This window comes from Zea mays, chromosome 10 (assembly GCF_902167145.1).
Source record: "Zea mays cultivar B73 chromosome 10, Zm-B73-REFERENCE-NAM-5.0, whole genome shotgun sequence".
Lineage (NCBI taxonomy): Eukaryota > Viridiplantae > Streptophyta > Magnoliopsida > Poales > Poaceae > Zea > Zea mays.
This window is the reverse complement of record NC_050105.1, coordinates 73789623-73859695: the sequence shown is the minus strand read 5'-3', so window position 1 is coordinate 73859695 and position 70073 is coordinate 73789623. Positions and strand designations below refer to the sequence as shown.

General features: G+C 48.2%; 4 protein-coding genes across 6 annotated transcripts; 1 reads left to right on the top strand and 3 right to left on the bottom strand.

Annotated features, from left to right (window-relative positions):
* Positions 1 to 12545: 12545 nt before the first annotated feature.
* Positions 12546 to 15825, bottom strand: LOC100194104 (uncharacterized). 2 transcript variants are annotated; one of them, NM_001359396.1, is made up of 8 exons: positions 15495 to 15825; positions 15294 to 15376; positions 15110 to 15193; positions 14697 to 14772; positions 13270 to 13342; positions 13103 to 13176; positions 12928 to 13021; positions 12546 to 12814 (listed from the first exon to the last, which is right to left on the bottom strand). In NM_001359396.1, the coding sequence occupies exons 1-8, from the start codon at positions 15721 to 15723 to the stop codon at positions 12742 to 12744; spliced, it is 786 nt and encodes a 261-aa protein (NP_001346325.1). In that variant the 5' UTR covers positions 15724 to 15825; the 3' UTR covers positions 12546 to 12741. The 2 variants fall into 2 exon arrangements, with proteins under 2 accessions (NP_001346325.1, NP_001132629.1); NM_001139157.1 differs by having other exon boundaries at positions 14697 to 14973; positions 15495 to 15796.
* On the top strand, positions 15817 to 25583 carry LOC103641217 (thyroid adenoma-associated protein homolog). The gene is made up of 6 exons (XM_008664579.3): positions 15817 to 16082; positions 16240 to 16303; positions 16394 to 19658; positions 20311 to 20570; positions 21957 to 22535; positions 22942 to 25583. The coding sequence occupies exons 3-6, from the start codon at positions 16425 to 16427 to the stop codon at positions 25352 to 25354; spliced, it is 6486 nt and encodes a 2161-aa protein (XP_008662801.1). The 5' UTR covers positions 15817 to 16082; positions 16240 to 16303; positions 16394 to 16424; the 3' UTR covers positions 25355 to 25583.
* A 1142-nt stretch (positions 25584 to 26725) lies between these two features.
* On the bottom strand, positions 26726 to 28497 carry LOC100276576 (uncharacterized). The gene is made up of 8 exons (NM_001150332.2): positions 28446 to 28497; positions 28047 to 28221; positions 27782 to 27922; positions 27579 to 27657; positions 27422 to 27490; positions 27277 to 27352; positions 27157 to 27201; positions 26726 to 27070 (listed from the first exon to the last, which is right to left on the bottom strand). Exons 2-8 carry the CDS (start codon positions 28212 to 28214, stop codon positions 26929 to 26931), a joined length of 720 nt encoding a protein of 239 aa, NP_001143804.2. The 5' UTR covers positions 28215 to 28221; positions 28446 to 28497; the 3' UTR covers positions 26726 to 26928.
* Positions 28498 to 51786: 23289 nt separating this feature from the next.
* On the bottom strand, positions 51787 to 67715 carry LOC100275057 (uncharacterized). Of its 2 annotated transcripts, none has more exons than XM_023301216.2 (3): positions 67465 to 67715; positions 67214 to 67360; positions 51787 to 52036 (listed from the first exon to the last, which is right to left on the bottom strand). In XM_023301216.2, the coding sequence occupies exons 1-3, from the start codon at positions 67688 to 67690 to the stop codon at positions 52002 to 52004; spliced, it is 408 nt and encodes a 135-aa protein (XP_023156984.1). In that variant the 5' UTR covers positions 67691 to 67715; the 3' UTR covers positions 51787 to 52001. The 2 variants fall into 2 exon arrangements, with proteins under 2 accessions (XP_023156984.1, NP_001354880.1); NM_001367951.1 differs by lacking the exon at positions 67214 to 67360 and adding an exon at positions 53019 to 53138 and having other exon boundaries at positions 51792 to 52036; positions 67465 to 67702.
* Positions 67716 to 70073: the final 2358 nt, after the last annotated feature.

Here is a 70073-nt window from a genome sequence, read left to right as displayed (position 1 = left end):
TGGGAAATAGGGGGAGTTTTTGAAATCTTTGATCAATCTCTTTTGGAATGACTCTCTTTATGCTTCAACATGTGTGTTTGACTTAGAGATAGAGATTTGAGTTTGATTTGCAAAAACAAACCAAGTGGTGGCAAAGGATGATCCATATATGTCAAAATTGAATAGAACTCAAATTTATTCTATTTGAAGTGATTTTGCACTTGTTCTAGTTGCTTTATGTTGTGTTGGCATAAATCACCAAAAAGGGGGAGATTGAAAGGGAAATGTGCCTTTGGGCCATTTCTAAGTATTTTGGTGATTAAGTGCCAACACAAGTGCTTAAATGTGAATCTATGCCCATGGATGAACAAAGTGCAAATCACAAGTAAAGGTATGTTTCTAAGCCTTAGTACATTGGTTTTGTGTACTAATATATTTGTCTAAGTGTTAGAAACAGAGAGAAGAAGAAAAGGAGAATGTTGGCTGTGCACAGCCAACAGGCTGTTCGGTCTGGGGCACCGGACTGTCCGGTGGTGCACCGGACAGTGTCCGGTGCGCCAGGCTGCCTTGACCTGAAGACGCCGCTCTCAGGAATTTGCCGACGGCGTACGGCTAAAATTCACCGGACTGTCCGGTGTGCACCGGACTGTCCGGTGAGCCAACGGTCGGCCGAGCCAACGGTCGGCCGCGAAATCTGCGCGCGACACGTGGTCTGGCCAACGGTCGGAAGGAGGCACCGGACTGTCCGGTGTGCACCGGACTGTCCGGTGCGCCAGATCTGCAACGGTCGGCAACGGTCGGCTGCGCCTGTTAAGGAAAGGAATCGGGCACCGAACAGTGTCCGGTGTGCACCGGACTGTCCGGTGCGCCCGACGACAGAAGGCAAGGATGGCCTTCCAGATTTGTTCTCAACGGCTCCTAGCTGCCTTGGGGCTATAAAAGGGACCCCTAGGCGCATGGAGAAGAATACCAAGCATTCCTTGAGCACTCTTGATCACTCACACATCAATCTTACGCACTTGTTTGACATTCTAGTGATTTGAGCTCCGTTCTAGTGTGCTAGTCTCTTGAGCTCAAGTCTGGGTCTTGTGTGTGCGTATTCGCTGTGATCTTTGTGTCGTGTGTGAGTTGCTAATCCCTCCCTTGCTCCGTGATTCTCTGTGAACATCTTTTGTAAGGGCGAGAGGCTCCAAGTTGTGGAGATTCCTCGCAAACGGGATTGAAGAAAGAAAAGCAAGAACACCGTGGTATTCAAGTTGATCATTGGATCACTTGAGAGGAGTTGAGTGCAACTCTCGTCCGTTGGGACGCCACAACGTGGAGTAGGCAAGTTTTGTACTTGGCCGAACCACGGGATAACCACCGTGTCATCTCTGTGATTGATTTCTTGTGGTTATTGTGTTTTGACTCCTCCCTAGCCACTTGGCCATACTTGTGCTAACACTTAACAAGTTTTTGTGGCTTAAGTTTTGAAGTTTTACAGGATCACCTATTCACCCCCCCCCTCTAGGTGCTCTCATGGAGCGCTGGGGACGTCGACTCGCTCGACAGCCGACGAGGCGCAGCCTCCCGCTTGGCCTTGGTTGCCCCGCCTCCTCCTCCGTTGGCGGGGGAGAGGACGGGGTGAGCTCGAATGTTGTTCTTCCGCCACGCGGGGAAGACGTCGTCGATTCCGCCGCCGGCGGGCGGGCTGTCGGCCGCCATTGTCGTTGTCACGCGGCGGTGGAAGGAGTATCATGTCGTAGCTGCCGTCGAAGGACATGAACTCAAGACTCCCGAAACGGAGCACCGTCCCGGGTCGGAGAAGTTGCTGGAGACTGCCCATCTGGAGCTTGACGGGAAGTTGTTCGTCAACACGCAGCAGGCCCCTACCTGGCGCGCCAACTGTCGGCGTTTCGAGACCGGGGGGTCCCTAAGCCGACGAGTGAATGTCGCTGCGTGCCCCAGCCCAGATGGGTCGACGCGAGGCCGAGCGCGAAGGGGGGAAGTGAGGTGGCCGGAGAAGGGCGTGAGAGAGGTGGAAATCCCGCGGCCTTTGTGTTCGTCCCGCGCCCAGGTCGGGTGCGCTTGCAGTAGGGGGTTACAAGCGTCCACGCGGGAGAGGGAAGCGAGCGGCCCCAAGAGAGCGCCTGCCCCGTCCTCGTCCCCGCGCGGCCAACCTTCTCTAAGAGGGCCCTGGTCCTTCCTTTTATAGGCGTAAGGAGAGGATCCAGGTGTACAATGGGGTGTAGCAGAGCGCTACGTGTCTAGCGGGGGAGAGCTAGCGCCCTAAGTACATGCCGATGTGGCAGCCGGAGAGATCTTGGCACCCAGCTGGTGTGATGTCGTGGCCGTCGAAGGAGCGACGGAGCCTGGCGGAGGGACAGCTGTCGGAGCGGTTGAGTCCTTGCTGACGTCCTCCTGCTTCCGTAAGAGAGCTGAGAGTCGACGTCGTCACAGAGCTTGCGGGGCGCCATCATTGCCTATCTGGCGGAGCTAGCCAGATGGGACACCGGTCTTGTTCTCTGCGGCCCGAGTCAGCTCGGGGTAGGGTAATGATGGCGCTTCCTGTTGACGTGGCTGGCTTGCGCCCTAGGTTGGGCGACGTGGAGGCTCCTCCGAAGCCGAGGTCGAGTCTGTCTTCCATGGCCGAGGCCGAGTCCGAGCCCCTGGGTCGGGCGAGGCGGAGGTCGTTCGGCAGAGGCCAGGGCGGAGTCCGAGCCCTGGGGTCGGGCGAAGCGGAGTTCGTCGTCTTCTGGGGCTGAGCCCGAGTCCGAGCCCTGGGGTCGGGCGGAGCAGAGTTTGCCGTCTTCCGGGACTTAGCCCGAGTCCGAGCCCTGGGTCGGGCAGAGCGGAGTTCGCCGTCTTCCGGGACTTAGCCCGAGTCCGAGCCCTGGGTCGGGCGGAGCGGAGTTTGCCGTCTTCTGGGACCTAGCCCGAGTCCGAGCCCTGGGTCGGGCGGAGCGGAGTTCGCCGTCTTCCGGGACCTAGCCCGAGTCCGAGCCCTGGGTCGGGCAGAGCGAAGTTCGCCGTCTTCCGGGACCTAGCCCGAGTCCGAGCCCTGGGTCGGGCGGAGCGGAGCTTACTTTGGTGCCTTTGGCAGGGCCTGGCTGCCTGTTAGTCTCACTCTGTCAAGTGGCACTGCAGTCGGAGTGGCGCAGGCGGCGCTGTCCTTTTGTCAGGCCGGTCAGTGGAGCAGCGAAGTGACGGCGGTCACTTCGGCTCTGCCGGGGGGCGTGTGTCAGGATAAAGGTGTCAGGCCACCGTTGCGTTAAATGCTCCTGCGATTCGGTCGGTCGGTGCGGCGATTTAGTCAGGGTTGCTTCTTAGCGAAGGCAGGGCCTCGGGCGAGCCGGAGATGTGTCCGCCGTTGGAGGGGGGCCTCGGGCGAGACGGAAATCCTCCGGGGTCGGCTGCCCTTGTCCGAGGCTAGGCTCGGGCGAGGCATGATCGAGTCGCTCGAATGGACTGATCCCTGACTTAATCGCTCCCATCAGGCCTTTGCAGCTTTATGCTGATGGGGGTTACCAGCTGAGAATTAGGAGTCTTGAGGGTACCCCTAATTATGGTCCCCAACACTTCATAAACTTCTAAAGGGAGAACATGTGTTAGGTCTAACCAATGTAACTTTCGAAAAAGATAGACCTTGTGCAGCCTGTCAAGCAGGTAAACAGGTGGGAAGTTCTCATCATAGCAAGAATGTGATGACCACATCAAGACCTTTGGAGCTACTTCACATGGACCTCTTCGGACCCGTCGCCTACCTCAGCATCGGGGGAAGTAAGTATGGTCTTGTTATTGTTGATGATTTTTCCCGCTTCACTTGGGTATTCTTTTTGCAGGATAAAACAGAAACCCAAGGGACCCCAAAGCGCTTCCTAAGGAGAGCTCAAAACAAATTTGAGCTCAAGGTGAAAAAGATCAGGAGTGACAACAGGTCCGAGTTCAAGAATCTTCAAGTGGAGGAGTACCTTGAGGAGGAAGGAATCAAGCACGAGTTCTCTGCTTCCTACACACCACAACAAAATGGTGTGGTAGAGAGAAAGAACAGGACACTTATAGATATGGCGAGGACGATGCTTGGTGAATTCAAGACGCCCGAACGATTTTGGTCGGAAGCCGTAAACACGGCTTGCCACGCCATAAACTGGGTCTACCTTCATCGCCTCGTCAAGAAGACGTCGTACGAACTTCTAACCGGTAACAAACCCAATGTTTCATATTTTCGTGTATTTGGGAGTAAATGTTACATTCTAGTGAAGAAAGGTAGGAATTCCAAATTTGCTCCCAAAGTTGTAGAAGGGTTTCTGTTAGGTTATGACTCAAATACAAAGGTGTATAGAGTCTTCAACAAATCATCGGGTTTGATTGAAGTCTCTAGCGACGTTGTATTTGATGAAACTAATGGCTCTCCAAGAGAGCAAGTTGATCTTGATGATGTAGATGAAGATGATGTTCCAACGGACGCAATTCGCACCATGGCTATTGGAGATGTGCGACCACAGGAATACCAAGAGCAAGATCAACCTTCTTCTTCAACAATGGTGCAACCCCCAACTCAAAATGATGAACAGGTTCAACAAGAAGAGGCGTGTGATCAAGGGGAGCACAAGATGATCATGTTATGGAGGAAGAAGCACCACAGGCCCCTTCAACTCAAGTCCGAGTGATGATTCAAAGGAATCATCCCGTCGACCAGATTTTGGGTGATATAAGCAAGGGAGTAACGACTCGCTCTAGATTAGCTAATTTTTATGAGCATTACTCGTTTGGCTCTTCTATTGAGCCTTTCAGGGTAAAAGAGGCCTTGCTAGATCCGGACTGGGTGTTGTCCATGCAGGAAGAGCTAAATAACTTCAAGCGGAATGAAGTTTGGACCCTGGTGCCACGTCCAAAGCAAAACGTTGTGGGAACCAAGTGGGTGTTCCACAACAAGCAAGACGAGCAGGGTGTGGTGACAAGGAACAAGGCTCGACTTGTGGCAAAAGGTTATGCCCAAGTCGCAGGTTTGGACTTTGAGGAAACTTTTGCTCCCGTAGCTAGGCTAGAGTCTATTCGCATTTTGTTAGCCTATGCTACTCACCATTCCTTCAGGTTGTTCCAAATGGATGGGAATAGCACTTTCCTCAACGGGCCAATCAAGGAGGAGGTGTACGTAGAGCAACCCCCTGGCTTTGAGGATGAACGGTACCCCAACCACGTGTGTAAGCTCTGTAAGGCACTCTATGGACTTAAGCAAGCCCCAAGAGCATGGTATGAATGCCTTAGAAATTTTCTAATTGCTAATGCTTTCAAGGTTGGGAAAGCCGATCCAACTCTATTCACTAAGACTTGTGATGGTGACTTATTTGTGTGCCAAATTTATGTTGATGACATAATATTTGGTTCTACTAACCAAAAGTCTTGTGAAGAGTTTAGCAGGGTGATGACTCAGAAATTTTAGATGTCAATGATGGGCGAGTTAAACTACTTCCTTGGGTTCCAAGTGAAGCAACTCAAGGACGGCACCTTCATCTCTCAAACAAAGTACACACAAGACTTGCTCAAGCGATTCGGGATGAAGGATGCCAAGCCCGCAAAGACTCCAATGGGAACCGACAGGCATGTCGACCTCAACAAAGGAGGTAAGTCCGTTGATCAAAAGGCATACCGGTCTATGATAGGTTCTTTGCTTTATTTATGTGCTAGTAGACCGGATATTATGCTTAGCGTATGCATGTGTGCTAGATTTCAATCTGGCCCAAAGGAGTGTCACCTTGTGGCCGTTAAGCGAATTCTTAGATATTTAGTTGCTACGCCTTGCTTCGGGATCTGGTATCCAAAGGGGTCTACCTTTGACTTAATTGGATATTCAGACTCCGATTATGCTGGGTGCAAGGTTGATAGGAAGAGTACATCAGGGACGTGCCAATTCCTAGGAAGGTCCCTGGTATCTTGGAGTTCTAAGAAACAAACTTCTGTTGCCCTATCCACCGCTGAGGCTGAGTATGTTGCCGCAGGACAGTGTTGCGCGCAACTACTCTGGATGAGGCAAACCCTCCGAGACTTTGGCTACAATCTGAGCAAAGTCCCACTCCTATGTGATAATGAGAGTGCAATCCGCATGGCGGACAATCCTGTTGAACACAGCCGCACAAAGCACATAGACATACAACATCTTTTTTTGAGAGATCACCAGCAAAAGGGAGATATCGAAGTGTTTTATGTTAGCACCGAGAACCAGCTAGCCGATATCTTTACCAAGCCTTTAGATGAAAAGACCTTTTGCAGGCTGCGTAGTGAACTAAATGTCTTAGATTCGCGTAACTTGGATTGATCTATAACATACATGTGTTTTATGCCTTTGATCATGTAATTTATGCATTTCAATCTATATTGTTCATCTGTGGTGCTCAAGTTGTACACATGATCCCCGGACCTCACAAGTCCATTTGCAAGTAATGCACTCATTTAGGGGGAGGCATGCTACAACTTGACACTTTGAGACTAACCTTGTGTTTGAGTTTACTTGTTTGAGTCTCAAAGGTAGATTAAAAGGGAAAGGTGGACTTGGACCATGAAAGAATTCCACTGCACTCCGATGAGAGGGTAATTTACTCCAAGTTCATCTCTATGCTCTTATTGCCTTTTTGCTCTTAATTGACAATTTTGGTGAGGCAAGGAGGTTAAAGGGCCAAAAATGATCCCGTTTTGGTGCTTGATACCAAAGGGGGAGAAATTAAGGCCAAAGCAAATGGATCAGCTACCACTTGTGAAATTTTTGAAAAAGAGTAAAGTAGAACTTTTGATTTGTCAAAATAACTCTTACTATCAAAATTTGGTCTCTTGTGGGGATAATGTTTGATTATGGGAAAAAAGGGGGAGTTTTTGGATCTTTGATCAATTTCTCTTGGAATACCTCTCTTTATGACTCAACAAGTGTGTTTAACTTAGAAATAGGAAAATGAGGTTGATTTCAAAAATAAACCAAGTGGTGGCAAAGAATGATCCAAATATGCCAAATTTGAATAAAAAACAATCTTTGTTCTCAAGTATATTGATGTTGCACTTCTATTGGGTGCTTTTTGATGTGTTGGCATAAATCACCAAAAAGGGGGAGATTGAAAGGGAAATGTGCCCTTGGGCCATTTCTAATATATTTTGGTGATTAAGTGCCCAACACATATTGAGTGAGTAATTATATGCCAAATGATGGATGAAGTGCAAATCGACAAGAAGGTATGGTTCTAGACTTAGTACATTGGTTTTTATGTACTAATATATTTGTCTAAGTGCTAGAATCAGGAAAAGAAAAGGATTGGAAAAGAGTTGGCTGTGAACAGCCAACTGCTGCTCAGTCTGGGTGCACCGAACTGTCCGATGGTGCACCAGACAGTGTCCGGTGCGCTAGGCTAGGCTCTAGCGAACTGGCCACTCTCGGGAATTCATCGGCGGCGTATGACTATAATTCACCGGACTGTCCGGTGGTGCACCGGACTGTCCGGTGAGCCAACGGCCGCCAGACCAACGGTCGGCCACCAAATCCGCGGGCGACGCGTGGCCCGCTCCAACGGTCGGCTGTGCCATTTTAGGAAGGAGATCCGCACCGGACAATGAACAGTGCATGTCCGGTGGTGCACCGGACTGTCCGGTGCGCCACCCGACAGAAGGCAAGAATTGCCTTCCAGGAATGCCTCCAACGGCTCCTAGCTGCCTTGGGGCTATAAAAGGGACCCCTAGGCACATGGAGGAAGTACACAAGCATTCTTTGATCATCTCTAAGCACCAAGACTCCATTCTCGCGCATTCGATTCTTTGAGATAGTGACTTGAGCACCATTTGAGTAGAGAACTCCTCAAGTTGTGTTGTGAGCTCAAGTTGTGGCTTTGTGTGCGTGATTGTGCTCGTGCTTTGAGTCTTGTGTGTGTTGCTCTTCCCACCCTTACTTCCGTGCTTCTTTGTGATCATCAATTGTAAGGGCGAGAGGCTCCAAGTTGTGGAGATTCCTCGCAAACGGGAAAGAGTATAAGAAAGAAAAACACCATGGTATTCAAGTCGATCATTGGATCACTTGAGAGGGGTTGAGTGCAACCCTCATCCATTGGGACGCCACAACGTGGAGTAGGCAAGTGTTATACTTGGCCGAACCACGAGATAAATCTCCGTGTCTCTTGTGCTTGTTTTCTCTGTGACCATTGTGTTTCACAAGAGCTTGGTCCTTAGCCACTTGATTTCATTGTGCTAACACTTAACCAAGTTTTGTGGCTACAAGTATTTGATTTTTACAGGATCACCTATTCACCCCCCCTCTAGGTGGTCTCAAAGTGCCATGATGCAGAAGCCTCCTGCGGTGTCGGCGATGAAGCACAACCCGTTCAGCTTGTTCTCGACCCGCCTCTCAGCCTCCTCATCGCTCGAGGAAGATATAACATCGTCGGAGTCGTGGTCGAGGTCGCTGAGGGAGGCGAGGAAGGCACGCTCCTTGATCTTTGCCTTCTGAAGGTACTTCTTCTTGAGCGCCTCCTTGTTGAATCCTCCCTTGGACTTGTACTTGCCGGAGGAGTACTTGCCCTTGCACCGACCAGAGTGATGGTCGCGCGGGCCAGACTCCGATTTGCCCTTCTTGGGGCAGCTGGCAACGAAGTGGTCAGGATCGCCACAGTTGTAGCATCCGTCCTTGGACCAGCCACGCCGCCAGCTCATACGGTTGTTGTGGAACCGTGTGAACCGGCTGGCCACAAGTGCCAGCTCCTCATCCCCAAGGCTCTCCACCTGCTCCTCTGTAATAGACAACAAAGAAGATAGAGCAAACATAGCAGGTGAGGAGTTAGAAGCAGAACCACCTCCAGAGACCAGGGCCATGGTGGGTGCACTAGGGTTCTCAATCTTGGCCCGAGTCTGGTGGTCAATCTCTGTGGACTTGAGCTTACTAAAGAGCTCGTCCACGGTGAGAGTCTCGTAGTTGGGCGACTCGATGATCGCTGAGACCTTTACCTCCCAAACCCTCCGATCTAGAGCATGTAGTAATTTCAGCGCTCTCTCATGATCACTATAGGGTAGCTGTGCCTTGTTGGCACGCATCTTGTTCACAATTGACTGGAACCTGGAGAACATGGAATCAATGGTCTCTCCAGCCAACTGTGTGAAGTTCTCGTACTCTCGCCTGTACGTCTCAAACAGTCTGGTCTTCACATGATCGTTGCCCTCATGGAATCTCTCGAGGGTAGACCAGATCTGATGAGCCGTAGTCAGATGACCAACTCGCTCAAACTCACCAAGCGAGAGACAAGAGAACAAAGCGTTTCAAGCTTTGTTGTTCGAATCATGGAACTCCATTTGAATTGGAGTTATCTGGTCACTTGTAGCATCAAAAATTGCATCGAGGCAAATTTCCCAAACCCAGTAACTGATGCTCTGAAGATACGCAGACATGCGAATCTTCTGGTATGGGTAATTGGTCCCATCGAAGAACAGAGGTTTGCCAACACCTCGTCCCATGTCGCCTACATGGATTTCGAACCGATTAGGGAAGGGAAATCATTAACCGGCTCTAATACCAATTGTAGGACCGGTAAGGCGACCAGAGGGGGGTGAATGGGAGCCAATCGGATTTTTGTCTCCAAACACTGAAAATTAACACTTTACTTCAATTGAGATGAAGTAAGTCCTCAAACCATAAACATATCAGCGAACAAGTGATCTCATGATTACAAAACGTTCCTAATACTCACATTAGACCAGCAAAACAAACGGATCACAAATCGGACACCAAAAAGTCCAAAACGGTCCAATACAGTATCGTCAACAAGTGTTGTTTTCAGCAGTACGAAATTATGTTCTTAAGTTCAAAACTGAACTAAACGAACTCCGATTGATATGAAATTTTACACACACCTGAGCAAATAACTTTGCAAGATCTCCCCAAATTTTGAGCTCAATCCGACTTGTGAATCACCCGCATATTTAAAAATACAGCAGAAATTGGGGTTTTCTAGAAACAAGTTCAAACCGAGTTTTTCTCAAATCGCGACCAAAATCTGCAACAAATAGGTGTATGCAGTGGTCCGAAGAGTGCAACTCACCACCAACCAATCCCCAAACCAAATCTTCTCAAAGGAATCAATGTTTTTCACCAACAACACAAGATCGGGAAAAGGAGAAACCAAGACTATAAAAACTTCAGAAATTTCAGCAAGGGTACAAACTGAGATTTGAAGCCAAAGAGCTCTGTGGGCCGGACCGGCGACCCTTCCTCTGATTAAACTTGAAAATCAAAAACACAGTCGAAGTACAAAATCACTGAGGAACCCTCGGCTCAACTGGTGTCTACCTAGAGAGAAAACTAGGAGCTCTAGAATGAGTGCTCAAAGCAAATGGCAGCCAAGAGATGCTGAACCAACCAGCCCTCCCCTCTATTTATAGAGAGTTATTCTCACTTCCTAAACTACCCCCTATTTACATAGAGCCTATCAACTCCACCAGGGGCAAAATGAACCAACTCCTAGGTTTTCGATCCGACGGTCACGTCCTTCACACGGAGTTGCTTTGCCTTGACGTACCCTCCGCGATCACGCCGCGTGCCGCCACCGGTTCCCTTCGGAACCGCCATCGCCGAGTTTTGAGGCCCAAACTCAACAAAACCAGGCATCTGTAGAACTGGGTGGTTTTGAGGCCCAAACCACCAAACCTGTCGTGAACACCGCACCTCGTGCACGTCCTCCATGATCAGACGCGTGTCCCGCCAGTCCTCGACCACGCCGGCAACACGGTCCACTCCACGTCCTCGCACAAGTGTGTGTCCTAGGTGTCAGTCACCACAGTTGGTCACCTGGCTACTCTGATCCGTCAGTCAAGACCCAACACTCGCCCTTCACCGCTCCCGGTCCATCAGCACGAGCCCGCATGACCTTCACCTCAGCCATCGACCACCGTTCCTGTGCTCCACACCTGCACACCACAAGTCGACGAACATGGTTGCACAAGCATAATCTCACACTCTGGTCAGTCCACTGACTACCCCAGAGTGCTACCCGTTGACAATCACTCATCATCAACCCGAACCACAAGGGACAAGTCAACCTTGTGTTCGCAATTTCCTCAAGATACTTGGCCCTAATGGAGTCATCACTATGAAAGGCAACATGAATCAATCTTATGCCTATGATAAAGAGGGTTGTAGCCTCATCGAGTCCTATATGGTGAAATTAGAGCGTGACAACTTGAAAGAAGTCCTCAAGTAGAGACAACAAAAAGGCGAAGCCAACGATCTCGAGCCTCCACAAAAGAAAGCTTAGATAGAAACTCTACAAGTCAAGTCTATAAAAAAAAATTCTACCCGTCGGGTTACATATATATGCTCGCGGGTATAAAATCATACCCATACCCGTACCCACGCGTGTAATTTTACCCGTCGGGTAACCCATACGTGTGAGGGTAATTTTACCAGTCAGGTAACCCGTACCCGCTAGGAAAGTCTTAAATTCCAATATACCAATCACTCAAAATATTAAAGAAACATACAAAAACAAGTTCAACTTCACATATAACAAATCATATGATTACATAACTTGGTATCTAAACAAATGATAGCTAGAGAAGGGTTTTATTTTAACTAAGATATGCTCTATTAGATGATTATAGTGGTATTGATGCAGATATATTTTACCCATGGGTAGACGGGTATGGGTCGTACCAACCTGTACCCATACCCGTCTACCCAAAGGATAGAGGTTCTTATCCATTAACATACCCGTGGGTAGAGAAATCATCCCGTACCCGCCTTCATATCGGGTAAAACCTGTTGAGTATTTGGGTACCCATTGCCATATCTAATCAGAGCGAGGTTCGAAACACCGATAACCTCCATCATTAACCTTCTTCTATTTTTGAAACCTCTTTACAATGAATGCATATGAGCTGTCCTAATTAGCTTTTTAGAAAATAGGAAACAAGGTAGGCAATATGCACAATCAATGTGAGGTGAATATTCTAGCCACAAAAAATCTTTAAGCCAACTGCTACTGAATCATCGACGATGCCTTAGTGATCCCTTGAATGAATAATCTTTCAAAATAGGTTGATATTGGTCCTCTAATACATATAACTAATCGAGTCCCTCTTAGGGCTATTTTCAAAGCAAAGAGAACCAAACTTAGGGAAGGAAACCCCCATAAATAACTAGATATCTTATTCAAATTATAATACCTGGGATTGCTCACCCTAGAAAAAGACAGGGATTCTAGGAGATTTAAGTTTCCAAACTAACCCTTAGGTGCCGTTTGGTTCACGAAATATAACGTAAATGATAATGGTAACGATTCACACTCGAATACCGGCGGTAACAAATTTGAATAAGACGGTATCCACTTATAGTATGATATCGATTACCGTTGGACTTAAACAAACATGATTTAACGTTATCGGTTATCCATTACGTTACCAATATGTGAACCAAACGACACCTTAGATGGTGTAGTTAAAACTCAGCTTGTTTAGTTTCTGAGGGTGCAGATGCTTTTTATTCTTAAACAGAAACTTGTATTTTCACTAGCTCAACAGCTTGATCAGTATTGATATTAGGATTTTGTAGAAACTGTCTTATACCAATTATCAAGAGTCCTTGTGCTTCTTATTAAATGTTCATATGTGAGAAGAATGTGAAGGAACATCAGTACCTAGCCATGGCATGAGCTTATTTCACGAAAGCACAATGAAAATGCCAACACACGAGTTGGAAGGAAACAAAAAAGAAGGAACTGAGGGAAAAAAAACAACTATCATTTTTTTGCAACATTCCAAATTCACTCATTGAGGACCATCTGTTGTCAGAATCCGCTCCTGTATTTCCGAAAACGTCGTCACATCCTTACCCCACAGCCTAAACCAGATACATCAGAGGAAAAGACAAAAGTAATCAGCGATCCAACCTCGCATTATAACGGACCGAAGGCTTAATATCATGGTCCAAACATGGAAAAACACGCCACATACCAGCACTCAAGTCCTGTAGCATTGGCACCTGCCATGTCTGCAGTTTCATCGTCTCCAACATGGATTGCCTTGCTGGCTTCCACGCCAATTTGATCTGACCAACAGAAAACACCAAACTATATTAGTTCTATAGAAAACTTTCATTACCTTTCACAAATGAGATTCAGTTTTATACCCAATGCTATATTGAAGATCTCTGGGGAAGGTTTCTCATATCCGACCTCGGATGACACCACAATGGCATCAAACCTGAAGAGCTCAAGGTCTGTTAACATATAACACATGTAAAAAACATATCATACTGAAGTAATTAAGCAGATAGGGCAATTTATAGGCACTTACATCTCGGAGACATTAAGGTCTTTAAGCAATTTCCGTAGCCTGGTATCGAAGTTAGATACAACAGCGAGCTTAACTGAAATCGAGACACATTAATATCAACCATTCGTGTACTGACGGAGTAAGATTAGAGATGGTAATGGGTACCTGAAACCCGAAACCCGATGGGTAAAAACTCTATTAGGGCACAGGTATGGCGGATTTTGATACCCATGAGTATTTTATTGGGTCATTTGTTATGCTCATCGGGTACGGTGGACGTAAGTATGTCCTCTGTTGCCTCATACCCGCTACCCGATGGGGAACCCGCTAATATATGACACGTGGGTGCGGATTTAGATGTCTCATATAAAATGAATTTGCTCTCAGCCTCTCACTATTTTTGCGTTTCAAATGATCATGTCTATCGTAATGTTAATGGGTATGAGTACCCGATGGGTATCCGTTACCTATGGTGGGTATATGTATGGTGTAATTTTGTATCCATAATGGGTAGTGGGTATGAGTATGGATCAATTTTTTCCTAGTGGGTATGGGTATGGCTTCGTGTGCCCACTATGTACCTTACCCACTGCCATCCCTAAGTAAGATAAGGACATGTACAGTCTAGATACTATGTTGCGGTTATCTAAACACTAGATGTATCTAAGAAACTTCTTCACACAACCCAATATATCTAAGTCTTGTATCTTATTCATTAGAACCCTTCAAAATACGACTCATTTACGTGAGTTGTATGGGTGGAACCGTATCTATACTTAGAAAATCGTGTTAGAGACGTTCCTTCATCAAGATATGTCTCGTGTTTTTTTACTCCTACTCTCTTAATATCCTTTAAAATACAAATCATTTATGTGGGTTGTATATACGCTAAGGCTTTCTCCAACGTCTCCCCCTCCCACTTCCCCTGACAGGATACGGTGTGGGGGTGGGGGGCACGTGCGCGTCCAACGGCGCCCCCGTGCCTCCTCTCGTGCTGGTATGTCAGCCATTTCCCCGTGGCACTAATTGATTGTATTTAATATAAAATTAATCTTTTTTGAGTTTTTGGTAGATAATAATGTGTATTATTACTTTTTTGAGTTTTTAGTAGATAATAATGTGTATTATTACGGTAATGCAAATATGGTGGTATTTTTTAAAACTCAAAAACCAAGGTATAAAAGTCAAATAGCCTAGTTAAAGGATAAAAAAGGAGCTGAATAGAGGAAATGGTAGGAGCGGAGGAGAAATAGGGGGAAGAATAGTTAAGAGGAGGTATTTAAATATGAATAGAAAGTACGAATAGTGGGACTTGAGAGGGGAAATGGTTGGAGATAGCCTAAGGACCAGAATGTGGAGAGGAAGATATTAATTGCAGTAAACAACTGAGAATTGAAAATCAAGATTCAAGAACCGAGAAGGCGAGAACAGAGGAAGTAGCATCTGACCTCCAGCATCCTTCAGCTCACGCAGTGCTGCGTCTGCTCCAGTAGGCAATCGCCAAGCATCTCCATGCGCATAATACTGGAAGAAACAATGATCCATCCATGAGCCACATGGTATGGTTACGAACATTCGACATACCGATAAACCGGAAGCGGAATGCATCCTTCAACTTAGAAAAACTAAATATATTTGAGAGCGGTGAACTTCATCGCCTGGGCTTCTGTTGACTAACAGTATAGTCAGAACATTTGTTCTTGTTCAATTTCGTCATTGTAGTAACTATAGTAAGGTAATAAAAGATAATCAGATACCAAACACTGAAACACTTCAATGCATACTCAAATTCTTCAACCAACCCTGATTCACCAAGAAGTATTCAATCGAACAACCTTAGCGAGAACATGAGGTATACTACCTGATACACTTCTTCGAAATAATCACCATCAGTGCAGTCGGTCGCTTCTGCCACGACAATTCTCCAGAATGGCCGCCCATCTCCCTGCAATTAGTCCAAAACCCAACAAGTCGTCACCTCGAGAGCAACCACGACGCAATTTCAAGCTTTGCAATGCAATTCCTGTGCGTCTCATGACCATTACCTGGTACCTGAGTGTCTTCGGCCATGGCGCGGAGAATGCCCGCTTGAACCCCTCCATGATTCTCTTCTTAGTCTTCGTCACACCTGGACAGCGAACAAAGTCAGGAACATCACGAGACCACACGCCAAACGTTTGACGAAATGCAGAGCACCAGACATGAGGAAAGTACGAGGTGGTGGATTCTTCGGGTTGGAAGCGTACCGTAACGTCGGCCGATGGAGGCATACGTCTCGGCTACCGGCCGCGCAACCTGCAGCAGCGTGCCACCGGCGTCGAGCAGCAGCCCGCGGTACGCCGGTGCCAGCCTGCCGGCCGCAGCGCTCGCTGCCACCAGACGCCGCGCCATGCCTGAGCGGGAAACAGCGCTACTGCGGGCCGCGAATGGGACCGCCGGAGCGCACCGGAGGAGCGCCGCCGCGGCGGGCGGCATCTCCAAGAGGCGTTCGCCGGCGAGTCCGCGGGAGGCACGAGGTCGGCAGGCGCGACGCGCGAATCTCAAAGCACAGGAGGGGTGTGCGGACTGCGGAGGCCTAGGGGTATTTTGGTCAGGTCGACGCGGAAAACACTCTAGCGAGGGGGAAGAGAGAGAATCGCAGGACCAAACCCTAAACCCCCGCTCCCGCCTCCTCTCGCTGCTGCAGCTTGCCGGGAGCTCACGCGGCCTTTGCTTCTCGCTTCTTTCGCTGGCCACCTGATCCCGGTTGTTCTTCGCTGGGCTCCCGAGCCGCTGCACTCGCTGGGTGCTGCCGCCTGCCAGGAGGAGCGGCACGGCCGTCTACAGGATTAAAGGTTATTTGTTTGCCTGCCTCCCTGTTATCGCCGCATATGAAATCTCTGATAGCTTGTTTACGCTATCTGTAGACTGTAGTAGAAGGCGTGCTCTAATTCAGCCCAAGTAGTTCGTACTCGTGAAAATCTACTGAACTAACGTTGTGTGGTTTGTTAGGGAGGGAAGGTTTGTGGTTTAAGTTCCCGGAGGAAGACTTGTGGCGGAACTGTACTGACTTCAGGTGAATCATTCGGCTTATGTATGCCTGTTTAAGAGTCCAGTGTGGTTCTGCTGGAGGTTTCAGTTTTGTTTGTTCATTATCATCCTTCAGATTGAAGTCAAGGAGCTAATTTGGGGGAAGAATGTCTTCAAAGTGGCGGTCACTGCAGCATCGGCACCGGTACACCTACACCTCCATTGTGTTCCCGAAGCATTACCTTGAGGCCCTAACTCTCGTGCCAGCTGAGATCTCCTCATCCAATTTCTTTGTCCGATTGAGCAACTTGATTTCCCTGACCTCCACTTACTCCCAAGTTGTTGTGGTCAAGGATCTTGCCTCGGCATATGTGCAGTTTCTGTCCACTACAGGGACTCCTGATGAAGCAGTGCTCGCTGCCACAAAGCTTTATTTGGAGATCCTCTTTCTTGAGAATTCCCTCCCTCTCCACCGGACACTCATATCAGTGCTTGCCAAGTGCAAGAAATTCTCCACAGTGATCAGTGGGTGTTTTGCCTTGCTCTGTGAGGAGTATGGTGGCTCTGGTAGTAAGGCAAAGAAGAGATTTATGGTATCTCGAGCAGCCTTGTCGCTTATTGGGTACCCAAAGTTGGGATTTTTGGATGAGGCAGTAGAGAGGTGTGCAGAGATCATGGCACTGGATGTTGTTGATGGGCTTGATGGAGTGACAAAAGACATTGGTGAAGGGTCACGGCCATCTCCAGTCGTGATGGAGCAGTGCCAGGAGGCCATGTCTTGCATGTACTACTTGCTGCAGAGGTACCCGTATAAGTTTATTGGCCTTGACAAGGCGTCAAGTGTCTTCAAGAGTGCTGTCAGGACAATACTATCTGTTCTTAAGTCATCTGCCTTTTCAAGGGATTGCCTGGTGGCCTCTGGAGTAAGCTTCTGTGCGGCAATTCAGGTTTTCATGAGCACAGAGGAGATTTCCTGGTTCATTTCTCAAGGTCTATTTGGCATCTATGCAAATCATGAAGATAGAAAAAATCAGTCTGTGCACAATGTATTTTCGGACTTTGATCTGTGTGAACAAATCAGAGACCTTTCAGTGTTGAGTAGACTTTGTCTACTAAGAGGGATTTTGACATCTATTCCAAGGACAGTACTCAACATGCACCAACTTCATTCCAGTGGACCTTTATGGACTGTTTTATATGATGGAATTTTACCTGAGCTTTGCAAGCATTGTGAGAACCCAGTTGATAGCCACTTCAATTTCCATGCTCTTACAGTGACACAAATATGTTTGCAGCAGATAAAGACATCGGTTTCATCTGATATCACCGACTTCTCTGGGGACTATAAGCCTTTTTCAAGAGATGTTGTCAACCGTATATTGGGAATCATATGGCGCAACCTGGAAGATCCTTTGAGTCAGACAGTAAAACAGGTGCATTTGATCTTTGATCTCCTATTAGATATTGAACTATGTATTGCATCAGAAGACCGTGAACATAACAACAACTTGTTCCTTTGCAATGTTGCAAATGATTTACTTCGCTTAGGTCCACGATGCAAAGGGAGATATGTCCCTTTAGCTTCTTTGACAAAGCGATTGGGTGCCAAATCTCTTCTAACATTGAAATCAAATCTGCTTTCAGAAACAGCTTATGCGTACATAGATGATGATGTTTGTTGTGCTGTCACCACATTTTTAAAATCCTTCCTGGAGACTTTAAGAGGTGAATGTTGGAATGACGATGGTGTTGAGCTAGGATATGATGCCTTCAGAGCTTTGTGCTTGCCTCCTTTCATGCGGGGACTTGTATCTGGAAATTCAAAACTACGTTCTAACTTAAATACTTATGCTTTACCTGCTCTAATTGAAGTTGATGCAGAGAGCATATTCACAATGCTTGGATTCATCTCCATTGGCCCTAGCACAAATGAAACTAAACTAGATGTTGTTTTGAAAAATGACCAGTGTATAGCTGCACTGGTTTCTCTGCTTAAGGTCTCACGGAATCTGGCTCTTGTTGAAGGGGACATTGATTTAGATCCTGATGAATTGTCACAGATTCAGCAGATGGATAGTAAGGGTGCTGCAGTTATATCTGTTAAAGGGATTAAAGTTACAGTTCCTTTTAATTGGTTTGCTTTGGCACTGACACACAGTGATGAAAGTCTCCGTATAGATGCAGCTGAATCCCTCTTTCTAAATCCAAAGACATCAAGTCTTCCATCCTCCTTGGAACTGAGCTTGCTCAAAGAAGCTGTTCCGTTGAATATGCGTTGTAGCTCAACGGCATTTCAAATGAAATGGACAAGTTTATTTCGGAAGTTTTTTGCTAGGGTGCGAACTGCACTTGACAGACAGGTAAAACAGGGGTCTTGGATTCCATCATTAACGTCTAGTGTTAAAGGGGCTGGCTCTATTGATACTTCTAAGGCCACTGTTGTCAAGAGGGCTGAAGATCTCTTCCAATTCATGAAGTGGCTGAGTTCCTTTCTGTTTAATTCTTGTTACCCCTCTGGCCCTTATGAAAGGAAAACAATTGCAATGGAGCTCATTCTTACACTACTAGATGTATGGCCTATTTGCCGCTCTGAAGGGAAAATTGATCTTTATCCTTACAATGATAGCATAATATTGCCAGACTCAACAATTTCATTTGTTGGGTCTATAATTGATAGTTGGGACAGATTAAGGGAAAACTCTTTTCGCATTCTACTGCAGTTCCCAACACCGCTTCCTGGGATTTCCTTGAGTACATCCATAAATGATGTTATCAGATGGGCAAAAAAACTTGTTCTAAGCCCACGTGTCCGGGAAAGTGATGCTGGTGCTTTAACCTTCCGCCTTATATTTAGGAAGTATGTTTTGCAGCTTGGATGTATTCTTGTATTTTCTAAAGAAAGTGATTGCCTTGAATGTTATACACAATCTATGAATGGAGATACAGAAGTTACTAGTCAAAACCCAGTTGCACAGTATATATCTTCACTCATTCAATGGCTCTGTATTGTTGTCGAAGAGGGTGAGAGGGATCTCTCTGAAGCATGTAAGAAGAGCTTTGTTCATGGAGTTCTTCTTACTCTGCGCTACACATTTGATGAGATGGATTGGAACTCTGAGGTAGTACAATCATGTATTTCTGAAATGAGGTACCTGGTAGAAAAACTGCTTCAACTCATAATGCGTGTAACTTCGGTGGCCCTATGGGTGGTTTCTTCAGACGCATTGTCTCTGCCATATGACATGGATGACATGATTGATGATGGTTCCTTCCTCTCAGATATATATGATGATCAACCTACTACCACTTCAGAAAGAGAGGAGAAGAATGCAAAACCAGGGAGTAATGGCAAACCAGCCGAACAAGTTGTTATGGTTGGTTGCTGGCTTGCTATGAAGGAGGTAATGGGTTGATTCTTACCACTTATTAGACCCTCTTTGGAATGCGGGATTTTTTTCCGTTTCTTGCATTTTTCATGTGAAAGTGAATTGATTCCTAGGAAACTTCTATATGATTCATGTCAAATTCCTGCGTCCCAAAGGGGCCCTTAGCCTTCTTTTTGTTGGTAAAAACTATTTTTCAGCAGATTCATACTTATTTTTCCATGATAAGCTGAATAACTGCACAAATGCCACGACCTGTGCTATGCTACCATCATATTGTGATCAGACTATATTCATGATGCCCTGCCCTATGTTTGACTCATCCTAGATGGGTGGACAACTGTCGATTCCAGTCAAAAAAGGAAAAAAAAAGCTTTTTCATGGCATCCGCCCCATCACACCAATCTGCGCCAAGATAAAAAATGCTTCCAGGAACAAACCCTTTGATTCAAAGTCTTGCCTAGAATTGTCTTAAGAAAAACACACCACATCATTTGATCCTCTTTAGGGTACTATAAGTATATCCTCAACTATAACACGAAGCTGTTCCGCTATAGTAATCTGCCACTGATAAGCTGTTTATTTCAGTTTCACGCTATTGTGGCATTGCAGGTATGTTTAAATGTCTTTTTAACTTTTTATGATGTAACTTCTCCATTTTACTTTTTAGGTCAGTTTACTTTTTGGAACCATCATCAGGAAGATACCATTGCCTGGCTGTTCTCATTCAGCTTCATCTCAGAATGGCTTGCCTGACAGTATTGAAGAGACAAGTATATCTGAAGAAATTCTTGATGTGGGGCAGTTAAAGATGATGGGTGACCATTTTTTACAGGTTCTTCTTAAAATGAAGCATAACGGTGCAATAGATAAAACAAGGGCTGGGTTTACTGCCCTTTGCAACCGGCTTCTTTGCTCAAATGATTCAAGGTATGTTCAATTCTTACAGAGGCTAGTTCCTGAACCTCTTCACCCAAAGATGGGAATTTATATGCATAAAATCTTATGTTGCAGTTTCTATTTAGATTCAGAATGTTTACATAACAAATGAGATTTAAGCCCTGAGTTTGTGAGGCATCGCAAAACAACACTGGACATACTTTTTGTCTGTTCCATATATATAAACATATTGATCAACTGCTGGTGTATATATATGCATTAACTCTGCACACCGATAATTTTTCTATATTCTAAAAAACTCTGCCGATAGGGAAAAGACCGTCCCATGGTATTATATTAAAAAGAAGTTCAATCGGAGCCCCGACCGAGAAAGACCACGAAAGCTGTCCCCCATGCAGCATGAAGGTCTACCCCCTATAGGCCGGATCTTTACTCATGGTTTGAGTCCTCCCAGCCCCTACACAAAGATCCACCCCTCATAGGTCAGTCCATCTCATGTGCACAGTGAGTGACCTTTTTTAACCTCAACCTGAAATTCGCTCCCACTGGGATTCAAACTCAGGACCTAAGGAGTGCTACTCAGACCACCTAACCACTGGGATTTTTCTATATTCTGAAGGTTGTAATTCATAACTTCAAAGTAAAACAGTCAGATGTTTGGATCATTTATAAATGCCATATTGTAGTAATGGAATCATGGTATAATAGGCGCCATTACTTTATTGCGGTGTTTATTGAACCTGATTCCATGTATGTGTAATACTGGAGTTGAAACTAAGAAAATATGTTGTGGAAATTACTAGGTGGAAACATGGAAACCAATTCAAAAAATGTATTTTGGTTGTTAAAAAAAATCTGAAATTTGGCACATCCATAGTGTGTACAATTATATACTCACAAGAAAAAGTTGAGATGCAAACTCACTTTTTTGAAAAAAAAAAATCATTCAAAAATGGCAGATTTCAGGTGCATGTCACTAAAAGACAAAATATCTCGATTTTTTTTTCTAGTGCACATACATCTAAATTTTTTTATTTTCATATGAATTTTTCTAGTTTGAATTTGCATCCCAACTTCTGCATGTGAGTACATATTTGGATACACTATGGATATACCAAATTTATTTTTTTAATAACCAAAATACGTTTTTGGAATTGGTTTCCATGTTTGCACCTAGGTGGTTTCCACCACATATTTTGCCATCTGAACCAGTCTACAATTGCATATAATGTGTAAATATAAACTTTTGATAACTCTATACTTACTGTGAGGAACTGAGCTAGTTCAGTTGGTGGGAGGTGTGGGTGTACAGCTCCCACAACTCAGGTTTGAGTCATAAGTAACACAAATTTGAGTCCTAGGTTGGTCAAGTTATTTTCGTACATATTTATGAGGACCTTTCTTTGTTGTTTACAGGCTGTGCAAAATGACAGAGTCATGGATGGTGCTACTAATGGATAGGACAATTGCTAAAGGGCAAACTGTGGATGATTTGATAAGGAGGAGTGCAGGAATTCCTGCTGCATTTATCGCCCTGTTCCTGGCAGAGCCAGAAGGAACACCAAAGAAACTACTTCCAAGGGCATTAGAATGGCTGATAGAGTTTGCTAAGAACTCTTTAGCTAATTTCCAGAAAGACTCCAACCAGAGGTCTGGAGTAATGAAAGAGCTGTTGGAATCACAGTCAGAAACTACAAGTGTATATTCTAATGGTAACCTATCTAAAGGTCGAGATGAGGGTGTTGTTCCCACTGTGCATGTGTTCAATGTGCTTAAAGCTGCTTTCAATGATGCAAATCTGGCAACCGACACTTCGGGTTTCAGTGCTGAAGCAACAATAGTTGCTATACGAGCATTTTCATCTCCCTACTGGGAAGTGCGCAATGCAGCTTGCCTTGCGTATACTGCACTAGTTCGTCGCATGGTTGGGTTTCTGAATGTGCAGAAGCGTGAATCAGCACGACGATCTTTAACTGGCCTTGAATTCTTCCACAGGCAAGTTCATAACGTTTATACATAGTTTGCAATATGATAATTGTGGTCATATGAAGTTATACTGCATCACTTTTCTTTGTGAAATAAACCTAATGTGTTACAAATATAAAGTTTGTAACCTTTTTTTCCTGGTTGAGCAATTGAGTATCTTTTACATGATACATGGACAAATTGACCAGAATTTTTTTAGCATCGTTGCTGCTTTGAGGTCAGATAATTGTTTTTTTTCTCTTTTTTATACAAAGTTACACAGCTCTCCTGTGTGTTTGAAAAAAAAAACTTTCTATTATTGCATGTGTTTGTAGTGAAACATGAATATCCTAAGTGGCGGTGCTCAAACTAATTTGTACATAAGTAGATGAGGTTAGCTTTTCAATTGTGATTTATTCCTTGTTTTCTTATGTAGGTATCCAGCCCTTCATCCTTTCCTTTCTAGTGAACTGCAAACCACAACTGAACAACTAGCTGATGGAGTGTCCAGCAATTTGGAGTCACACATTACAAAAGCAATACACCCTAGCCTGTGTCCGATTCTTATTCTTTTATCAAGACTTAAGCCTTCACCTATAAGCTGTGGAACTGATGATTCTTTGGACCCTTTTTTGCTTTTGCCTTTCATCCAAAGATGTGCTACCCAGAGTAACTACCGGGTCCGTATCCTTGCATCAAGGGCATTAACTTGTTTGGTATCTAACGAGAGATTGCAGTACGTTATTAGTGATATACTGGATAATTTACCTCGTGGAAGTCACAAAGCAATGGCTCACAGTGTTCAGCATACTGATCCTGCCATATCAGCTAATATGGGAAAAGCAAATGTACTTCTGCTGTCTAAGTCATTCAATTCAATACATGGCCTTTTGCTGCAGCTGGCTTCTCTTCTGGATAACAACTTTAGAGGTTTGACAGACGGTAGCATGAAGGATCAGATTATTGGCCTATTACTGGAGGTTCTTTCAAGATGCTCTTGGCTTGGCTGCACGAAATTATGCTCATGCCCTATCGTAATTACATCTTACTTGCGGGTATTGGATCTCATGCTTGATGTTGCAAGGACAGGGAAAAGCAGACATACTGAAGTCATTCAGGCATTGCTGCTAGAGTTAACTTCCCAGTGCTTGAGCAACACAGCATCAACCCAGTACGCATTCCATGATCCAACCCGTATTGAACTAAAACAACAAGCAACTGAATCATTTTTGAGCTGTGTTGGTCTTTCTAAGAAAACCGATGAAACTAACGATGATGATGTGCAGTTGCAAATACTCGGTGAACCAACTTTAGAGATGCCTAGAGTGGATTACTCCCTTCATGAAGTACACAAGGAGATCCTGTCATGTCTCACTGATCCTTCATATGATGTTAGAATTACGGTGCTGAAGAGGATTCTTTGGCTCACAAAATCAATCAGACATGGTTATGCAGATAACATTTTGCACCAGTGGGCAGGAGTTAATCTGCAGCCTGCTTTAATGGAACGGTTGTTTGTGGAAGAACACCCTAAGTGCCTTTATTATAATCTGAAGATCATCTTTTCATGGAACATGGAATTCCCATTCAACAATGGAGAAGATTCTAGCACACTTTTGTCCTTGTGGGATAGGTTAGTTCATTTAAACAGCACCATGTCACATGCAAAAACGAGAGAAATAGTTCTATGTTGCATGGGTATGTGCATGAAATTGTTCACTAAACAATCTAGGGGTGGTATTTCAATGGATTGTCTTAAGACCAGTGAGATCTCTGCATCCTTTGTCAGAATCAATGAAGGGGATGGATTATCTGATGCCATGCTTAGATTAAACTTGTTTGTCACACTTGTCAAGAACCAAAGTGAACCATCAGAAAGCATGAATGCTCGACGGGCTGCTGCTGAGGCAATTGTTGCTTCTGGTCTTCTTGAAGAAGCAAGCTACGTTGCTTCATCTGTGTCCAACATGTACTCTCCTTCAGAATTTGATGAAGACCATACCAAAGAGAAATGCATGGAAGATAGCGTTTTTGAATTTGTTAGTCTTTATACATGCAAGATACTTGACTTGTGGTTTGTATGTATTCAGTTGCTGGAGGATGAGGATGCATATCTGAGGCAAAAACTTGCGAAGGATATTCAGAAAATAATCGCTAAGGGTTCAGCTAATACCTTCTGTGATGATTCCACACCACTACAAGTTGATAGAGTCATTGAATTAAGCTTGGACTATTTAACTTCTTTGTTTGGCCTCTGGCTGAAATACGTTGAATTCTTGTTAAGGATAGTCTTGGGCACTGGAAACGCTCTGAACTCCCGTGGCGATTTGGTCCGTCAGATATTTGATAAAGAAATTGATAACCACCATGAGGAGAAGCTATTGATATGTCAAATCTGCTGTTCAAACATTCAGAAACTTCTGAATTCAAAATGCCAGATGGAAGCAGGAGCAGAGACTAAACTGTTCCTGCAGAATTGGAGGGAGATATTTCTAAAGCAGCTCACATCGCTGACTGGTGGCTATATTGAGAAAGAGGGGAAGAACGATTGGATTGGCGGCATAGGTAACCACAAGGACGTGTTCATATCAGTGTATGCAGTCCTACTCGGTTTATACGCGCTCACGCAGTCTGGCTCTCTGGATCAATTGGAGGACCACTGTGCAGTTTATTTGCAGGAATTTGCAAACCTTGAAAGGTCTATCACACCATTCCTCAAGAACCCGTTGATTTCTAATCTTTACGCTCTGGTAAAATTGTCACACGAGAGGTTCATATCATCAGATAAGCCTGAGGACCAAGTGGGTGATTCAGGATCAAGTTTTGACCCATATTTTCTTATCAGATGATTTTCGCTAATGTACTAGTAATTCTTCATTGTTATTCCTCCGTTGTAAGACTCAATACTAATTGCTTTTTTATACAAATTACCATACTATAGATTCTTTACTTGATGCCCCTTCTCTGTGTATCAGTGCATTTTAAGTGCCTTGGGTTTTCTAGCACTCAAAAAATGTATGACAAGGTTGTGACTAACGTCCGAACAACTGATAATGATATAAATATTTTTCCGATTAACATAGGACTACATCAAGATTCAGTTTTGAGCTCTTATCTATTTGCCTTAGTGATAGATGAGGTCACAAGAGATATACAAGGAGATATATCCCTTGGTGTATGTTTTTCGTTGACGATGTAATTCTAGTAGATGAAACCTGGAAAGAAGTAAATAGAAAACTAGAGTTATAGCGTCAGACTCTAGAGTCAAAACGATTTAGAATTAGCAGGACCAAAATCGAGTATATGAGATGTGACTTTGGTTCTACAATTAGTGACGATGGAGATGTAAGTTTGGGAGGTTAGGTAATACCAAAGGACACCTTCCGTTATTTGGGATCGATGCTACAGAGAGATGGTGATATTGATGAAGATGTTAGCCATAGAATCAAAGCGGGATGGATGAAATAGCGTCAAGCATCGGGAGTTCTATGCGACAAGAGAGTGCCACAAAAGTTGAAAAACAAGTTATACAGGACAGTGATTAGGCCTGCTATCTTATATGGGGCTGAGTGTTGGCCTACTAAGAAACGATATATCCAACAACTAAGTGTCGCATATATGTGTATGCTGCGTTGAATATATGGGCACACAAGATTGGACCGAGTAAGAAACGATGACACACACGATAGGCTAGGAGTAGTCCCGATTGAAGAAAAGCTTATTTAACACCAGTTGAGATGGTTTGAGCATGTCCACCGGAGACCCCAGAGGCACCGGTGCATAGAGGCATCATAAAACGGGACAATAATGTGAAGAGAGGTAGAAGTCGACCAAACTTGATATGACAGGAGGCAATTAAAAGGAAAGAAGCTACCACGTGTCCGAACCGTGATTAGACCTTTTTCTTATTAGTGGTCTCAAGTTTTTTCCCTCTCTTTTCTCTCTCTTTCTTCTTTTGGTGATATCTTGTTGGGTTTTAATTCTAGCCTAACCCAACTTGCTTAGGACTAAAATCCAACTTGCTTAGGACTAAAATGCTACGTTGGTGATGAAAAAATGCCGTTTGCTTTAATTCCGGAGATTGTCTTTGATGTGAAAATAGAGGCGAAGTTTATGCCTCTCTCTCCCAGCTTTTGGTATCCTCTATAATTCATTAACCATTTGCCTGGTATTTTCTATAATTCATTAACCATTTGCATGATAATAAAGAGAGAAACCAAGAAACAAACCCTTTTTTCTTTAATACAAGAAATCGTTTGTTACAAACATTGGTAACGCCTTTTACGTTACAATTGGCACGTCTCTCCTTTGCCAAAAAAAAAAATGAGTACGGTGTGCTACTCCTTTTGTACAAAGGAGGCGCTTTCTTCAGAGGACATATGAGCTCTGGAGTTGAAATTGCGATATCGCAGCAAACCGTTTCCTAGAATTTGGGCCTGCTGTTCTGAATTTGCCTGCTTTTTCCCATCGGTTTGGTGATGGTGACGGTTGAATTGGGCCTATGAATGGTAGTTGTTCTCACTGGCTGTCCACTAACAGAGGTCGTCCTTATTGGCTGAGATGACCTGCAACAACATGAGAGATTGAAATTGCATTTTGCTGAAACCATTCATTGTCGATATGGACTGATAGCATAGTAGCGGGGGCAAACCTCGCAAAAGTATTCTTTTGCATAGCAGACTGCAATCTTGCTCGACTGCAACACAGAATCAGACAGTTTCAGAAACAGCAATTTCTATCTATGATCGTAATACCAAGAGCAACCATTTACCTGTTAACCTCTATCCTAGCCTTCTTCAGTATAGGGCTCTTGTAGCTGGAACTGGATACACTGCTAGGTCCACTTCCTGCAAGAATACATCCTAGATTGATACCGAGTGGACTGAAGTTCAGCAGAGGCAGAAACAGGAAATTACCTCCAAAGAAACTCCTTTTGCTGCTTGGAGGCACCTTTGTACAGAGTTTGATTTGCTTGCTTTGTTTCTCTGCATAGGATGGATTTAGACGAAGAAAGTATTAGTGTTTTCTCCACAAAGTGCAACTAATTTAACTCCACAGTAATGTTAGAGTTACCAGCTCTCTCTGCCTGAAACTTCTTTGTGAATTTGTCAAGCATCTTATCCTCAACTTCCTTCTGTTTCTCTTTTTTCGCCTACAAAAGTTTCAGGAACTAAGTCAACATAGGGCGAAGATAATTTATTGCAGACATAAAACCCCCAGCAACCAGTTAGGGAGCATATCATAAAAAGCAGATGAAGCAAGGAGCAGGATTTTACCGCGAAGAGCTCCCTCCATGTGTACGGCGTTTTTTGCCCAAGCTCCTTCAGCCTTGCGATGACTTTGCTCGTATGCTCCTGACCGAATTCTCGCTGGTAGAATCGCCTCCACAGCGGATCAGTTACCAAGCTAAGATCCATCTGTTTCCAACAAGGCAGCCACACAGGTACGCATGCAGTCACGATCCAATCTCCACAGTAAGAATCTGAGAACAATGCAGGGGATAGTGCCCAAGAGAAGCAGGAGCTACGGAAATTCGCTGACCTCGGTGCTGTTCTCTACGCGGGTGAGCTGCTCCATCGTGCAGTGCGGCAGGATGCGCTTGAGCAGATCCATCTCGACGCCGTCGACGCTGCCCATGTAGCGGAGGTTGTCGATGGCCTTCCGCACGCAGAGCTCCACAAGGCTCAAGGGCTTCCTCCCGAACTCCATCCTTTCCCTGGCGAAACAAGGAGCACCCACCTACCTTAGTAATTCAATCGGCCGAAGACGAATGACTTATTCCGCCGAAAAAAGAAAGGTTTCGATCTGACTCCTCGGCTCGCGGCGGCTGGGAAAGATTAAGAGATCCTATATATCCTATGGAACGGAATTCGTCGAGTAGAGGAAGGGGGGAAAAAATAGGGTAACCCACATCCGCCGAAGCGAGGCCCGGCGTCTTACCCGGGAGAGAGGTAGAATCCGAGCTGGTTGGATGCGCGTCCGCTGCGATCAGAGTCCGAGCAGATTGGGGTGAGAGGAGGACGGCGACAGCGCGGAAGAAGGAGAAAGTTGTTCTGTTCGTCGATATAGTTGGCTGGCATGCCGTCAGATGAGGGTCGGGCGGACCTTGGGCCGGTCCGACCAGAAGCAGATTGGATGGCCCATGAACCGGGATTTTTGCGGGCCGGATTAATCTCGCAAATCAGGCCGCTTGACCCAAAATAGTAATCTTCACGCCGTCCACAGGGAGTGGACCTGTTTGGATTGATCTATTATGTATAGACTATAAGGTTTTCATTTGAATCATGCGTTTCTCATATGCAAATGGATGGACTTTTACGAAAATATCAATAGTACTCCTTCTATTATAAATTATAAAAAATATATAGATACTAAAAGCAATTGATTTTAAAAAGCTAAAATGTTTTATAACTTGAAACAGATAGAGTTATTACTAGTAAAAAATGTTTATGTGTTTATTGTTGAAATGGAAATGTTTATAAGTTGGTATGAAGATGAAGCTATTAAGTTGCATGCACCAGAAAGTTCAACCCAAAAGCTTAAGCTGATAGAAAAAAGTGAGCAATTCATTTATATTAGGCCGTCTGCAACAGTCCACCCATAACCCATAGCTTAATCAAAAACATTGTTTTGCACTGTTCTGCACTGTAGACTGCATTCTTCGCAGAGTGAAGTTTGAATATGGTTATGTGGATGGGTAAGCTGCTGGAGATAGTCTTATCTTCCAATACCTCCTCACGTCAAGTCTCTTCTGAGTCTCAGACGTGGAATAGAAGTGAGCAACAATTATTTTATTTAATTGCGCTACCCAGGATTCGAACTTATGATCTCTAGCTTGAATACTATATTAAGTTACATGCACCAGTCAGTTTAACCTAAAACTTAAACTGATAGGAGGAGGTGGACAATTCACTTATATTATGTTCCAACAGAAGCTGCTATCAGAAGGATGATCTTTACCCACCACGAGGCACTAATAGAGATGTCAATGGGGAATTCCCCACCGGGTTATAGCATCCTAGACCCATCCCGTCATGTTTGATTCATCTCCATACCCATCATAGGTGCAAAACTTATCCCATACCCATCTCCATTCGGGTTTCGGATCCCCAATGGGTCCTCATCCCCAATTAAGGGATAACTAGGTACTAACATCTAGCACAAACTCTCCAGATTTCAGACATCACCACATCGACAAGCACTCATCCATAAACCATGACCAATAGAAAAAATGGAGAAATAGAGTTTGCTCACCTTCCTTGGTCACCATTTGAGTTCATCGGCGCCTGAGAATCCATTGTCATCACCATCATCCTAGGCACCTAGCAGTCGACGATGCTCCTCGTCGCTGGTGAAGTCGCTAGTGTGGAATGCCAGTGCAGCTGTCCAGTGTACAATGCTAGCGTAGCTGTCTAGGCATGCGGAGGCTGGTCGGCTGGGTAGTGCGTAGCATATGGCTGGTTATTTTAGGGTTTTGTTTTTTGCTAGTCTGTTGGTTGCCTTGTTAGACTAGGACCTAAGGCCTGGTGCGTTGCGTGCTGGGCTTGGTGGCCGGCTCGGCCTCATCTCATTCATACAAACAGGACAGGTGTACACGTATGAAATAACCATGGGTAATCGGGTTCGGATTATTGGTTCCCAAACCCATACCCGTTTATCCAATGGGTGGAGATTTTGTCCCATATCCATACCCATGGAGACAATTTTTGTCCAATACCCGTACCTTAATAGGGGAATTCTCCACGAGTTAGCAGGTATCGGGTCCCCATTGATATCTCTATGCACCAACATGTAAATGTGTTGGTATGAAAAATGTTTTTCTAGAGGGCTTTCCTACAAATTGCTCCCAACCTCAACGATGATTCGTCTTCTTCCGAAGACTCAGCGATTCAATTCGTCGTCGCATCTATCATCGACCTGATCAATATTCATATGTTCACCCGATCAATTAATATTCGTATGTTGTCAGCAGACTACCCGATCAATATTCATCAAAAGCTCGACGATCGAACAACAGACGAAAACATCGCGGGATATATGTATAAAAAAAATAGATAGCATCAAAAGCTCAACATACAAACGACAGCGAGTGGTTGCACACTGTGACCGCGCATCATCTCAGCTACCCCTATCAATACACATACCCAGTCAGTAGTCAGCCTAAGACGAGCCAGCAGTTGGTCGTCTTGAGAACTGGCCAGTGAGATGACACACACACACGCACATAGCAGTTGGTCGACTCATTCCCCTGCAGTCGTCTGCAGCAGCTGCTTCTTAATTTGTGTCTGAATGCTCGTGTGCAAGTTCATGTAGCTAGCGATGGTCTTCAACGGGGGTGATCACACACAAGCTTGGCGGCACACCTCGTAGTCGCACCTACCCATTACGCTCCAAAAACCTAGTCCACTCCACAGTCCACACCGATGCATAGAATTAATTATAAATAGGCGCGCTGCGCTATCGCATGCTCCAAGCATCCATCGGTTCATCAGCACAAGCCACAGGAGGACAGAGAGAGCCTGACAGCTCTAAGTGACCACAAGATAGGCCGTGCATGGCCATGGCTACGGCATCGCGTAGCTCCCTCCCGCTCCAGCTCCTGCTATACGTGGCCAATGGGCCGTGCCGTGCCAGCACGGCCCGAACCCGTCATGGGCCGAGCCAAATTAGATGGGCCGAGGCACGGCACTATTAATTGTCGGGCCGTGCCGTGCCGGCACTTAAGCCTACGCCGCAGCCCAAGCCCGGCACTATTGGCTTTAATCGGGCCGTGCCGGGCCATAGTGCCGTGCTGGGCTTTCGTGTCGTGCTGGCCCTATACCCACATGTCAAACATCCATGCAAATAGCAAATATGTATGTAATACACAGGTTCGACAACTAAGAATACAATATACAACTATGAACCATACAATACACTAATTTATTCTCAACACAGCCATAGTGCCATACAAATACAAGTATACAATCATCAGGCATAGTGCTTTATAAAGATACAATAAGCATACAATAAACATAAGCATACAATCAGCCATAGTGCCATACAATGATACAAGTACACAATAAACATAAGCATACAATCAGCCAACAGCCATAGTGCCACTGCCATACAAGTACACAATAAACATAAGCATACAATCAGCCATAGTGCCATACAAGTATACAATAATCAGACATCAGCCAATCAGCCATACATGAGACATCAAAAAATAGATCACCATGCTTTATAAAGAGCTATTTAGATTGGTTGCCTCGTTAAAAACCTTTAGGTAAAACCCCATTTTAACTACATGGGGACAAAACCCTAAAGGAAAAAAGAGTACAACCTAGCTCTTTTAGTGATCATGTCCATCTCCACCACCAACACAAGTCGATCCTTCTTGTGCATCAAGATACATGTTTTCCATTAGCTCTTCAAGATCTTTGTTCTCAACGCAGTGTTGCTGCCGAACAGCTGCTTGCTCCCAATCCTTGGCCAGGGACAGCATCTCCACATGTTCTGGTGTTAGACTTCGCCGTCGTTCCTCGATCAACCTGCCACATAAACTAAAAGCTGACTCAGAAGAAATAGTGGATACAGGGACAGTTAAGACATCTTTAGCTAGAATTGATAAAATTGGATAGGTTCTTTTATGATCACGCCACCAACTAAGTACACTAAATGAATCATCAAACTCAGTAAGAGGATCACTATCTAGATAAGATGATAACTCAGAAATTGTGCTAGAAATAGGTGTGTTAAAAACAGTTCCAGTAGAAACAGATGGTGCTGATGATGGATTAGTCCTCACAAACCTATTCCATGAAGACAATACATTACCAGGACCAATAGTTGCAGGTTGGGGTCTTTGCAAACGTACAGAACCAAATTTAGACTCATATTTGGCATATAGAATTGACAATTGAGTTTTAACTTCAATGGAATAACTAGAGTAATCAAGATGAAGTGAATCAGAAAGAACATGCAATGCATTATTAAAATTAGTGAGTTTAGCTCTAGGATCCAAAATGAATGCGGGATTTGAACCCAACACTGCGTCAACATCATCACTAGACAAACCTGGAGAAACTAGACAAACCGTACTGTTTCGGTCATGTGCAGCTGATGGTCATGAAACTAATTTTGAGAAAAATACAAGAAACAGTACCATCCGCAGGGGGAGTAGTCGATGGCGACAACGACGATGTTGCTGCACGGATGGAGGCGGGAGCAGGAGTAGGACGTAGTGCCGCAGGAGAGACAAGGGAGCACCGAACCCACGGTGGAAGAGATCCGGCCACCTGCTCGCGAGTCTCCATTAGAGGGCTGCTGGGTGCTTGGCGCGAGTTGGCGGCGAACTCGGTGCGGCGGCTTGCGCTTGGCGAGTTGGCGGCAAACTTGGGTGGCGACTGGCGAGCACCGGCTGGCGAGTTGCTGGCGACTGGCGAGCACCGGCTGTCGAACTCGGGTACGCCGTACGCCACTGGCGCTGGCGCCTGGTGACTGGCGTGGCGACTGGCGAGCGGCGGCTGCCGGCTGGCGAAGTGGCGACCGGCGAGGGCGACTGGCGACCGACGAAGTGGCGGCTGGCGGTGGGCCGGTGGCGAACCTAGGGTTTTCGGCTGTCGTCCGCTGGGCGCTGGCGGCTGGTGGCCTGGTGGGCGAGGGCGACTGCGCGCACTACTGTCTACTGCCTGCGCTGTGGCCAGCCGTCGCTCAATTTAGGGAATTAGGGTTAGCCAGCCAAATGGGCCTTGTGCCAAATGGGCCTTGTGCCCTTGTCTCTAAGCGAGTCTGCGAGTGGCTGGGCGCCTGGGCTGCCTGCCTGGTATTGAAATTTGGATACTGAACCATCTCTGGATCTGGAGTCTGGACTAGTGGTAATCGGGCCATAAATGGACCGGGCCGGGTCGTGCTGGGCTTTTTGGGCCGAACGGGCCAACCAGCGGGCTAAATGGGTCGTCGCTAATCGTGCCGTGCTCGTGCTGCCCAACGGGCTTGTCTCTAAGCCCAAGCACGGCCCATGATGGGCCTCGTGCCAGCCCGGGCACTATAATATCGTGCCGTGCCGTGTTCGTGTCGTGCCAAAATAGTCGTGTTTCGTGCTAGCCCATATAGCCCGGCCCGTTTGGCCACCTATAGCTCCTGCGCTACGTGTGCTCCCACCACCACCGCCCGCGTCGGCCTTCCTCCCGCCTGCAGCTGAACGCGGCCGCTTCTTCGTACCGAGGAGAAGAAGAAGAAGAAGCAGGGAGCGACGGCGGCGTCATCGTCGCTGCCGCCGCGACGAGAGCGCCGCCGATTGAGGCCGACGACGCAGCTACGGGCCAGCAGCGGCTGGGAAACAGGAGAGGAGCTCTGCCCTACCCTCAAGAAGGGGAACCCAGCCAACCCCACGAAAGGGTGACTGACCATTCCATGTCGGATGCCTCGCTACTTGGAGAACCGGCGGAAGGCCGCGGCGGCGATGGTGGGGACCACCACTGAACTGCATGAACTACATGTCATATATATATTTTATATTTTCATGAGGAAACTATATACATGTAATAGAAAAATGTGCGATTAATTTCATAATAGAGTACCATATATCTTGAAGCACATGGTCTATATGTAAGAAAATAAGAAATAATATTACAGTAGAGAATCTAGCCATAACTCGATTGGTGGAAAATAGTTCTTATTATTTTGCTCTATAAGAATAACCATGCATGGCACACAGAAGAAGACTACATACACTATCGGAATTCGGCTCTTTGCCGAGTGCCGGCGGCTTTGCCGAGTGCTTTTTATCGGGCACTCGGCAAAGCCAACTTTGCCGAGCGCCGCACTCGGCAAAGTCCTACGCTCGGTAAAGATCTTATTTACCGAGTGTGGGACACTCGGCACAGCCCAGCACTCGGCAAAGACTACTTTGCCGAGAGTCAAACACTCGGCAAAGACGGCTTTCGGCAAAGGGCCGTTAGCGGCCGTCTACAGCTGACGGCCGTCAGTCTTTGCCAAGTGCCAAATATTGGGCACTTGGCAAAGGACGCTTTGCCGAGTGTCTTCTCTAGACACTCGGCAAAGTATATTTTTATTTTTTTTTATTTTGTCTCCCAAACTTTTTGTGGTATGTTCCTACACTATGTAGACCTATATTTATCATTTGTGGACAATTATAACAGAGTTTTCAATCGTTAGTAGATTTAGTTCGTTTATTTGAATTTCTTCGGAAAATTCAGATTTGAACTGCAGGTCACTCGAAACATGGAAAACCGTGCATGCAAAAATGATATTCATGTTACTTAGCATAAGTTACGACCGATTCCAGGAGCGGACCGGAAACTTCGAGCAACATGCTCACTAAACATGGCCGTGAACTTGCCATCCACATGTTTAAAAATTGTATAAAACACAAACAAAGTCAGAAAATCATGAAACTTGTCCACGTGTCATGATATCATATGTACAAGCTGTGATAAAAAATTGAAAAAATTTCGAGAAAACTATGACGTGCTATGTGTACAAACCTAAGAGATCTACATTGAAACTCTATGATTTCATGTGTAGTTCTCTTAGGTTTCTACACATAGTGTCTCACAACTTTGTCCAAACATTCTCAATTTTTTATCACAGCCTGTACATATGATATCATGACATGTGGACAAGTTTCATGATTTTCTGACTTTGTTTGTGTTTTATACAATTTTTAAACATGTGGATGACAAGTTCACGGCCATGTTTAGTGAGCATGTTGCTCGAAGTGAATCGGTCGTAACTTGTGCTAAATAGGACGGGTATCATTTTTGCATGCACGGTTTCCCAAGTTTCGAGTGACCTGCAGTTGAAATATGAATTTTCCGAAGAAATTCAAATAAACGAACTAAATCTAATAGTTATAAAAACACTTTTATAATTGTACCAAAATGGTACTTGTAGGTCTACATAGTGTAGGAACACACCACAAAAAATTTGGTTGCCAAAAATAAAAAAAATAAAATATACTTTGCCGAGTGCTGTCTAGTTAGCACTCGGCAAAAGCGGCTTTGCCGAGTGCCTGTCCATTGGCACTCGGCAAAGTCTGTAGAACACATCTTTGCTGAGTGCTGTACAGCTAGCACTCGGCAAAGACGCCTTTGCCGAGTGCCCGAGATCCCGCACTCGGCAAAGTTTATTTTTAAATTTTAAAAAAATCTTTGCCGAGTGCTGGATCGCGGGCACTCGGCAAAGAAGGTGACTAAACCGCCCGCGCGCGGCCGGCTCTCTTCTTCCTTCTCCTTTCCTTCTCCTCACCGCCGCCACGCCCGCCGCCCGCCCCACGCTCCGGCTCGCCGCCGGCGCCGCCCCACCGCCGCCCGCCCCACGCTCCGACTCGCCGTCGGCGCAGCCCCACGCGCCCGGCCGCCGCCCGCCCGGCCGCCGCCCGCCCGGCCGCCGCCCGCCCGGCCGCCCCACGTGCCCGCCCGCCCCACGTGCCCACCCGCCCGCCCGCAAAGCCCGGCACGCCGCCGCCGGTGAGCCGACCGCCACCCGCCCTCTCCTCCGCCGCGCCCAACCGCCGCCCGCTCTGTCCGTCGCCGCGCCCCACCGCCGCCGCGCCCCACCGCCGCCCGCTCTGTCCGTCGCCGCGCCCCACCGTCGCCGCGCCTCACTCCTTTGTAAGTCTTTAATTAGGGTATGAATTAGCGGTAGTTTTAGGGCATTATAGTGAATTTGCTATGTTTATTAAAATACTTCTATATATTGTGATGGTGGATATGGATGACACTTAGATGTGACTTGCATTCATCGTGTCGTTTGTATATGTGCGTGTCAGCCATCGTGCTGTTAGATCTATTTGCAGGTTTTGGAAACCTCCCCGTACAGGGGAAGTGCTGCCGATTTTTTTTTGACATGCTTGTTTATTTTTTCAAGCCATACCGAGCCGGTCACGAGCCAAGCCGAGCCGATGAGGTACAAGTATTTCGTCCAACCCTACACACACCACGACGACAACGGTGTATTGATATGGTTCCAGAGTTACCCAACGCATCAACCACCATATCCATCATCGACACCAATCCTAGAAACCTATGACTTGGCCAAACTAGACCACATTGGCATAGCTCACCACAATGGACACACGGCTAGATTTCCACGATTGACAACTCCCCAACCTTAACCACCATAGGAGAACTCCATAACTCTTATGGGTGTGGCCCATGGCTCGAATGGCCACTCTGGTGACAGAACTAACCGATAGCGGTAGATAGGCACAAGTAGTGGTAGGTTTGCCGATGGCATGCGTGGTCCTAAGGATGGCGGTCGTTGATGTGAATTCATATGAACAAAGTTATGAATTTTTTTTTGTATTAATAGACTTGTGTTTCTTTTTTACAGAGAAGATACTTGTCTTCCTAGCCACTGCGGATCTGCCTGCACCGCGTCGCGTCGCCACTGCACCAACTCGCCACAGCCCCGCTAGCCTGATTCCACCGTCACCCTAGGTATAACCTCAATTTCCGCATCATGGTCGTAGATCACGTAACCCAGTTAGGCGTCTCCCGTTCGAAAGAGATACGGTGTAGATATGCAGATCTTTGCATATCTACAAATGTATCAGTTTCGAATTGTCCACATTTTGGATAGCCCGCGGTTGCGTAGATGGTGTTAGTTTCCATGCTCTACTCCGGTCCGAGACAGAGTTTCGGCGTCACCTCCCTGTTGTTCTCCGGACAGTACACTCTCCCTGCCAGGACATGTATCCGGAGAACAGCGGGGAGGTGCTGCCGAAATTCTATCTCGGATCGGAGTAGAGCATGGAAACTAACTCCATCTACGCAACCGCGGGTGGGATTAGGACCTATCCTCACCTATTAGAAGGTAGGAACGTAGTGTACATGCATTACATGTCTATATTAAACTATACTCGGTTATATATGTTAGAGGATGGAGGACCGTGAGTGGATGTACACGGGCCGCGTTCGACGTAATGATGTCACCCCTGAATGGATTAGGAAGACCGATGCTTTCGTGGAACGGGCATTTGGCGAAGCTGCTAAAGGAGCTAGTCTAGTCCCTTGTCCGTGCAGCAAATGTGCCAACAGGAAAAGGAAAACAAAGAAGGTCATGGTAGAACATATTTGGAAGAATGGATTTACGCCGGACTATACTCGGTGGATCTTCCATGGTGAAGCGCATCGCACGAGAGAGGAGGTGGTGAGACAACGCGTCGAGGATTACGATGCTGATGCCGGGGTAGCGAACATGTTGAACGACTATCACGAGGCACAGTTCGCCGAAGGACGTATGGAGGACGAGCCAGAGGCGACCGCAAAGGCATTCTACGACATGTTTGACGCGGCACATAAACCCCTTCACAGCAAGACAAAAGTTTCTCAACTGGATGCCATTGGGCGTATAATGGCGTTCAAGTCGCAGTATAGCATGAGTCGAGACGCCTTCGATGGTTTGTTGACAGTTATTGGCAGCCTGCTTCCGGAGGATCACGTTCTGCCAAAGAGCATGTACGAGGCACAGAAACTCCTTCGTGCACTCAAGATGACGTATGAGCAGATACATGCTTGTCCGAAGGGCTGCGTCCTATTTAGGAAAGAACACACTGAGGCAAAGTACTGTCCGAAGTGTAAATCGTCTAGGTTCATGGAGGTAGACTCTGGTGATGGACAGAAGAGGCAGCTCGACATCCCCGTGACAATCCTACGCCACCTTCCGTTCATACCGAGGATCCAGCGTCTATACATGACAGAGGAATCCGCGAAACAGATGACATGGCACAAAAAAGGCAAACAATACAATCCTGACAAGATGGTTCACGCATTCGATGGTGAAGCATGGACCCACTTTGATGCCATTCACCATGAGAAAGCCAAAGAGGCTCGTAATGTTCGTGTTGCGCTGGCCACAGATGGGTTCAATCCCTATGGAATGACCGCTGCCCCATACACATGTTGGCCCATGTTCGTTATCCCCATCAATCTCCCCCCGGCGTATGCTTTCAAAGACAGAACATATTCGTGTCGTTGATAATTCCTGGACACCCGGGGAATAAAATGGGCGTGTACATGGAGCCTTTGATTGATGAATTGGTCCGTGCTTGGGAGGAAGGGGTATGGACGTACGACCGAGCTACGAAGACAAACTTCAAAATGCATGTTTGGTACCAGTACTCCATGCATGACTTTCCGGCGTATGGGCTATTTTGCGCCTGGTGTGTTCACGGTAAGTTCCCATGCCCAGTTTGCAAGGAAGCTCTTAGGTTCATTTGGTTGAAGAAGGGTGGCAAATATTCGTCATTCGATAAACATCGACAATTTCTCCCTCCTGACCATGCATTCCGACTAGACATCAAGAACTTTACGAAAGGTGTCGTGGTGATAGACCGCCCACCTGCAATGATGACTGGTGCCGAAGTTCGCCAACAGATAGATGGTCTCGTGGCCAACCCAGAAGGTGGTTTTGTGGGATATGGTGAGCAACATATGTGGACACATAAGTCGGGCTTGACTCGGCTCCCCTATTATGATGACCTGCTCCTTCCACACAACATTGACGTGATGCACACTGAAAAGAATGTCGCCGAGGCACTTTGGGCAACAATTATGGAGATTCCTGATAAGTCAAAGGATAACGTAAAGGCAAGAGTGGATCTAGCAGAGTTATGTGATAGACCAAACCAAGAGATGAAGCCGCCTAGTGGTGGAAAGACATGGAGAAGGCCTAAGGCCGATTTCGTCCTGAGCAGGGCCCAGAGGAAGGAAGTACTACAGTGGATCAAGATGTTAATGTTCCCTGATGGGTATGCAGCTAACCTTAGTAGGGGGGTGAACTTATCTACTCTGCGAGTCTTAGGGATGAAGAGTCATGACTTCCACATATGGATTGAACGAATTCTTCCGGTGATGGTTCGAGGCTATGTCCCTGAGCATGTCTGGCTAGCGCTTGCAGAGTTGAGCTATTTCTTCCGCCAGCTTTGTGCAAAAGAGTTAGCTCGGACCATGATTGTAGACTTGGAAAGGATGGCACCCGTGTTACTGTGTAAGCTGGAGAAGATCTTTCCACCCGGCTTCTTCAATCCGATGCAGCATTTGATTCTTCATCTCCCGTATGAGGCACGAATGGGGGGGCCCGTGCAGGGACGTTGGTGCTATCCAATCGAGAGATGTCTAAAGACTATCCGAAAGAAATGTAGAAATAAATGCAAAATCGAGGCTTCCATTGCAGAGGCATACATACTGGAGGAGGTGTCAAACTTCACAACAACTTACTATGGTGACAAACTGCCGAGCGTGCATAATCCACCCCCTCGTTACAATGATGGCGACAATGAATCGAACCTCAGCATTTTTTGAGGGCAACTCGGAAGCGCGAGTGGTTCGACCACCAAGACCCTGAGACATGAAGAGTGGCGTCATATCATGCTATATGTATTGACCAACCTTGAAGAGGTGATGCCATACATGGAGCAATTTCTTCATGAATTCTGGCGTCGATCAAGGGACCCAACTCCACAGGAATATGATACCCTTCTTGCAAAGGGTGCGGGAAATGGATTGCCCGATTTCATTTCCTGGTTTAAACGTAAGGTACGTGCTTAGTTTGTCATTTGAAGTTGCTCTTACGTGCGAATAATATAACAATCTAGCGTGTTTGAACTTGCAGGGCCAAAGAGAGCCGTCTATGAGTGCCGAGTTGAGACAAGTAGCCAATGGCTTTGCCTATAGGGTCAGGAAATTTTCTGGGTATGACGTCAATGGATACCGTTTTCGCACAACAAGCTACGACCAAAGTTGCCCCAATCGAAAAACCACGTGTTCTGGAGTCTTTACGCCCGGGCTTGACGAGGTCGAGTATTATGGAAGAATTGAAGAAATATATGAACTCAATTTTTATGGTTCCAAACCTCTTACTCCAGTGATATTCAAATGTCATTGGTTTGACCCTGAAGTTACGAGACGGACACATTCTAATCTTGGGCTAGTCGAAATTCGACAGGATTCCACCTTACCAGGAGACGATGTCTATATTGTGGCCCAACATGCCACACAAGTGTATTATCTTCCATATGCGTGCCAAACGAAACAACATCTTAAGGGTTGGGATGTTGTGTATAAGGTATCACCGCACGGTAAATTACCTGTTCCAAACGATGAAGATTATAACTTAGACCCGGACACATATGACGGAGAGTTCTTCCAAGAAGATGGGCTAGAAGGGCGATTTGAGATAGACTTAACCGAAGCGATCAGAATGGAAGTAGATATTGAAATGGTTGTTGATGAGGAGGATGATGAGGTGCAAAATGAGAATGACTTAGAAATGCTTGAAGGCAATGCCAATGACGAAATTGCGCCTTCAGATGGTGTTGACTATGAAATGGTTGATAGTGATGATGACACTTATAATCCGGCTAACCCGGACACATATGAAGATTATTTTTAATCGATGTAATGCTATATTTCATTTATTTTGCATATGTTTCTAAATACATATTTTTTTATCTGTGCTTAATTGCTTACTCTTAATTGCAGGTTGTTGGACAAAGATGGTGGGCGGTGGGACGAGGACGAGGAGGGGGAGGGGGGGGGGGAGAAGGAGCACCCGTAGGACGGAGGAGGAGGCGCAGCAGGACGACGTCGTACAGCAGCAAGCCGCTGTCGATGTGGCGCAGCAGGACGACAACGATGCGGCGTAGCAGGACGACGACGACGCCGCCACTCAGCAGGACGTCTCAGGTTCTGGCTCCTTAGGTTCGAGGAGTATCTACCTGCGAGGTCCCGCGAGTCTCCCTAAGCGACCCATACTTCATGATAGACGTCCGCTGATACGACCCGATGGAGAGAGGTAGGTAACTTTAGATGTTGTTGCTGCCTTTTCATATTATATGTTCAAATTAATAATAGAAACTAATACTTTATCTTAATCACTTGGACAGGTCTTAGATGGTTTTGGAGACTGCAGGGGGTCACGGCCGCAACCCCAATGGCATCCTCGGCCTTCTATGCAGGGAACACTTCCCTGGATTTGTCGAGTACGCCGGAGTGATGAGCCCAGCATACACCTTCGACCACTACGTCGTCGCCCCCGATGCAGTAGATCGGGACGGCAGACAATTCAACAACAAGGCGGAGCGGGTGAAGCAAGAGCTGTGGGTAAGTCTTCCTCGCACTATATTGTTTAATAAGTCGCATTTGTTGCATATTCTTGAAATAATGTATGGATACATCGTCTTTGTATGTAGGATTTTTTCAGATGCGAGGCTGGATACGAGGCCAGGGCGGATGTGGTGGCTACCACGAGCTGTAAGAAGCTCGTCGTGGACATGCACTACGAGGCGCGCATCCAGGCCATCGTCACTTACCACGGCTCCGTCCTTGGGGAGAAGGTGAGCAAGAAGGACGCCCGAACCATGTCGTTGACTACGGACCAGTACTTGCAGGTAAATACAAAACTTTATTATTGGTACTAAATATGCTTAATTTTATCTTCTGATATGCTGTGTACTTGTATTTTTTTAGACGATTCCTCATTGGTGCGCCGTGCATCCTGAGTGCTGGGAGCAGATGGTGCAGAGGTGGTGCTCGGCTGAGTGGGACGAGGCGCACAACGCTAGCCGGGAACGACGTTTGATGATGCAAGGTCCCTCCCACCATCAAGGCAACCGCAGCCTGGGCAAATACACGGAAGCATGGGTACGCGCTCTTTGGTTTTCTCGCCACCATCAAGACATGATTTCTAACCATCTCGTTGGTTTTCTCGCAGTCGGCGGCACATGGTGTCGCGCCTTGCTCCACGTTCTCGGCATATGCTATGGCCCACAAGGGGAAGGCGACGTCCGACGTCACCTACAACCCAGATGACGGGCCCTAGGCGTATACCAACCCCGCCGTCCACAACCGCCTCAGTGAGTACACCGCCATGGCCAAGGAGGTCCATGGGCCAGATTACGATCCGAGGACCGAGGACATCGACGGAGATGTCCTCATGAGGGTCGGAGGAGGCAAGAGGCATGGGCGGTACTGGATTGCCGACGGGGCAATCGACTCGTCCTCCACTCCCACTCTCTCTCAGGTGCGAGCAAGGAGCACGAGCCCAGCCATACGACCTCGGCAGGACAGCTCACAGCATCGTATCCAGCAACTCCAGGTTATTCCTTATCTATTCATCGTTCATTGATTATTATATATCTTCTCTTTGTATTATCGTAACATTAGGGCGAAATATTACAGACTCAGCTAGATGATGAGAGGAGGCAACGTGAGGAGCTGGAGAAGAGGATGGCGGAGATGTTCGCGTACATGCAGAGCCTTGGAGCCGCACAGGGTCATGCTCCACCACCTCCGTTGTTCCCTGCAGTTGACCCTGCTGAGTTCACTACTCCTGTGAGTATCAAAATTTTAGTATTGCATGATATATATTCATATGTTCTCGCACATGCAATCTCTTCTCTGTGCAGGGTCAATCGGCAGCGTCGAACAACCCTCACGCTTCGTCCAGCCCTTCGCCGAACCAGTCCAGATGCCCACCTCGTTGATGACCTGTTTTGTGATGATCCAGACTTATATTTGTGAGTGTTGGTGATGTTAGTTATACTTGGTCTTGTGAGATACTTATTGAGACTTATGTGCTATGAAACCTGATTTATGTGGTGATATTTGTGATATATATGATGTTGATGATAAATGTGTTGATTCTGTGATGCGAATGATATATAATGTGATGTGAATGATATATATCTTTTGTTTGTTTGGATGGAACAGCAAAAACAAATAAAAAGGGACTTCCTGGTCACTTTGCCGAGTGTAACACTCGGCAAAGGGTATCTTTGCCGAGTGCTATGACCACGGCACTCGGCAAACGAGGAAACCTGGGAACCGGTAAAGCCTTCTTTGCCGAGTGTTGTGGTCAAGACACTCGGCAAAGAAGCTACCTTTGCCGAGTGCCGCCCAGCACACTCGGCAAAAAGGCCGGCAAAGGGGCCCACTGGAGGACTCTTTGCCGAGAGCCAGTCCACTAGACACTCGGCAAAGAAGCCTCCTTTGCCGAGTGCCTAAGAGGAGACTCGGCAAAGGATCCGTCACCGTCACTTGGCGCCGTGACGGTGACTTTTCTTTGCCGAGTGCCAAATGGCACTCGGCAAATTCTTTGCTGAGTGCCCGACAAAAAGTACTCGGCAAAGAGGCCGTTGCCGATGTACAGTTCGCCGAGCGTTCTTTGCCAAGTGTTACACTCGGCAAAGCCTTTGCCGAGTGTAAAATAACCTTTGCCGAGTGTCTGAGACACTCGGCAAAGGAGCTGTGTCCGGTAGTGATAACATTGGCTCTTTCAACTCTTGGAAGTTCTCAGTTCTCACCCTTGAAAAATGTAGTAATTATTATTATTAGCCATAACATGTGATTGTCGAATGCTTTGCAAAAGTGAGGGAGCGTTGAATAACTCAATTTGACAATATAGGCACACATAGCCATTGGCCACAACTTTGAAAGTGTCCAACAGGTTTAGTAAATCACGCGATCAAAATAACACTTTCTGACATGATTTTAGAATTTATTAATCTTGATAGTGGCTCCTAGATGAAATTCACCCAAGTGATATCCACCGAGTTGAAAATTTTGTGCCAGTGCTTCAAAAGAAGTGCTACTACACTCTATCTTCAAGTTCAAAACATGAATCACTCGTTATTATTTTGGCTTGCTGCGAACACAAAGTTGATTTGTCCCTTGTGGTTTGGGTTGATGATGAGTGATTATCAACGGGTAGCGTCTCAGGTTGGGTCGTGGACTAACCGATGCATGCGTATTTGTGTTGTGCAATTATGTCTCTCGGCTTGTGGTGTGTAAGTATGGAGCACAGGTAAGGTGGTTGATGGCGAATGTGAAGGGCATGCGAGTTCGTGCCGATGGACCGGGAGCGGAGATGGACGAGTGCTGGGAGTTGACCGAGGGATCAAAGAAGACGGGTGACTAGCCACAGTGGCTGATACCTATGACACGCACAGATGCAAGAACATGGCAGAGCAGATCATGTCGCCAACACAGTCGAGGACTGGCAGGACATGGGCCCAGGATGTGGGAGCGCATGCGGTGCGCTACTCAGGACAGTTTCAGTGGTTGAGCCTCAAAACCACCCAGCTACTGGTTTTGCTGAGTTTGGGCCTCAAAACATGGTGGCGTGGTTCCAGCGAAAATCGGAGGCAGCATATGGCGTCATCACGAAGGATGCGTTGAGGCGAAGCAACTTCCTGTGGAGCGCGTGACCGCTAGATCAAAATCTCAGGATTTGGTCGATTTCGCTGCCGGCTAAGTGGATAGGCTCCATGTATCTAGAGGTAGTTTTGGAAGTAGTAATAACCCTCTACAGAAAAGAAGGGTCGGCTATTGTGGACAACCATCTTTTTAGCTAGTACTCTTGTGTTTAGTTTAGAATACCCTAGTTTACATTCCCTAGACTAGCCCGAGAGCTACAGGTGTTTTTGTTCATCTGTGCTTGTAATCTTCAACTCTGTATCCAAAGGAAAGGTGGCCAGATCCATCCACAAAGTAATTCGAATCTTATACTTAGTTTTACTTGCACTGTAGTTTTTTGTTCGAGTTTGTCTCTATTCTCGTTTCCACTCCTCTCCTCTGGATTTTGGAAAAATCCTTGATTTCTTGAGTTGGGGATTGCCTTGGGGTAAAGATCACTCTTTAGACCACTGCAATCATCTGGTTTGAACAGTTTTGGGGTTGTGATCCAATCAGATCTCGTTTTGAAAACCCCAACTAAACCCTAGTCTAATCTGTATTTTCTAATCTACGATTGATTTACAAATATGTTTGAGTTAAAAATTTGTGGAGACCGTGGAAACTCATTTTAGGGTGTGTTTGAATCAGTTTCGCATCCGAAAAATGAATTTCGAGTTGCTGAAAACAACACTAAACAGTGACACAGTTTTGGGTCGATTCGGACTTTTCGGTGTCCAATTTGTGATCCATTCATTTTGGTGGTCTCATGTGAGTCTTAGAAACATTTTGAAATCATGAGATCCCTGACTAGCTGGTATGCTTTTGATTTGAGCGCTTTCTTCATCCCAATTGAAGTTAAGTACTCATTTTTAGTTCTTAGCAGCAAAATTTGATTGGCTCCCATTCACTGCCTTTGATCGCCTCACCGGTTCTTCAATTGCTATCGGAGCCGGTTAAGGATATCTCCACCTTAATTGGTTTAGATCCTCAGAAGGCAACATGGAATGAGGTGTTGGCAAACCTCCATTTCTTTGATGAGACAAACTACCCATACTGAAAGATTCACATGTCTTTGTATCTTTAGAGTATCAGGTATCACATCTGGGAGATTTGCCTCGATGTTGCTTTCGAGGCCTAAGGTGATCGGATCACACCTCTGCAGATAGAGGCGCATGATTCAAACAACAAGGCCCAAAACATCGTGTTCTCATGTCTCTCGTTTGCTGAGTTTGAGCGAGTTGGACATTTGTTTACGACTCACAAGATCTAGTCCACTCTCGAGAAATTCCATGAGGGCAATAATCATGTTAAGACTAGACTCTTTGAGATGTACCAACGAGAGTATGAGAACTTTGTCCAGTTGGCTGGAGAGACCATAGACACTAGACACTATGTTTTCTTGGTTGCAGTCGATTGTGAACAAGATGTGCGCCAACAAGGCACAACTTCCCTATGATGATCATGAGAGAGCACTTAAGCTTCTACATGCTTTGGATTGGTGATTATCGAGTCATCCAATTATGAGACTCTGACCATGGATGAGCTTTTCATCAAGCTCAAGTCCACCAAGATTGACCACCAGACCCAGGCCAAGATTGAGAACCGTGGTGCACCCACCATGGCCCTAGTCTCTAGAGGTGGTTCTACTTCTAACCCTTCACCTTCTTTACTTACTCTATCCTCTTTGTTGTCTATCACAGAGGAGCAGGTGGAGTCCCTTGGGGATTAGGAGCTGACGCTTCTTAGCAGTCGGTTCACACGGTTTCACAACAATCGCTAGAAACAGCGGTGTGGCGGGATCCAAAGATGGATGCTTCAACTGCACTGACCTAGACCACTTCATCACTAGTTTCCCCTAGAAGGGCAAGTATGAGGATATCCCACACGACCATCACTCTAATCGCTGCAAGGGCAAGTGGGAGTACAACTCTAGCAATGTGACACCTGGTTTTGAAGGTAAACTGAATGCGAACCATGTACGTGCCAGGATCAGAAATTCACATACACAACGATTACATAAAGGACTCATCATAGCATAATGCTTTGAATAACAATAAAGAATAAGTAATAATATTAAAGACTTGAGTCATTTACATAATATAAATCAAAGTACACAGAATAGAAATGTAGCCAACGAAGATAAACCCACCAAAGGCAACTGACTGGGGGAGGTCGCTAGCCTAATCCTCGAACTCGTCGAAGTCCTGGAACTCTTGGAGATCCGCCTCGACGCCTTCTTCTTTACCTGATCATAGATTGCACCAAAGGCAACCTGGTGTTTTGTGAAAGCAAGGGTGAGTACACATCAACGTACTTAGCAAATGTCCCATTTGGCTGAGGTGGACTAGCTTTATGTGGGGTTAAGCTCAAGCAATTGCTTTTAGTTGGTCAGGTATTTATTATTAGTGGAAGTCAAGTTTTAGTAATAGCCAACCCGTGAACCATTTCCTCATCGAGGAAACATCATTATCATCATCATAACCAAAACCATAAATAGAACCAATGTATCTTAGATCATTTGTATCTCTAATCAAAGAGGATCCCAAGGCCGCTCATAACCGTGAGCATGGCTGATATATCAGTTTCTAATCCTCTGCAGAGGTCGCACACTTTATCCACAAGTCGTGATTCCCGTTCTGCCCGTAGATCATGACTCTCCATCGATCACTACCAAGGTGACCTAGCAGGGTCTCACTACGTAGCCTTTACAAAGATTTCCTAGAGGTCATAGCCGCCCGTTAGGTTTCTCCAGTTTGATAAACACAGTACATCTCCCCAAAGGAAGGGTGATTAACAAAACCAAATCAAAGAACCTCTGCAACCAGCCCCGGACCCCATTGATAGCCCTACGGCGAAGCCAACTACTCCTCTGGTTCCTCTAATTAATCAGCTAAGGGCGTCCCATTCCACCCTCGTGGTTGCACTGTTATCCCAGGTTGTCGCTCCCCCGAACAGGTCCTTACGGAGAGGTACTCAGGAAATAGCCTAAGTCCCCTAAACTATCACAGGATCATCATCGGGATAACATCATTGTCGGTGTTTTGGACCCATGAGGACCCTCAACCGACTAGTGAATTTGACGCTGCGTATCCCTGCCCAGATGGGTTGATGCAAGATGAAACACAAGGGGGAGGATGAGGCTTATATTATCTTGCACCGGGGTGCTCGTAGTAGGGGTTACAAGCGTCACGAGAGAGAGAGGGTGCGCCCTTGAGGTGAGCCGTCTGAGTTAGCCTCCTCTGCGTTTCTCTCTTTCTCTAGTTCCCCCTTGGGAAGGCCCTGGACATCCCCTTTTATAGATACAAGGAGATGGTCCAGCTGTACATGGGGGTGTAGCTATGTGCTAACGTGGCCGGCGGAGAAGTACTTGAGCCCTGCAGAAGCGCAGCTGGCGGTGTGACCTGGGTCCTGCTGACGTTTCTTTGCCTTCGTAGAGAGCTGAGAACAATCAACATCATGGACGCATGCAGGGGGCCATCATTACCTGTTATTGGAGTAATTTGATGTGACACCAGTCTTGTTCCTTCGTAGCCTGGGGTGGCTAGCTAGGAGTAGGGTAATGATGTATCTCCTGTAGCGTAGTCGGTCCGAGGCCGAGGTCGGGCGAGGCAGTGACTTCTCCTGAGGCCGAGGCTGAGGTTGGGCGAGGATGTGACTCCTCCCGAGACCGAGGCTGAGGTCGGGCGAGACGGGGACCTTCCCCCGAGGCCGAGGCCTGGGTTCGGGCGAGGCGGAGCTCCCTGTTGTGCCCGAGGCTGAACTCGGGAGAGGCCGCGACTTACTTTTGTTTAGTCTTACCCTGGTGGTTGGCACAATAGTCGGAACGGGGCGAACAGTGATGTTATCCTGTCAGAACGGTCAGTGAAAGGGCAAAATGACTGCGGTCATTTCGACCTTGCCAACTGAGGCGCGCGTGTCAGGATGAGGTGTCAGGTGATCCCTGCATTAAATGCGCATGCGATACGGTCGGTGGTAAGGCGATTTGGCCGAGGTTGTTGTACGACAAAGTTTGCCCGAGCTTGGCCTCGAGCGAGCCGGGGGTGCGCCCACTGCCTAAGGAGGCCCTCGGGCGAGGCGTGAATCCACCCGGGACCAATGTTCTTGCCCGAGGTTGGGCTCGGGCGAGACGAGATGGCGTCCCTTGGTAGATGAGGCTTTAACTTTGAGCTGTGCTTACCAGTCTTTATGGTCTGTTTTGAAGATGTTTTCCAGCCGTGATTAGGAGTATTGGGGGTACCCCTAATTATGGTACCCGATAGTAGCCCCCGAGCCTCAAAGGGAGTGTAGGCACTCACTTGGAGGTTCTGCCGGATTTTTTGCAAGGGGACCAGCCTTTCTCGGTTATATTTTGTTCCGATAGGTGCGCGCGAGCGCACCCGTCGGGTGTAGCCCCCGAGGCCTCGGAGGAGTGGTTTGACTCCTCTGAGGTCTTAATTCTTTTTGTGATTCCTCGGTCGGCTTTGTTGTTCCCTCATGCGGCTGGTCATAGCCCGGGTACATGGTCAGGCTCCGAGTTTTTAAGCTAGTTTGTTGACGTGGTCAACAATTTGGCCATAGCCTGGTGCGAGAGCAGCCTCCGAGCCTCTGCACGGAGCGAGAGGACGATCGAGGACCGTCTCGGCTTTTTATTGTACGCCCCTTCGTCGCCTTTCCGCAAGGAGGAGGGGGGAATGCCCCATGTTACCCTCGGTGGGCGCTGAACATGGTGTTTCCAGTGAGTTGCTATCGGGTGATCCGAGCGGACGCCCGAGCCCCGTTTGATAAGGGTCGGCTAGTGGCCCAGAGGCGCGCTCCAAAAGTACCTGCGGGTGATTTGCTGGACCCGGACCCATTTGATAGGGTCCGAGGGCTCGGTGCCTCCCTTCGGTGGGATTCCATTACAAACTGTTCCTGCTAGTCTCGAAAATGTCTTAGGGTACCTCGGGAGCGTAGCCCGAGCCTCGGCCATGTAACGAACGTACCTAGGGTCATCCCTGACTCTGCATGCTCTGGGGCAGCTGTCGAACCCTTCCGAGGGGCCAGCCTTCGATCCCCTGATCAGTAAAGGGCTCGGAGCCCGAGTGCTCTGGGGCGGTTGTCGAACCCCGCAGAGCGCAACCTTCGAACCCCTGATCAGTAGGAGGGCTCGGGGACCGTTTCCTTCGCTGAGAAGGATCCTTTCGAAATATCGCCTTTCTCGATCCCTGTGGCAAGAGAGAGAGAGAGGAAAAAAGATATAAATTTAAACAATGTGGCGCACCTTTTTTGAGGCGGTCATCATGACGGAGGTGAAACGGCGCCCGCTTCGCCTGCCAGAGGTGTTGCGTACCCTGCCAGGGAGTTAATGCGACAGGACGGGCGACTCGCGGGGTATCTGTTGCGCGTGCGCGAGTCGTTCGAGGTATGGAACATGGGTGCGTCATCTTTATGCTGTAGGAGAGGGCTCCCCTGCCACTTCAGGGGAGGATGCGAGCATGTAGGTGGGACCAGGGCCTGGTTGGTGGTTGGACCGCTACTTCCGCACGTCTGTTGCTGCAATTACTGCCGGTCCGTCTATGGTCATATCAACTATCGTGCCTATTCCCGCGGCTGACCGACCCGTGACCGTCGCACTTAATTGGCACTGTTGGGTCATGCGCGGGGCTGCCTCGAGTCGTTGCACTGGTTCTGTAGTCCCAAGAAGACACGACATTGGCGCAAGTGGCGGTGCGGTTTCTTTGCACGTAGTAACCGGTGCGCCGATTACATGACATGTGGGCTCGGGCCTCCATGCTGGACCGCTGGTTGCAACGAAGCTGGAAGGGTGCACAACCGTGGTGCGGTTGCACGCTTCTTGCGTGGTGGTCCGCCTTTTCGACCGCTGGTCTCGACGAGGATGAGAGAGCGCTTAACCGCGGGGTAGTTGCATGCTTTGTGTGTGGCTGTTCGCCCTCTTCGCGTTTCGGGTCAGTTTGCATGACATGTGGGACCTATCTCCCGTGTCGTAGGGTGGGAACCCTGGAGCACGTCGAGGGGAGACTTGGCCCGTGACGCTTTGGGGCATGAGTGGGGAGATCTGCCTTTAAAAAGGGATCGATCTCCCGGGCAGTAGCCATGCCTTCGCACTTCTCGCATTCATCGCGTCTTTCCACCCTCCGAGCCCTCAGATGGGGTGCACCTGTGTTGTCTTCTTCTTGCTGCTGTTGGAGGAGCGCGACCTCGTGGGGGTTGGCGCTCTTCAGTCATCGCTCGGCTTCATGGATTTTCATCATGCAGCCTGGCTGCAGATCCCCGCCAGTGGTCACCCAGAATGATGGCCGCCAGCCTTGTGGTGGGGAAGAGCGAGCCGGGCCGTGGCCTCTCCCTTGCCCTCAGCTTCAAGGATGTTCATCATCCGTGCTGGGGAGGAGGGCAAGCCGGGTTGGTTTCTTGCCTTCCGCATGGGCTGGCGACCCGCTTCTTCCTCCAGCATTCGGGGGAGAAGGGCGTCCACCAGCCTTACGGAGGAGGCGAACTGCCACCTACTGCCTGGTCGGGAAAACCGCCGAGGGTGCTGCCGACGTCTAAGTCTAGGTAGCATAGTTACCCTAAGTATGTGTTTGTTCTCTGTGGCTGCTGAGGCCTGAACATTTGGGTATTTGAGTATGAAGCCGTGCTTCTTTCCTCTTGTTTCGAGCATTAGGACTTGTTCGTCGGTAGCAGAATCACTTATCCGAGCGTGAGCTACCTTTCGCGGAAGGTGATGAGTAAGGTATCCGTATCCCAGAGGCGTAGGAGTCCCTCGACTCGATCGACCTTGCCGTTCAAGATATCTCTAGCTCGTCTTTAGGATTCCGTTATCGATATAGTCGAAAGGCACGAAAGTCGTTTTGGTAGAAAACTTTTCCGAGGAAAGTTTTGACACAGAGGGGGTTCCCCCCCTTCTAGACCCGAGGCGACCGCTCGGGTCGGGACCCTTGCGGAGGGCCTGGCTGTGGCGGAACCGCCCGAATTATTCCCACTTAAGTGCCTAAGTCCCACCTTAAAGGCTAGACCACACTTAAATAGGAATAACACGTCAGTCCCTCAGATCTAGTCCAACGAGGCCACTAACAGGATCAAGTACCACGTACTCACTCGATGGTGAGGCACAGAGCAAATACAATAAAACATAAAACCATACATTAAGGGAGTATTAAATTTATTACATCATCATCGGAGTTTTAGCAAAAGTAGTACTCATTGTTCGAAATGCAACAGAAATAAACTAACGATAAATGGAGAGATGGGGAAGCCTCTCCCATCACTCCTCACGCTCCTCCTCAGCTGAGGTAGGGTCCCACTCGACTGTCCAACCCGGTGGCAAGATGGACGGCTAAGTCACTCCAACAACCATGTCCTCCAGAGAACCTGTAAAATTATGCCACAAGCAAGGCTGAGTATACTAATACTCAGCTAGACTTACCCGGTGTGAGGAGTCTACTCCTCTACCTCTAGACATGCAGATGTTTGGCTGAGGGGTTTGGTTGCCAAAAGCACTAGCTGGGTCTAAAAATCAAGTTTTAGCTTTTTCAAGTTTTAGTGTGACTCTCTTAAGACTAAATGTGTACTATCTACTCATTCATGGTATCAAGCAATTTAGCAATCAACATCTTTTACCAAATCATAGCATTTCCACTTGTTACTCAATGCAGTACAATGGATCAAGCAGTCTCATTAGCTGCGAGAAGCAGACGATTCGAATCGAGTTTTTATCCTTGCAAGTTAAACCTAAACACATGTCGTGGCGAGGCACTTCGTCCCCACACACATCAACCATCCCCATCGATTCCCTGGCAACAGATCAGGGCTCACCGCCTTGGCGTACAATGCCTCACTGACCCCGACTGCCGTCGTGCAGTGACCGCACTTGTACCCACCATAACCGAAATGAGAGACCACGTCTCAGGTCGCGTGAGGGGTAAAGTCTGCAGGCAGGTTCACTTAGATACTAGGCTTACCGATTTACCATATTTCTCGGCATGTGTTTAGTACGTTCAAACGCTTGACACAGGTATCCACACGTTAATCCTTATTCAATTTTTCCATCTCGTAGACAACCAATCCCCATGGATTGTTGTCCACAGACCAGCATCATTATGATATGAAAGTGGGTACAACCAATTCCTGACCTCACGCGAGTGCTAGAAAATCACTCGACTTCTACCGAGATCCCTAATTAGTAAAGCAGCTACTCGACCTAGCATACTAGTATCCATCTCAAAGGAAATCCTGAGGTAATGCAACTAGGGTTTCAGGCAACTCCTACACTTAAGTGCACAATACAAGCCTACAATCATTAAGTGTAGTAAAATAATATATAGAACTGGTTATGCATAAAACCGGGGCTTGCCTTCCAAAGCTGGGGCAGGCAGATCCTCGATGGCAGGCTCTGGTGCTAGATCCGGGGCTACCTCCTGAGCAACTCCTTGCTCTAGCACGAGGATGTATTCTCCGTCCACGAGGTTACAATCTATCGAATGCAATGAATAAGATATATGCATGTCATGATATGTAGAATTTAGTAACATTTATGCCTAGTGAAGAAAAACTAAGTTAGTTAATAACTTAGGGTTTCCTTGTTATAAGAGGCTCTTAGTGGTTTATGCTTATCAATTTAGGTTTGAGGTTTTGCCTAGAGATAAGAATAATGGATTAAGACTTGGATTGTCCCTTAAATGTTTTAGTAGGCACTCAAGGGGTGTTGCTGGTTTGGTTAGGGTAACACTAGTCCCCACTATTAATTTCCCTTTTCATTTTCTATTTATGATGTTAGGGTGAGTTTGAACTACAACAGTGATTTAGATTATTCCAAAAATTCTGTAAAAATTACAGTGGTTTACTATTGGTCACTGTAGTCTGTCCTATAAATTTGAGGTCCAGAATAATTAGAATATGCCCTGGACAAAAATAACAAAAGTTGGGGCAAAGGGGTCACTTTGCACTACAACTCTTATCTAGGGGTGGGTTCTGCACTAAGAGTCATTTTTGTTGGTATCCATAGGTAATAACCTGCTTCTGTGCCAAAAATCACAGAGGGATACTCAGTGGTTATTTAGTTAGGATTTTCTAAAGTTTAATGCTAAAAAGACACTTACAACTAACTTGTTATTTGAAAAATGTCAAACAATAGAACTCATAATTTTTCTATGTCTATAATAACAAAACATTAGTTATCACAAGGTTTGGGGTGTTTTCTTCTCAGGGTTATTTTTCTAGGGTTTTTCTAAGTTTTCCTTGTTTTCCTAAAATAAAAGGTATCTCATTTCTTTACTAAACAAAGGTCTAACAAATTTTTTTAGTGAACTGTACTGAATAAGGGAGCTAACAAAAATGTGGGTGCTCCCTAGTTCTTATTTTAAACTACCTATTATATTTTCTTTAACTTTAAGCTGAAAATGATTTAAATGACAAACTCTACCTTAATTTGGTGTATAGAGGGGTTTATTATTTTTAAGCAGGTTAGAAAGTGATTAAGTACTTCTTTGAATTTTCTTAACCTCAGTCTAACAGTGTAGCTATTTTTCCCTATTTCATTTAGCTTTTGATCAGATAATCATTTAAATCAAAACTTTGAAGTCTTCTGCAACACTTAGGGGTTTTATATTTTTCCTAAGTAGTTTACATTATTTAGAATCTGGCAAAATTGGTTTGACTTGATTTGGGTGAACAAAACTGAAGTTATGAATTGTTCAAGTTCTGTTTGTAATTAAATCATAAATATTAAAAGGTTTTCTGGAAAACCAATTTGTATCGAAGACCCTGGGCTTTTCCTAAAACAATCACTTCATTTATACCCCTACGCCACTATTCCTTTGAGTCGCTGACACTTCAAAAATCCCCCTGGCCTTTATCTCTTCTTCCCCGAGGTCCCTCCCCTTATTTAAAAAGTACCCGCAAGAGTAAACAGGGCGGCGCGGCTTACCGGCGGCGAGGGAGGTCCGGCGAAGGGCGGGGTTGGCTCCGAGAGGTTCTTGCGGTCACAGCGAGGTATGGCTCAACAGCGGTGGTGGCCGGAATCGGCCGGCCCACGTGCGCAGGCGGGTGATCTCGTCGGCGGCGAGTACTCCGGCCTAACCACGGCGATACAGGTCAATCCAAGGGCACGGGGAGCTTCACGGGATGTCAAGTAATCGACTCGTGCAAGGAATCAGAGAATGACTCACCGTGGAGCTCGGTCTACGCTTGTCGGTGGTCGGGTGAAGTCCGGCGACCGTGAACTGGCTTCTCCGGCGAGGCAAAGTTCGATTCCTCGCTCGGGGAGCTTCACCGAGGCACGCAAGGTCTACTCCAAGGGTCGGACGCGGCTGGGAGAGGCTCTGCTGGCCGGTCTACGGTGGCGGGTATTCGGGTGGCCGTAGGCACTCCGTGCGCGGGGCAACGCCAGTGATCTAGCGCTCCGGTGAGGTCGAGAGCGTGCGGGGGAGTACGGTCGAAGTCTCTGGTGGCTTTATAGGCACGGGCGCGGGCAACGGCGCCGGCTCAGCTTGGCGCGAAGCGGGGCACGCGGGGGCGGGCGTCGGGCGTGCTCTGGCGAGCTCAGTGCACGTCGAACACGTGGAGGTTTGTTTCTGCTCTTGTTCTATCCCCTGCTGAGCAGCCAAACGTGTGAATCTTGCCCTAAGATCTTTTAGAGATCTCTTCCATGCACCTAGGGCTACCTAGTTCATGTGAGTTCCAAGGGGAGATGTGGTCGGGTTTGAGAGATATAGGGTTTGGAAGTTGGCTCTGTCCTAGCTGTCCACACCAAGACAAAACTCGTGCCAAGTCGTGTCAAACAACTTAGGGTTGGGTTCAAACTTTTCCAGGGTGTTCTAGAGGTCTTTAGGCGCCATTTTGTCAAATGGACCAAGTGGTTTTGAAGTTTGAAATAGGGTGAACATGTTTGATCTTTGGAAGAGGGTGGGTTTTGGACTTAGAAAAATTCTGATTTTTCTCTTAGGTTTTTCCCTTTGGTGAACCTTTTGGGGTTTTTCTAAAACCCTTTTGGGGTCACTTTCTTACTATTTTTTGTAGGGTATTAGGTGTACTACAACTTTTATAATTGGCCCAAGTCATGATCATGTGGTTTTCATAGCCTTTTGGTCATACTCACTTCTAGGGCTCCAAATGTCCAAAGGGGGTTGAATTAGGGTTTTGGTCAATTCTCCCCACTATATGTGCATGATAAGCCAAGGCATGACTTCTAAGATGGGTTGCACTTACTTAGGATCTTGATTTCCAAGTTTGGAGTCCTTTACTCAATTTAAGTCACATGTGATGATGGGCTTTACTGGTGTAGTCTTAAGTGAAAACCCTAAGTAACACCTAGGGTGTTACACTGGCCGTGGCCGTCGGGTCTGCCCGGTCCGCCCAAGCCAGGGCCTCACAGCAGCGTGCCCGGGCCGAAGGTATGTTTTGCCTGCTTTGTGACTTTGTTTTAGCTTCGTTCTTCTCCTCGTGTCTGAAGGATATTGTCCGGCTGTCTTCAGGGTTCGAGACGGCTCTTAACGAGTCCGTCAAGAACTGCAAGGCGCTTGCCCAGGCGGCCAAGCAAAAGGAGGTCGACCGCGTGGCCATGTCCGAGGCCATCTCGGCCTTTTACCGGACCTTCGGCCTCGACGACGTCCCCTCGGGCAGCTCCCCCCAGAGTCACCTGCGGGCCTTGGGCAGCCACGTGCGCAGCAGACTCCGCGGGGCACTGCACCACGGCGTTAGGTGGGCCTTCGCCGTCCTCGCTTCCCACTATGATGTGGACTTGGAGCGGGTCAGCGAGGGCTACTGCTTACCCGACGAAGAGGAGGCCGCCGTATCCGTGGTCCAAAGGCTTGACGCGGCTGCCGAGGGCCCAGGCGCGGTGCTAGCTTCCTTCTTCGAGGTGGAGATCCTTCCGCCTGTGTCGCCGTCTGAGGTCGAGCCAGATTCCGCCGCGGGTAGGAATGACGCCGAGGGTGCTGCTCCTCCCCCTGCCGACACCTGAGCCTATGGGGAAAAGTTTATTCTAAGTATGTATGTTTCTTGTGGCCGCTGAGGCCTAAACTTTTTTAGTGCCAGAGTATAAAGCTGCGTTTTCTTTCCTCTTGTTTCGGGCATTAGGACTTGTTTGATAGCAGAATCACTTATCCGAGCGTGAGTTACTTTTCGCGGAAGGTGATGAGTGAGGTATCCGTATCCCGAAGGCGTAGGAGTCCCTCGGCTCGATCGGCCTTGCCGTTCAAGGTCCCTCTAGCTCGTTTTTAGGATTCCGCTATCGATATAGTCGAAAGGCATGAAAATCATTTCGGTAGAAAACTTTTCTGAGGAAAGTTTTGACGCAGAGGGGGTTCCCCCCTTCTAGCCCCCGAGGGAGGTTCGATTTTTGCTGAGGCAAGGCCGATCCTCCCTTGACGGTTAGACTTTTTATTTATACATGTAAAGGGATCGAGATACATGAACGACTTGAAACACTTTAAGGGTAAAAGCGACTGTTCGATGTTCCAAGCGTTGCTGTAGACCTCGCCTTGATCGTTGGCCAGCTTGTATGTCCCGGGCTTCAGAATTTTGGCGATGATGAACGGCCCATCCCAGGGAGGAGTAAGCTTGTGGCGCCTCGGGCGTCTTGTCATAGCCAAAGCACCAAGTCTCCCACTTGGAAGCCTCGGGGCTGAATCCTTCGGGAGTGGTAGCGTCACAGAGACTGCTGGTACCACGCCGAGTGTAGTAAGGCTACGTCCCGGGCCTCTTCCAGCTGGTCCAATGAATCCTCTCGGATGGTCTGGTTGTTTTGGTCGTCGTATGCCTTTGTCCTCGGGGAACCGTATTCCAAGTCCGTGGGTAAGATGGCCTCGGCCCCATAGACTAGGAAAAACGGCGAGAAACCCGTGGCCCGGCTCGGCGTCGTCCTCAGACTCCAAACCACCGAGGGTAGCTCTTTCGTCCACCGCTTGCCAAACTTGTTGGGGTCGTTGTAGATCCTCAGTTTTAGTCCCTGCAAAATCATGCCATTGGCGCGCTCCACCTGCCCATTTGTCCTTGGGTGGGCTACGGCGGCCCAGTCCACACGGATGTGGTGGTCTTCGCAAAAGTCCAGGAACTTTTTCCTAGTGAACTGCGTGCCATTGTCGGTGATGATGGAGTTTGGGACCCCAAAGCGGTGGATGATATTTGTAAAGAACGCCACCGCCTGCTCGGACCCGATGCCGGTTAAGGGTCAGACTTCGATCCACTTGGAGAATTTGTCGATGGCGACCAGTGGGTGCGTGAAGCCCCCGGGTGCCTTCTGCAATGGACCGATGAGGTTCAGACGCCATACGGCAAACAGCCAAGTGATAGGTATTGTCTGGAAGGCCTGAGCGGGCAGGTGCGTCTGTCTTGCGTAGAATTGACACCCTCGGCAGGAGCGTACAATCCTAGTGGCGTCGGCCACCGCGGTCGTCCAGTAGAAACCTTGTCGGAAAGCGTTTCCTACGGGGGATCGGGGTGCTGCATGGTGATCGCAAGCCCCTGAGTGTATTTCTTGTAACAGCTCTTGTCCTTGGGCGATGGATATGCATCGTTGGAGGATGCCTGAGGGGCTGCGGTGGTACAACTCTTTTTCATCACCCAGTGAAACAAACGACTTGGCGCGCCAAGCCAGTCGCCAATCTTTGGCCTTGTCGCGGGGCAGCTCTCCTCGGAGGAGATATTCCCAGTACGGGGTCTACCAGTTTAGGTTTGGTGTGACCCCATTCTATTCTATCTCGACGCGCAGGGCCTCACCCTCGGCGACCGAGGGTACTCGGGCTGGGCAAGGTCTCCTCGGGTTCGGGTGCGTCATTGAGTTTGACGGATGGTTGATATATGTCTCTGGAGAAGACATTCGGGGGAACCGTCTTCCGTCCTGAGGCTATTTTAGCCAACTCATCCATAGTCTCGTTGTACCATCGAGCCACATGGTTGAGTTCTAGCCCATAGAACTTATCTTCCAAGTGCCGAACTTCGTCACAGTAGGCCTCCATTTTTCGATCGCGGCAGTGAGAGTTCTTCATGACTTGGTCAATAACGAGCTGTGAGTCGCCACAAGCGTCGAGGCGCCGAACCCCTAGCTCGACGGCGATGCGCAATCCATTAACCAAGGCCTCATACTCGGCCACGTTGTTTGACATCGGAAAATGGAGGCGTAACACATAGCACATATGTTTCCCGAGGGGTGAGATGAAGAGCAAGCCAGCACCTGCTCCGGTTTTCATAAGCGACCCATCGAAGTACATGGTCCAAAGTTCGACCTGGATTGGAGTTGTTGGCAATTGGGTGTCGACCCATTCAGCCAGGAAGTCAGCCAAGACTTGGGATTTTATGGCCTTCCGAGGGGCAAATGAAAGTGTTTCCCCCATGAGTTCCACTGCCCATTTTGCTATCCTACCCGAGGCCTCTTGGCACTGGATAACCTCTCCCAAGGGGAAGGATGACACCACAGTCACCAGATGAGATTCGAAGTAGTGTCGCAGCTTTCGCCGTGTTAGAATTACTGCGTACAGTAGCTTCTGGATTTGTGGGTAGCGGATTTTGGTCTCGGATAGCACCTCGCTGATGAAGTAGACATGCCTCTGGATGAGCAGTGCATGCCCCTCTTCTCGTCTCTCGACTACGACCGCAGCGCTGACCACCTGAGTGGTTGCAGCTACGTAAATCAAGAGGGCTTCTCCCGAAGTGGGGGGCACCAAGATGGGCGCTTTAGTAAGGAGCGCCTTTAAGTTTTCGAGGGCTTCTTCGGCCTCGGGAGTCCAAGTAAAGCGCTCGGCCTTCCTTAAGAGGCGATACAAGGGCAATCCTTTCTCGCCAAGGCATGAGATGAAGCGGCTCAGAGCCGCAAGGCATCCCATGACCCTTTGTACTCCTTTTAAATCTTTGATGGGTCCCATGTTGGTGATGGCCGCGATTTTCTCCGGGTTGGCCTCGATGCCTCGTTTGGAGACGATGAACCCTAGGAGCATGCCTCGGGGGACTCCGAAGACACACTTCTCGGGATTGAGTTTTACGCCCTTTGCTCTTAGGCACCCGAATGTTACTTCGAGGTCGGAGAGGAGGTCGGAGGCTTTCCTTGTTTTGACAACGATGTCATCGACATAAGCCTCGACCATTCTGCCGATGTGCTCCCCGAACACATGGTTCATGCACCTTTGGTAGGTTACACCTGCATTCCTCAAGCCAAATGGCATAGTGGTATAACAATACATGCCAAAAGGCGTGATAAAAGAAGTCGCGAGCTGGTCGGATTCTTTCATCTTGATCTGGTGATAGCCTGAATAGGCATCGAGGAAAGACAGGGTTTCGCACCCAGCGGTGGAGTCCACAATTTGATCGATGCAAGGCAAAGGGTAGGGAACCTTTGGACATGCTTTATTTAACCCAGTGTAGTCTACACACATCCTCCATTTCCCTCCTTTTTTCTTTACCAGTACGGGGTTAGCTAACCATTCTGGATGGAATACCTCTTTGATGAACCCTGCATCCATTAGCTTGTGGACCTCCTCGCCTATGGCCCTGCGCTTTTCTTCATCAAAACGGTGCAGGTGCTGCTTCACGGGTCGGGCACCGGCTCAGATGTCCAGTGAGTGCTCGGCGACATCCCTCGGTATGCCGGGCATGTCCGAGGGACTGCACGCAAAAATTTCGGCGTTTGCCTGGAGAAAGTCGACGAGCACTGCTTCTAATTTGGGGTCGAGCTCGGAGCCGATCCTGACTTTCTTTCCAGCGTCGTTGCTGGGGTCAAGAGAGACGGACTTAACAGCCTCGGCTGGTTCGAAGTTGCCGGCGTGCCGCTTCGCGTCGGGTGCCTCTTTGGAGAGGTAATCCAGGTCGGTGATGAGGGCTTTGAACTCGGCGAGGGCTTCGGTGTACTCCACGCATTCCACGCCGCACTCGTAAGCATGGCGGTATGTGGATCCGACAGTGATGGTTCCCTTGGGGCCTGGCATCTTGAGCTTGAGGTACGTGTAGTTGGGGACGACCATGAACTTGGCATAGCACGGTCTTCCCAGCACTGCGTGATAGGTCCCTCGGAACCCGACTACCTCGAAAGTGAGGGTTTCCTTTCGGAAGTTGGAGGGAGTTCCGAAGCAGACTGGCAAATCAAGTTGCCCAAGGGGCAAGACATGCTTGCCGGGGACGATCCCGTGAAAAGGTGCTGCACCGGCCCGGATCGTGGATAGATCGACCCCCAAGAGCCCTAGGGTCTCGGTGTAGATGATGTTGAGGCTGCTGCCTTCGTCCATGAGGACCTTGGAGAGCCTAGCGTTGCCGATGACAGGGTCGACGACAAGTGGGTACCTTCCTGGGCTCGGTACGCAGTCGGGGTGGTCACCTTGGTCGAAGGTAATGGGTTTGTCGGACCAGTCTAGGTAGACTGGCGTCGCTACCTTTGCCGAGCAGACCTATCGGCGTTCCTGCTTGCGGTGTCGAGCCGAGGCATTCGCTACTTGCCCACCGTAGATCATGAAGCAGTTGCGGACCTCCGGGAACTTCTCTTCCTTGTCGCCCCCCTTCTTATTGTTGCCTTGGTCCTTGCCACCTTCTACCGAGGGCCCGACCTTATTGAAGTAACACCGGAGCATGTCACACTCTTCAAGGGTGTGCTTGACGGGACCCCTGTGATAGGGGCACGACTCCTTGAGGATCTTGTCGAACACGTTGGCCTCTCCGGGAGGTTTCCGGGGATTCCTGTGCTCAGCAGCAGCGACGAGATTCGCGTCAATGGCGTTGTGTTTTGCTTGTGCCTTCTTCCTGGTCTTCTTCTTTGTGCCACGCTGGACAGACGCCTCGGGGATGTTTTCCTTCTGTCTTTCCTGAGGCTGCTTGTCCTTCCGGAAGATGGCTTCGACCGCCTCCTGACCAGAGGCGAACTTGGTGGCTATGTCCATCAATTCGCTCGCCTTGGTGGGAGTCTTGTGTCCCAGTTTGCTTACCAGGTCTCGGCAAGTGGTGCCGGCGAGGAATGCTCCGATGACGTCCGAGTCAGTGATGTTAGGTAACTCGGTGCACTGCATTGAAAACCGCCGGATGTACTCTCGCAGGGATTCCCCTGGTTGCTGGTGGCAGCTCCGGAGATCCCACGAGTTCCCGGGGCGCACGTACGTACCTTGGAAATTTCCGGCGAAGGCTTTGACTAGGTCGTCCCAGCCGAAGATCTTTGCAAGAGGCAGATGCTCCAGCCAGGCCCAGGCAGTGTTGGAGAGGAAAAGGGGGAGGTTGCGGATTATGAGGTAGTCGTCATCCGTCCCTCCCAACTGGCATGCCAGCCGGTAGTCCGCAAGCCACAACTCTAGCCTCGTCTCCCCTGAGTATTTGGTAATGGTAGTCGGGGCTCGGAACCGGGCCGGGAACGGCGCCCGTCGTATGGCCCGGCTGAAGACCCGCGGACCTGGTGGTTCGGGCGAGGGGCTCTAATCCTCCTTACTGTCGTAGCATCCCCGATGCCTAGGGTGGTAGCCTTGGCGCACCTTCTCCTCGAGGCGGGATCGACGGTCGCGATGGTGTTGCTCGTCGCCGAGGCGATCCTGGGCTATAGGTGTCCTATCTCCCGTGTGCTCGGTGTGGACCGAGGCCTCGCACATGCGTCGGGAGGACACTGCGTGTGCTCCGAGGGGCCTCCTCGCCTTTGGGAGGCAGAGCTCTCGGCTCGTTGGACAGCGGCATTTTCCAGGAGGTCCTTGAGTTCGCCCAGGATACGTCGCCCCTCGGTGGTGGATGGCTCCGGCATTGTTCGATGTAACATCGCTGCTGTAGCTAGGTTTTGGCCGGCCCCGCTGAAGGCTGGGGGCAGCCCTGCCCTGGCATCGTCAATGATACGGCGCTGGACGTCCCGGGCCCGATGACACACTCCTCCGGCGAGTGCTCGGCCTGCCCACTCCTACTCGATGTTTTGTCGGAGCTACACAAGTCGCCCCGTTTCTTCATTGAGCTTGGCCTGCATCTCGCGGAGTTGCTCGAGCTGTGTGCCTTGACCCCCCGCAGGGACTCGGACCATAGCTAGCTCCCGCAGGATCTCAACGCGAGACGCAGGCACAGGGGCGTCGTCATTTCCTGGCATGCCGAGGTGGTTGTCTTCGTCGTGATCCCCCTGATCGATGTGGAAACACTCGCGACTCGGGTCGTAACCCTCGTCGTTAAGGCTGTGGTCATCGTCAGAGTAGCCGGAGAGGCAGTGGTCACATGCGAGCATGAAGTCTCGCATGGCACTGGGATCACTGAGTCCTGAGAAATCCCAACTGAAGTCGAGGTCGTCCTCTTCCTCGGAACCCGCGGGTCCAGAGGTTGAGCCGGCCGTCAACAGGTCCCAAGTTGACCACATATGGTACCCCGGAAGGTCAGGATATGCCCTTGCGGAAGCGCCCGCCGAAGTGGGGTCGCTTGGTGGATCGAAGCTGAATCTAAAAGGAACAGGATGGGAAACGGATGGTACCTCCTGGTTGATGGACGGTGGTGAAGTCGCATCAGGGATGGAATGCGCCGTTATCTCAGGTGCGAGACTAATGCCCGACAAGTCCTTCGCAAGGGTGCTGGTGTCATTAGTCCGCCTGGGGTTGGCACGTTGCTAGGAAGCGACACCCATCGTTGTCCCAGGTGCGAAGATAACACCCGACATGTCTCCGACAGGGGTGCCGGCGTCGCCGACTCGCTCTAGTCCGACAGCCGACAAGGTGCCGCCTCTTACCTAGCCATGGTTGCTCCGTCTCCTCCTTCGGCGAGGAGGGTGGCGGGGCAAACCCGGGTGTTCCTCTTCCGCCACGGGGGGAAGTCATCGTCGTGTTCGCCTCCGTCGGGCGAGCCGACGACCGTCGTTGTTGTCGTGCTGCGGGGGGAGGAGTACCATGTCGTAGCCGCCGTCGGGGGACATGAACTCGAGACTCCCAAAGCGGAGCACCGTCCCAGGCCGAAGAGGTTGCTGGAGATTATCCATCTGGAACTAAACGGGAAAGTATTGTCAACACGTAGCTGAACCCCTACCTGGCACGCCAATTGTCGACGTTTTGGACCCGCGAGGACCCTCAACCGACTAGTGAATTTGACGCTGCGTGTCCCTGCCCAGATGGGTTGATGCAAGATGAAACACAAGGGGGAGGATGAGGCTTATATTATCTTGCACCGGGGCGCTCGTAGTAGGGGTTACAAGCGTCGCGAGAGAGAGAGAGGGTGCGCCCTTGAGGTGAGCCGTCTGAGTTAGCCTCCTCTGTGTTTCTCTCTTTCTCTGGTTCCCCCTTGGGAAGGCCCTGGACATCCCCTTTTATAGATACAAGGAGATGGTCTAGCTGTACATGGGGGTGTAGCTATGTGCTAACGTGGCCGGCGGAGAAGTACTTGAGCCCTGCAGAAGCGCAGCTGGAGGTGCGACATGGGTCCTGCTGACGTTTCTTTGCCTTCGTAGAGAGCTAAGAACAATCGATGTCATGGACGCATGCAGGGGGCCATCATTACCTGTTATTGGAGTAATTTGATGTGACACCGGTCTTGTTCCTTCGTAGCCTAGGGTGGCTAGCTAGGAGTAGGGTAATGATGTATCTCCTGTAGCATAGTCGGTCCGAGGCCGAGGTCGGGCGAGGCGGTGACTTCTCCTGAGGCCGAGGCTGAGGTCGGGCGAGGATGTGACTCCTCCCGAGACCGAGGCTGAGGTTGGGTGAGACGGGGACCTTCCCCCGAGGCCGAGGCTTGGGTTCGGGCGAGGCGGAGCTCCCTGTTGTGCCCGAGGCTGAACTCGGGAGAGGCCGCGACTTACTGTTGTTTAGTCTTACCCTGGTGGTTGGCACAGTAGTCAGAACGGGGCGAACAGTAATGTTATCTTGTTAGAATGGTCAGTGAAAGTGCGAAGTGACTGCGGTCATTTCGACCTTGCCAACTAAGGCGCGCGTGTCAGGATGAGGTGTCAGGTGATCCCCGCATTAAATGCGCATGCGATACGGTCGGTGGTAAGGCGATTTGGCCGAGGTTGCTGTACGACAAAGTTTGCCCGAGCTTGGCCTCGGGCGAGCCGGGGGTGCGCCCACTGCCTAAGAAGGCCCTCGGGCGAGGCGTGAATCTGCCTGGGACCACTGTTCTTGCCCGAGGTTGGGCTCGAGCGAGACGAGATGGCGTCCCTTGGTAGATGAGGCTTTAACTTTGAGCTGTGCATACCAGTCTTTACGGTCTGTTTTGAAGATGTTTTCCAGCCGTGATTAGGAGTATTGGGGGTACCCCTAATTATGGTACCCGACAATCATCGTATCATAGATATTCACATCATGTTCATTAATTAAAGTAAAGCAATAGCATGAAGCTAACCATGATAACCCAAAAGGTAAATAAGGATGAGGTAAATACAGACTAGTCAATCCTTAGGTTTCAATAATATAATGCGGACGGTGAATTATAAGTATGTAGGACATAATAGGTCAGAGGACACTTGCCTTCACCAAACAGATGCTCAGGGTTTTCAACTTTGTAGAACTCGAAGAACTAGATCACTTGGTCGCCAACGCTTGATCTTTGATCCCTTGAAGCTCGGAACCGGATCGCAATCTATTCGTGACGCAAAGCGAATACAAATAGGCACAAACAAACAAACAAACAAACAAACACACATATATATATATATCAAGGTTTTAAATCTCCCGCTATAGCTGCCGCTATCTCCCGCTATAGTTGTTTTGAGGGGAAATAGCTATTTGCTTTCATGCACAATTTGGCTGCTATCTCCCGCTATAGCTCTATTTAGCCCGCTATTAGCTGTTTGAGGAGACCAAGCGCTAAATGCCATAACCCGCTATTTAAAACACTGATATATATATGCATAAGAACATTACACCATTCAAATAAAAACATAATAAAACATGCAAAACGAAATAGAGCGCGCTACTATGGTCACGCGAGGAAAAGAAACGCGATAGTCGGAGCTACGGTCGAAAAGTTAGCGCGTTTACGCTGAACCAGTATTAACTATAATATTTAATTCGACGTTATCAAATGTAAATTATAACTGCTATTTAGTTTTGATTAATCTGCTACACTAACAGCTATCAAATAAATAAGTAATTTAATTAATATAAGAAATTCTAAGCGAGGCGAATTTACGACGCGCGAAACAACACGACAGCGTGCAAACGACGCGCGGACACGCGCGACATAGCACGTTGACGACACCTGAAACAGTGCGCGCGACCAGCGTGAACGACGAGCGAATCAGCACGTGACCAGGACGAGAAAGTACTAAATAGAGGACGTGTTTATACAAAACAAATATTAAATAAATAAAAATAGTTAAGTTAATATTAGCCGTGTTAATGTTTATTATATAAGTGCAAGTTGAGCACTACATATTTAATCTAATTGGAATATTAATCTAATAAAGATTAGTCGAACGAACCTTAAATTAATTACCCAAAATATGTGATGTGACGAATTAACGTTATTAACATGAGTGTTTATAAGCAAAAATAATTTATTATCACGCGCTAACGACGTGTGGCAAGGTGAGCGACAGGTGTAAATGGCACACGCGACACACGCAAACGACGTGCGACAACGCGTGCGAACAACACGCGCGACACGCGCGAACGGCGTGAGCGAACAATGCGCGACCCACGCGAATGACGCATGATGACACACGACATCGTGCGAAACAGCGCGCGGATGGCGTGAGCGAACAATGCGCGACCCACGCAAATGACGCATGACGACACACGACACCGTGCGAAACAGCACGCGGACGACACGTGAAACAACGTGATTACGCGCGCGAACAGCTCGATGACGTGCAAACGATGCCGCGCACGAACAACAACGAACAAATAAATAAAAGTATTTAAGCTGGTGTTAATCAAGTTAACGTATATTTATAAAAGCGCAACTTAAAACCATAAACTAGTTTGGACTAAATTGCTACGTTAATAAACCGACGGACAAACTGACAATTAAGTAAAACAAATATATGTCATGACAAGGTAATATGTTTAACGTGTGCACGATATTATTACGAAGCTAACTCGATAGAAATAGAATAATTTAGATGTCTAACGCAAAAGCTAATATATATTTACTAATCGCATATTAATGACAACGTGGCGTATTTTTATTAGCCGAAACAAGCCACACTCAGGGCCACAGATCAGATTTGAGGGCATAGAGAATCCTTGAGGACTATTTCTCTGGCATGCACCCTAGCTGGGGAGGGGAATACGACATGCAAAGGGTCGGCAATTTCCTTTGACACATGCATGTTTGTGGGGCCCAACGTCCGTTCTTTTCTCCTAGCCTACATACTCGCACACGGCCACACGGACGGTTTGCTTTTCTTCACGAGCACGACAGCACGCGCAGCATGCAGTGAGGCGGCGCCACGCCGGCTGGAGTAGGACGTCATGCGGGGCAGGGCAGTGGCAGCAAGGCGTCGACATGCGTGGCTGGCGGTTGTTCGCCGTTGGCCCGAGTTGGCAGCGCGTGTGGATCAGCGGGACACGGACGGGGCGTGCAGTGACGTGCGGCGAGCAGCGTGTGGCACCCAACGATGTGGTGATGTTCGCTGTATGTATGGGCGCACGCTAGCGCAAGGGCATGGCGGATCGGTTGCAGTGAACAACTTACCAGTGGCCAGGGAGAAGAACGACACGCAGGGATCCAGTCTCGGCCGGGGAAGCGGCTGCTGGCCGGGGCCACGCCGGCGAGAGCAGCGCGCAGCGCGGGGAGAGATGCAGCCTCGGCACAGCTGAACGTGCAACAGAGCAGGGAGAGCTGGGGAGGAGGGAGAGGGCGCCGATTGGAGCTAGGGAAAACGTCGATGCACAACAGTGGCTCTCGCGATAAAGGAGAAGGGAAACGACAGGGCATGGGATTACCTTGGCGTCGGAGGGCGTAGCGACCACGAATGCAGATGAGGTTCGATGGTGTCGACGGCTCGCTGGTGCAGTGTGCGGTTGCTGCACACGGAGCAGCCATGGCGAGGAGGAGGTGAGGGGCTGGCAGTTTTGATTTTGGAGTCATCGGGGTGTTTGTATGTGTGGGAATGGAGGGGATGGTTGGATGAAGACGCTTATGACAGGTGGAACCGGAACGGCTGAGCATGGTGCTACGTGCGCACGACGCGCGCGGGGGGATGTGGTGCTGCATGGCCTGCGTGGGGGCTAGGGCGGCCAGCTACTTGGCTTGGGGAACTCGCGCGCACCAGCTAGGCTGCGAACCGAGCGAGACGGGCTGGCCGAGCGCAGCAGGGCTAGGGGCGCGCTGGTCCACGGGCGCCACAGTGGGCCGCACGAAGGAACTGGGGGCGCACTGGGCCGCGGCGGGGGAAACAACGCAGGGTGGGCGCTGGCCGCTGGGCCACGCAGGCACGGAGCGAGTAGCTAGGCCAGCCATGCGGTCAGGCGAGCAGGCCAGGGCAGGTCGCGCGGAAGCGGGCCGCAAGGCCGAGCTGGGCTGAGGGGAGGAGGGGCTGGGCCTCTTTCTTTCCCATTTTTCTATCTTTTCTCTTTTCTACTTTCTACTATTTCAAGTCGAATTCCTTAGTAAATGCATGCTTCACAAGTTCACTCATCAAACAAAAATGAAAGCATGCTCCAGCATGATGCGACAATCAAGGCACCCTCTAGGGTTTTACTTTACTGGGCTTACAAATCGATATAAAATAAAATAATTCTTCACTATTTAGGAAAAAGAAAAGAAAAGCAAGGAAAAGAGAAGGTAACACATGAATTTGGTGAATATTAGAACATAAATTTTATACCCCTAAATTTAGGGTGTTACAAGCAAGCACAAGTCCACAGGGAGGTTCGACATGGTGGCGCTCAAGAAGAAGTACCTCTAGAAGGCAAAGATCAAAGAGAGAGCCTTCCTCGCCTCCCTGAGCGACCTCAACCACAATTCCAACGAGTCGACCTCGTGTTCAAGCTATGTGGAGCCCGAGAGGTGCATTGAGGAAAAGCTCAATGAGTTGTGCTTCATCGCCGACACTGTTGGAGGCCTCAACACCATGGCACTTGGTGAGGATGAGGTGGGCCGCAACAACAAGGACATCGGCGATGACTCCACCTCTGAGGTATCACACTCTACTGATGACCTCATCACTGAGGTAGAGGAGCTGATGACTGCGTTGGCTAGTCAGGATAAGTTGCTTATTCTTGCTACTCTGAGAGGAAAGTTTTCAAATTCAAGTATGAGAGCATGCTTAAGGAGCTTGAGCCTGCTAGATCTTCTGTCATGGTGTCTGATGAGATAGAGTGTGATGAGTGCACTTTTCACATGTCGAACATCACCACATTGTAGAACAAGTACACAACCCTACTAGATGAGAATGATGAGTTGAGATCTAGGTCTAGCTTGTTGGGTGCATGTCAGACATGTCCTGGCTTGCAGACTGAGCTAGCAAAGAAAAACACTAGGATAGCCTTGCTTGAGAAGACTAGCTCAGAGAGTGCACCTACACCTATGTAGTGTGCTCTTTGTGAGGGTTTGTAGCCTGCTCTTGAGTCCTGCAGACATGACAAGACTAGGATCGAGGAGGAAAACACAAACCTTCGATCAGTCTTGAGCTAGGTGTCTATTAGTGTTGGGGAAACGATCCCCAGGCCCCTAAGGCCCACTAATCAGTAGAAGGACGAGGGAAACGATCAACCCAGAAGGACCTGCCCCAGATAAGTCCTTTGGCATCGAGCCTGAGGTCGGGCGAGGTGGAGATGAAAGGGGGTCAGGCAGACCGAGAGGAAGCCACTCGAGTGGATTCCATGTCTAAACCAGGACTGACCCACTGTGCCATATTAACAGCGCTTGGAACTGAACCACAGAGGGAGAGTCGGTCCACCTTCCACTCATGACCTACAAACCCCTAGGTTTGTGGCCTACTCATGACCTATCGAGCCTAGGACTGAGTGCACTGGCCGCCTATAGGACCCACAACATGATGAGCCGCACCGAGACCCAAAGAACAGAGGGCAGGGGTCGCTATAGCACATATATGACAATGATGGTGCTAGAGCTCTTCACCACCCATGCTGTCAGCCATAAAGAGCGTGACCAGGGAAGCCCAGACCACCGAGGCATATACAAACAAACACATCTTTAGCAAGGTAGAGCACCCTGTTTTACCATGACACAGTAGCTCCTTCCTTCGGAAGCTATCGATAGCAAACCCCCACCTTGGCATATAAAAAGGAGGAGGTCAGCCAGAACACGAGAAGAGGAACAACAGAGAGACGAACACATGCATTCACACATATTACGACACTAGAAGACCTAGAGGACCACGGGGGCTAAAGCCAAGGAGCGAACTGCCACAACACCCAAGGATTAGCAGAGAGCACCAGTCCCATAGTCCTTAGGTCTAGTCATGCATAAGAGATTTGGTAACTCCTCCCTCTCTCGCCCACTTGTAAACCCTACTACGAGCTTTGAGCAACAAGGTGTCGGTAGCGCGAGCCACCGAAGACTAGATGTATGGACGTTCTGCCCAAAC

Bases quoted from the DNA above. Each gene is read 5' to 3' on its own strand.
- LOC100276576 (NM_001150332.2), bottom strand. From the start codon at position 28,214: ATGGAGTTCGGGAGGAAGCCCTTGAGCCTTGTGGAGCTCTGCGTGCGG. The intron at 27,658-27,781 runs GTAAAATCCTGC...AAACTTTTGTAG, and splicing joins CATGGAGGGAGCTCTTCGCG to GCGAAAAAAGAGAAACAGAA. The intron at 27,491-27,578 runs GTAACTCTAACA...CATCCTATGCAG, and splicing joins GTTTCAGGCAGAGAGAGCTG to AGAAACAAAGCAAGCAAATC.
- LOC100275057 (XM_023301216.2), bottom strand. From the start codon at position 67,690: ATGCTCAGCCGTTCCGGTTCCACCTGTCATAAGCGTCTTCATCCAACC. The intron at 67,361-67,464 runs GTAATCCCATGC...CCTCCTCCCCAG, and splicing joins CTACGCCCTCCGACGCCAAG to CTCTCCCTGCTCTGTTGCAC. The intron at 52,037-67,213 runs GTAAGTTGTTCA...ATAATTTTACAG, and splicing joins GTTCTTCTCCCTGGCCACTG to GTTCTCTGGAGGACATGGTT.
- LOC103641217 (XM_008664579.3), top strand. From the start codon at position 16,425: ATGTCTTCAAAGTGGCGGTCACTGCAGCATCGGCACCGGTACACCTAC. The intron at 19,659-20,310 runs GTAATGGGTTGA...TTTACTTTTTAG, and splicing joins GCTGGCTTGCTATGAAGGAG to GTCAGTTTACTTTTTGGAAC. The intron at 22,536-22,941 runs GCAAGTTCATAA...TTTCTTATGTAG, and splicing joins GGCCTTGAATTCTTCCACAG to GTATCCAGCCCTTCATCCTT.
- LOC100194104 (NM_001359396.1), bottom strand. From the start codon at position 15,723: ATGCCGCCCGCCGCGGCGGCGCTCCTCCGGTGCGCTCCGGCGGTCCCA. The intron at 14,773-15,109 runs GTAGTATACCTC...TGTTTCTTCCAG, and splicing joins ATTTCGAAGAAGTGTATCAG to TATTATGCGCATGGAGATGC. The intron at 12,815-12,927 runs GTATGTGGCGTG...TATCTGGTTTAG, and splicing joins GCTACAGGACTTGAGTGCTG to GCTGTGGGGTAAGGATGTGA.